This window comes from Alosa alosa, chromosome 21, assembly GCF_017589495.1.
Source record: "Alosa alosa isolate M-15738 ecotype Scorff River chromosome 21, AALO_Geno_1.1, whole genome shotgun sequence".
In the NCBI taxonomy this organism is placed as follows: domain Eukaryota; kingdom Metazoa; phylum Chordata; class Actinopteri; order Clupeiformes; family Clupeidae; genus Alosa; species Alosa alosa.
In genome coordinates, this window is record NC_063209.1 from 332,247 (window position 1) to 402,014 (window position 69,768).

At 39.8% G+C, this 69,768-nt stretch overlaps 1 protein-coding gene across 9 annotated transcripts; it reads right to left on the reverse strand.

Annotated features, from left to right (window-relative positions):
• Positions 1-3,448: 3,448 nt before the first annotated feature.
• LOC125286202 (sushi, von Willebrand factor type A, EGF and pentraxin domain-containing protein 1-like) lies at positions 3,449-60,620 on the reverse strand. Of its 9 annotated transcripts, none has more exons than XM_048231014.1 (11): positions 60,436-60,614; positions 59,981-60,169; positions 59,786-59,894; positions 58,745-58,815; positions 58,403-58,600; positions 44,334-44,396; positions 40,051-40,104; positions 20,979-21,018; positions 4,008-4,084; positions 3,796-3,903; positions 3,449-3,690 (listed from the first exon to the last, which is right to left on the reverse strand). In XM_048231014.1, the coding sequence occupies exons 1-11, from the start codon at positions 60,551-60,553 to the stop codon at positions 3,554-3,556; spliced, it is 1,164 nt and encodes a 387-aa protein (XP_048086971.1). In that variant the 5' UTR covers positions 60,554-60,614; the 3' UTR covers positions 3,449-3,553. The 9 variants fall into 9 exon arrangements, 7 of the variants coding, with proteins under 7 accessions (XP_048086971.1, XP_048086970.1, XP_048086969.1 ...); XM_048231013.1 differs by having other exon boundaries at positions 3,781-3,903; XM_048231012.1 differs by having other exon boundaries at positions 3,449-3,903; positions 60,436-60,615.
• Between the last annotated feature and the right edge of the window lie 9,148 nt (positions 60,621-69,768).

Genomic DNA, 69,768 nt, shown 5'->3' on the forward strand with positions numbered 1-69,768 from the left:
AGTAGCGATGTCCCCCTTTTTCTTCACTTTTTATAGCCTATCTCTCAATAGTTTCTGAAATGTAGATGTAACATTATTGTTACCACTTTAAAATGCATCAGCCTACACAGTTAAGGAGAAGAAAATGTAAGCTTTATGTTTTAAATCATTACCGCATTGTTTTGTTTCCGATTATCTATGCATTGTCCCTAACATATATTGGGCAAAACAAGGTTAAATTATGCCATTGATAGGATTCTTACATTTTCTGTCAGATAATTATGACTGCCACCAGTTGTCAAAGTTTTTTCTCTCTTTTTTCCCCCGTCATCAACTTCCTGAATTACTATTCCAGAGGCCCATGAAACTTGGTGAGCATATAGCCCCATTAGACTTTTACGGAAAAAATTTGTTTGGTCCACGGGCAACCTAGCCCATAACCACTCATTTGTGATTTGCACCATCCCCTGCGGTAAAAAATGAAAATGCAATATTACTGCTTTGTCCCAATATTATACTAATTGTCCCTATCTTCAGTTGAGATGTTCTGAACTGCACCAAATTTCATGTGCATGATTTAGGCAGGCCTGAGCACCTGCGGTCCGCAACCCGTGACATTTCAGAATCTATCAAAGCACTGACCTGGTGCGTTACATATCTGATGCATGTGCTATTTGTTTTTGCATGTTATTTTCTGGCACATTTACTTGCTTGGCCAGGTAGGGGCGCAATGCAAGGCAGGCCCATTGGGTGTCATCATAATCATAATATTAACCTGAGAAATTTCAGGCCATTAATTTTAAGCAAAGAACATTTTTAATACACTTCCTGGTTGGCCAGATGGTGGCGCTATGTTAGGCATAGAAATTACACAAGTGAATATCATCAAGTCAGACTCGAGTCATGACTTTAATGACTTCAGACTTGACTTGATACAATTCGGCATGACTTGCGACTCGACTTGGACTTGAATACTATTCACTCGAGACTTGACTCGGACTTTGCGCGGATTCTGTGTGTAGGGGACCAAGAGACAGAGGAAGGACCAACATTTAGCCAATAAATAGTAGCTTTACTGCAAACTGATTTGCACTCTTGTTAGAGATCGTTTACAATGTCAAAATGCACCAACAGCATGTTACATAAAGATGATACTTTTCGGGTCCTCTCCATTAAGATCCAACTTGAACTTATGCTACTGCATTTAATTGAGAATGCGTCTAAGCATGCAGGAGAGGGAGAGATAACGAGTGGCAGGTTCCAGCTGGCTTGTCATTGTTGATGATGATTAATATCTTCTTTTAAAGGTCTCATCTCATCGTTTTTTCATTAATTTTGCAGTGGTCTGTAGTATTGATGAATGCTCTGTGAGCCGGTTTTGGTGAAAAAAATGCTGTCCTGCGTCTGTTTCATGCTGTTCTAATTTGGTGAACCTTTGGGAAGGTGGGCGGGGAGGAACGACTGGATTTAAGCCTCTAGTCATGAATATTAATGACATGCTAATGAATTCACCTCTGATTGGCTAACAGTACTGTGACGCTTCCTCCAGTCGTCCTCATCCGATTCTGCCATGTGCTATGCTCCATATTCAACTTTACAGTGCTAAAACCTGGCTAAAACTCGAGTCAAAACTGTTGCACAAAATGTCTTCGAGATACAACTTCATGTGTTTTGATCCTAGTATCCGGTAGGAAGAAGAACCGCTTCCTGATCGCTTTGTCGATGAACGTTGGTTTAATAGAATGGTAACAATTGCCTGTCAGCTTAACATTTCTCCTAAAAGAGGTAAACGTTTGTGACAATCGTCATCTTGCATTCAAGTAATAAACAGTTGGAAACGTTTTAAAATAAAGACCTATTTCTTTACACAGTCAAAAGTCTTTGCAATCTTCCTAGTAGATATTTTACTTCACAACACAGGTAAGCACCCTAAATGCAGTTCAGCCACTGACCTAGCCTGCTAATGCTATCGGAATAGATAGTTTTATTTATAAGTATATAGTTATAAATATATAAATATATACTTATATATAAGTATATATAAGTATATATTTATAAGTATATAGTTATATTTATAAGTATATAGTTATATTTATAAGAAACGTATAAAAGGAAATCATGAAGGCAACAAATATGAGATTAGAGGAGATTGCGAACTTACTCACTCACTGTGATTTGGAAAATGGACAAGAATATGAAGAGTTGTCTTTGCCTTTGTGTAATGGAACTGGTGAGTCTTGAAGTATTCAATAATTTGTTTACATGAAGCACATGATATGCCGATTGAAACGCATTCCACTCAGCTAGCTAGGTGGCTACTGGCTACCAGGCTCATAATTCACTTTTAATTGCAAACAGAAAATGTCAAGGAAGCATCATGTCATACATGCTTCTATTTCCAAAGGAATGAAAGCTGTTTGTGCCAACTTAATATTATGCTTATTATTGTTAATATTGTGCTATACATGTAGCACAAACAATGTTTGAGTTTGTGGACTAGCCATAGGCTATATTTGAATGGAGCTGGTAAAAATGCCCTATTCAAAACCCATCGCCTGTCGTGACCAATCAAGTTTGGCGGTGAAGCCTTATCCTGAGGACACAAAATAAATTTGGTGACCTTCAACCATGAGGGCGGCGCTAGAGTAACAGAAGTTTAGGTCATATCTCAGCAATGCTTTCACGTATCAAAACCAAACTTGGTACATGAAGTCGGGACCACATCCTGAAAACGCTCAATATATTTAGTGACATTTGAACACTAGGGGCGCTATAATTATCAACACTTTCTCGTATCAACACCAAACTTGGTATGTGGACTTGTGACTACAACCTGACAATAAATTTGGTGATGTTTGAGGTGTGCGTATGTGTGGGGGCTATTGTGGTGTGTGGGGGAGGAGGTTTATCTGTGTGTGGGTGGGTAGGGGGGTTAATTGGGTGTGCGTATAATGTAAGAACATTGCGTTGCCAGGACAACTCCTGCTGAACTGCTTGGCCCCCTCATTGCTGCTTGTAGCTATATTTTCAATAGTTTTTACTTGTTTATGTTCCCAATTTGAATAGTTTTTAAGGTTTAAAAGTGGACAAATAATAGTAATAATCCTTACAAAAACAATAGCGCCCTTTGGTCCTTGGGCCCTAATAATCCTAGCAAAAACAATAGGGCCTTGCACCCTTCGGTGCTCAGGCCCTAATTAATGTATGTTAATTTAGTGATTGTACACCCATCGGTCTGTAGATGGTGGTGTTGAGCGAAGGGTTGCAGAGGATGATGAGGGGAGAAGCTATGAGGCAGGACTGTCTGACATACACTCTCACAAACACACACGCACACACACATGCACGCATACACACACGCATGCCCACACACGCACATCCACATGCAGACACACACGCATGGACACACACACGCGCCTGGCTTGAATTTCCTTACTCAGTATTGGAAAGGAAATTTGCCAGGAACATATTTATTCAAAGAAAGAGCTTTATTAGCACAGACACACAACTAGGTATAGGTTACAAAGTGAGATCTGCCCTCACAACAAATGGGAAGCTCATGAGAAGCCCAAAATCACAGCACTGTGAAGTGGCTGTTTGTCGCCTCGGAGCAGTAGGTATCGTAACTGGCGGCATTCTGTCTGAATTCAGTCCGTTTTGAAGACGTCTGTGGTGCGTTGCCCTGTTCGGAGTCTGTCTCACTTCCAGCAGCTGAAGAACAATCAATAAAGACAATCAGCACTGCACGATGCACTGTGTAGGCTATGAAAACAACACATCTAATGCATGAAAAATAGTCACCATGAACAAATCTACCCTTTTTCTTCTCGATCGACTCTAAGCTAAACTCTTCACAGCTTCCGCTTGCGATGCATGGTTGTTTGTACCTGAAGCTCCTGCATAGCCTACTGTCTCGTAATAGGTCTTACAGGCAGATGGAAAACCATTAAATGAGTGGTATGAATAAAAAACAACGTAAGTCACAGTAAAATTAAACGAGGAAGGAGAAAACAGTAAAAGTTACTTACATGCAATGGCGTCATGACTTGCAGACATAGCTCCGAGCAAATAGGAGGTCACGGCCTCATTATGAGGCGAGGTTAGTCTGTGAAAACAAAAAAGTACAGTTAAGATCGGTATCTTACCATATCTATTTCCTTATAGTGTACAGCAGAATGAAAGCATATTCTTTAAATCTTACCTTTGCTCCGGTGCGTAGCGCCTACAATTTGTCTTCGAGAGAACCCTGGTAGGTAGGCTACGGCTGAAGGCTACCACGGCTCTGATTTCCCGACGGCTGATGTCCCTTCTCCTGGCCCGGCCTTAAGAAGTAACCGCTCATCTGGCACTAGATGATCCAAGCCTTTCTGTTTGAATTTCCCGGCAAGCTGTACACTAACTGTTTACCCTGTAAACAACCAGTCAGTGTACTGGCGGAAGTGACGAGCGGGTCTTCCACTGTTCACCAGAGGAATTGTCTCCTCTGCTGGTGTGGGGGCGTAATGGTTGGACTTATTGAAGTGACGTTCTCTCTGCTGTGGCGTATGGACTGAGACTGTTTTGGACTGTGTAAGTAGCCTACTACCTGGGAAAATATCTATTTTTATACACATTTATTAAACTGCATATTTTTTATATAATTTTTTTAGATTTTTAAAAAAATATAGTACAGAAAAGTACATATTTGCCTCTGAAATTCTCATTGTGTTTGTGTGAAGAGGAAATCTGAATCTAAACTTTTTACATTATTGGAGCTTGCAGGGAACAGACATGTCTTGAGTCGGGCATGTTTTAAGTCGGGTTACATTATTGGAGCTTGCAAGGAACAGACATGTATATACCCAGCATCATTTCTGCCTGTTGAGTGTATTACTGGGAGTTGTGTGTGTGGCCTGTAGCATAATGTTCTAAACAGTGACTACGCCACTCCCGGTTAGAAGGGTGGAAGAGCCCTATACCATACACCTAGGTCAATTCCCCAGCAAGTTCACTAAGAGAATAAACTGATCAGGATACAGCTGTCATGTATTCAAATTCTTATTTATTTCACAAAGTTGTTTTTATACACAAGGAAGACAATGGGCTGTAAATCGCCACCAGTTAGGGTAATCGTAGGCAATGTGCAAAAGGCAATCTCAATATTGTGCAAAACGGTACACTGTGCAAATTTGCAATAGTCCAGGACTTCAGCTCAATACAACCAGTACTCAACAGTTAGTACTGAGGCTCAGAGATGTAGTGATGGTACCAACCAATAAGACACACCACACAGCAAAGATGTTTCACAGCAAACACTAAACAAAATCAAATAAAACACCTAATGTAGGCTACAAATGAAAAAAAATGCAGCTGCCACTTTAAGGGAAGATCACTTCTATTCAGAGTGCCCAAGATACACAGCACACAAGGGTGAGAATAACTGGGGTTGGCTATACACACACACACACCTTAGTTAACCTGTGTACTAACATCAAAGACTGAAAGATATAGCACTTAGCCCATATAGCCACTGATAATTGCACAGATATAATTGCACAAACCCGTTGAATATTAACACTAACTAATGCAAATCATTAGACACACATTAGAGATCACCTCAGATATTGCACTAACCCAGTTTGCGACAGCACACACTAGTCAGAAGCCTAGGCCTAGTCAGATATTGCACATAGCCCACTAAATTCACGCGAGCTCAATAAGAAACAAACTTAATAAAGAACAATAAAATCAACATGGGAAAAACAGTGGTGCCAGCCTCTATCGTAGCAACACCAATTAGGACCACGGCCACGGCAAGCCACCGTGTAGTAATATAGACTCGTTCCTTGGTTGACTCACTTAACCCCGAAACTCGTCTCGTTGCGTGTAAGGCATTACAGCTGGGCTCACACCACCAGCAACGCTGCTTGACTTAACAATCCAGTATGAAGGTAAAGACTTAAACGCACATCCGATACAATCCAGTATGAAACTCGTCTCGTTGCAGGCACGGCGTTACAGCTGGGCTCACACCACCAGCGAGGCTGCTTGACTTAACAATCCAGTATGAAGATAAAGACTTAAACGCACATCCGATACAATCCACAAACATTCCAGTATGGAGGCAAAGTAGGCCACGCTTGCCAACGACACAGGTGCACTCGGATGAACAATAGGCTCGGCGTCTCGTGCCAGGTGATTTACAGATGACGTTTTAAGGCTTAAGTGAGACCTCATTAACCTAACCACATTCCCGCTGGGCCCTAATGCCTGACCGTGAATGTGCGCAGACAGAAAGGGGGAGGAGGAAATGATCTAATGTATCAGAAAAAGCGTACAAAGTGCTGCCATGGGCTACATGTGGTTGACACATCCACTGTGCATTTCAGCAAAACTAAAGAAAAGGTCAGTCATGCCACTATGCAGAGTTGTTGAGCTCTAAGAGACTGTGATGTTTGCATGGAATGCACCTTTTACCTTTGTAGCAAAGCCTGATTAAAACTAATTGTTAAAATAAATAGTTTTGTGTATCTTTTTTACATAACATTGGCCATTGCTAATGACACAGTAATCTACTTTCATTAAATAAATCAATTCAAGCTCAAATTTAAGAGTTAGGCTATACTGAGCCTGATCTATACCAGAGCTTTTCTTAAAATGAAGTTAATACCTTTTAGAAAAATGTCACCTGGGGAACTTCCCCTGCTACCCTAATTTGCATTTGTATAGCTCACAGCATTTTCATTTACATGTTAAAGCCTCCCCTAGAATTAGGAGGAGGGGGGTCATGGGCGGACGACTGCCAAGCAAGGCCCACGTCAATTTCCGACAATTCATGACAGTTTTTGGTGTTGCCTGCTAATTGCCGTGTCCAGTCGTATACCTGAACTTCCATGACAATCTACAGTGGCGCATACTGACAAAAATCCCACTTTCATGCAGTGCTTCCTACAATGACGAGGCAACCCACTAGACTACTCTCTAGTTTTATTCTTCAAATTCTTGCATTTCAACAAAGATGTAAGGAAGAGCATGGTTTAGGCTACAAAGGCTAAAAGTAAAGTAAAGTAGCCTAACTGATACTTGTAAAATGTTTTGCTTGCATAAAGGGATAGTCATTAAGTATAAACTGCTGACAATGTAGATTGTTGCAATGTGGTTATAACAGAACAAAGACCTTTTATTCATACTATTCTACACTCTGTTATTTCTTAAAAAAAAGTAAATTATTGTATATGAAGAGCCTTTCATTAGGAACCTAGATAGTTAGGCGTATTCAAATACATAATGCCCCACCTTGATCAGAACCTTGTTATGGGAGAACATTTTAACCTACATTGTGTTTGTTAAAAATGACCATGGCCGATATACCGTTTATCAGTTTTTGAAAAACTTCAAAATCCAATATTGGTCAGGCTCTATAGCTATGGGCTGAACCATTTTTTTTAAGATAGAGAGGTCACTTTATTTTATCTTCAATTTTCAAATTCATATTCATGTTTATTAATGTTAGCATTAAAGCTGCAGTTGGCAAGATTTTTTTGATTATATTCACTGAAACCGACACTATGCTCAGACAGAACAACATAAATCAGCCGGTTTTAGGCAAAAAAACACACTTCTACCTCCACCTGAACCTGAAGGGGGGATAAGGAGTGGTAAGACATTGTTTTGGGGTGGCAGTTGCAGTTGTATCTTTTATAGCTATGACTGTTTTCCTTTGGCTTGGGGATTACGTCTCAGTGTTGTGGATCTGCTTCATGGTGTGGCATCTATGTAAGTTACACAATAACATGTCAGTTATACTATGTTTTTACAATGTTTTCAATTTAAGATTTATTAGTATTAAGAAACACACAATAATTAGGCAGTCTTTGGCAGAGCTTACATACTGTACTGGGGCCTATTGCACAAAAGCAGAATTAAGACATCCGGGATAAGTTACTGAGCTGCGCTCAATGAATCCAAAACAAGAGTGTGCAAGCTTAATTGGTTGCACAACGAGCAAGCCAGGATGAGCAGATTCATGAAGCCAGGTGAAACCTATCCTGGATAAGTGCGCGCTCACTGCTCCCTCAAATAGACCCGGCCACCGATCACAGATTCACTGATTCACCATGGCAATTAGAGCGGCTTCATTGCTTCTTCTACGGTGTGAAGTAGGTAGCGATAGCCTTTTCACAACAGCAACACCTCTGTTTAGGAGAATATTGCAACTAGTTCCGCGACCACCACGCGCGAAATGGTTAGGCACTCCCGTGACGTCACATTGTCGCATGACAGGTCGGCATGTAAAAGCTAATTAATGATCACATTTAAATAATGACCGTGGGTCTAGGTATATGCGATGACGGTAACACTTTATTTTAATGTGTCACTATTACAGTGTACCTACCTAATTAGGTACAGTGGTACAACCTGTGTAACAACATGTACTATCAGGTACTATCATTGTACTTGCATTATGTATTTGTGAGTACTTACATATAGTTGTTACATTGTAATACTGAGTGCTTTTACAAAACTCTTTGATACAGTGGAATAAACCTATGTACCAGTTAATTACTTACATGTACATGTATGTTATGTCTTCGACGTCTTGGAACAGGTCTACTAATTCACATGTACTGTGTGGTGTAACAGCAGACACGTTTCAACACATCAATTACAGGATGCATGACATCATTGACAGGATGTATATAATATGTACATGTAACTGGTACACTTTATTTTAATGGGTTTATTCCACTGTATCAAAAGAGTAATAAATGTGTACCAACACAGTTGATACTTGTACTACAGTATGTAGGGTAATGGCAGACATGTTCCAAGACACCAATGATACAACATACATGTAATATGTAATTGTAAGTACTTAACTGGTACACTTCATTTTAATGGGTTTATGCCACTGTATCAAAGAGCAATAAGTGTGTACCAACACAGCTGATATATGTACTCTGTAGTGAATTAGTATTCCTGTTCCAAGACATCGAAGACACAACATACATGTCACATGTAAGTAATTAACTGGTACACTTAATAGGTTTATTCCACTGTATCAAAGAGTAACAAGGTTGTAGCAGCACAGCTGTTACATGTACACTGAAGACAATGAGGCCTTGACTGGAGCTAAGAATGGTTTGTATCAAATCTATCATGGGTAGATTTACCCCATCCAGCAGGTCTCAGGTCAGCTCTTTGTCTCTGATGAAAATGTAGGCAAATTGGCAAAGTTTTGTAAAAGCACTCAGTATTACAATGTAACAACTATATGTAGGTACCCACAAATACATAATGCAAGTATAATGATAGTACCTGATAGTACATGTTGTTACACAGGTTGTACCACTGTACCTAATTAGGTAGGTACACTGTAACAGCGACACATTAAAATAAAGTGTTACTGTGATGACAATGTGTAGAGGGTAGTGGAATAACTATTGGTTTCCGTTAGTGGTGACTGCTGACTGAGATAAGGGATGAGATTAAATAGATCCTGGAACTTAGCCTGGTCTGGAGCAGGCTAGCTCCACAGAATAAATCGCCATGGTAACTTATACCATAACATATCCTGCTGCCCCCTATCCCGCTTTTGTGCAACTGGATCATGGATAAATTGAGCCAGGATAACCAAGATATCCCGGCTTAATCCCTTATCCTAGTTTTGTGCAATAGGCCCCTGGAGTCTCCTTCCCTGCGAACAGGCAAGCAACAGATACTGTAGATTTAGAATCATTTTACTGCAAAGATGCAATATAAATAAAAAAACATATATTTAAAATCGTAATATTAATCTTATTTCATTGTACAAATTATTTTGAAAAGCAATTGATAGTTGTCACTGTCAGTCAGAATAACAGATGATGGCCCTGAGGTTCCCCCCTATAACATTTCAGACAGCAACCAAGTGACCTGGCAATAAGAAAGAGAGCACATGTGTTTTCAGACTGACTGATGGATATGTGTATGTTTCAAGACAAAAATCAGGGGAAATACTGAAAATGATCCTAAATTAGTACCTTGGAGTGAGTCAGACTTTCTTTTTGTGAGATCTCCCATCTTGTTTCTCTCCTCTTGTGTGTCATAAGAACTGTGCAGCATTACAGAATGAGACACAAACATTATGATCTTCAAAATGCACAATTCACTTTTGCAGTGTCACAGAATTCTTCAAATGTAAGCATATATAAGATGGTACAACACTGCCCAATACAGTATAGGTGCATATAACAAAATTTGAATATAGGGGAAAAGTTCTTTTTTAATTTAGTTCAAAAAGTGATTATTTCATATATTGTATATTCATTATATATAATGTGAGATATTAGGGTCTATTAATCCTTTCCTGACCGTGCCGAACATTCCAGGGGGCAGCTGTGGCCTACTGGTTAGCGCTTCGGACTTGTAACCGGAGGGTTGCCGGTTCGAACCCCGACCAGTAGGAACAGCTGAAGTGCCCTTGAGCAAGTAACCTAACTGCTGTAGCAGGCAACTCACTGCATCGGAATTAGTGTGTGCTTCACCTCACTTTGTGCTGAGTGTGTTTCACTAATTCACGGATTGGGATAAATGTAGAGACCAAATTTCCCTCCCGGGATCAAAACAATATATACTTATACTTATACATTCCATTTCTGGTGCTGGATGACCTCCTCACACACAAAAAAACTTATTTCTTGAGTATAATACATACTATCAATTAGATAAATGTATGTATATATCAGATTGTAATCAGATAGATCATTTCTATAAAAATGATGTAAAATATGGTAATGTTGATATAGTAATGAACAGCCTAGAAAATCCTCTCCAAATGTATATCCAAATTTGTCAAAATTTTATTTCATTCACCTAAAAATGAATTTTCATCTTATTTCTCTACAAGATAGAGACAAATATAGTGTATGACATATTCAGCAAGTTGTGGTTTATTTAACAAAAACTGAATTGGAATATCCTTCACCTTTCAAAAGTTATGATACATTTAGTGATCAGTGTAAAAAAAAATGCAGGAAACAGAATTTAGAATGTTGACAGAATTCACATTCTCTTTCTCACCAACAACATAAATGTATGCATAAAAAACTAAAAATGAAGTCAGACTCAATGATTTAGATGTATTTGCTCTATAAGAATAAACCATTTATTTGTATGTAGACATAAAATAATAGAGACATAAAATACATTTGATTCAACAGATACAACTTCCTTATATAAATCAGTATAATATGTACAACTATAACTATATACATATATAAAATATATTATTGTTTATGAAAAGCTAGGAATACAATCAACTTCAACATCACTCAAAAATTAATGTGTTTTAAACATTTGAAAGTGCATTACAAAGTAGATCAAGCCTGTGGAGAATACACACAAACTCACACACACACACACACACACACACACACACAAACTCACACATACACACAAACTCACACACACACAGTCACACAGATAGAGGACGGTAGGGAAGGGTGGGGTGGGGAACCTGAAGGTTGAACACAGAAGAGTGACTTATTACAAAACGCATCCCCTTCTGCAGAATGCCAAATCTGATAGCAATTTTGTTTACCAATAAAACAAATTCGCCTACCGTTACACTCCAGGGGCCTGTTGCACAAAAGCAGAATTAAGACATCCGGGATAAGTTACTGAGCTGCGCTCAATGAATCCAAAACAAGAGCGTACAGGCTTAATTGGTTGCACAACGAGCAAGCCAGGATGAGCAGACACGGATTCATCAAGCCAGGTGAAACCTATCCTGGATAAGTCTTGGCTCACGGCTCCCTCCCCGCCACCGATCACAGATTCACTGATTCACCATGGCAACTAGAGCGGCTTCATTGCTTCTTCTACGGTGTGAAGTAGGTAGATAGCCTTCTCACAACAGCAACAAACAGCAATACCTCTGTTAAGGAGAATATTGCAACTAGTTCCGCGACCACCACACGTGAAATGGTTAGGCACTCCCGTGACGTCACGTCGGGTCTAGGTATATGTGATAACAATGTGTAGTGGGCAGTGGAATAACTATTGGTTTCCGTTTGTGGTGACTGCTGACTGAGATAAGGGATGAGATTAAATAGATCCTGGAACTTAGCCTGGTCTGGAGCAGGCTAGCTCCACAGAATAAATCGCCATGGTGATTTATACCATAACATATCCTGCTGCCCCCTATCCCGCTTTTGTGCAACTGGATCACGGATAAATTGAGCCAGGATAACCAAGATATCCCGGCTTAATCCCTTATCCTAGTTTTGTGCAATAGGCCCCAGGGCCATACAAGCTACTTTAGTGTTTTTATTTAAAGGAGAAATTCAGTGTGATATTGACCTAAAGTGTGTTGAAACATGATACCGAGTGTGAACGTATGTCTCATAGCTCATCTCGGCTTGTCCCCTGCACTCTGAAATCTGGCGCTAGTTAGCCGATGCTACCAACAGGTTTTCAAAAGGGGTGCCTCGGGCATCGGCTTAGCCATGCAAATAAACCACTGTTTTACACCATTTACTAGGCTCAAAGTAGCTCCACACTTCATTGGTAGACTTCTGAGGGCCCTGACATTTAAAACGAGACATTGAGAACTTTGAAAAAGCACTGGTAGTTTATTTACACGTCGATTTATACAGACAGCACCTTCAGGAAGTTTACCGTTCGCCGCCATCTTGAATTTAGTCCGCGATAAATTCGGCGGCAATCTGAATGAACAGGTATGATAAGGGATCAGATTACAAAAATAATTCCGTGGTTCATCAACTCGTAACAGGGCGAACGGCAATTCTGCATTCACTTCGCGGCCCTCTATCGGCTATAACCGCACTATGTAAGTTTGCCAGATCGGGTAGCGGATCTGTAGTTCGATGGAATGAGACACAAGAAACTACAAATTTGACTTGCATCTGATGTCGCAATACATCGTACTTTTATAAGTCATGCAAAATATTCTACCTTGTCTGTGGACATCGTTATTTGCAACGATGCCGGTGCTGGATAAACAAATAGCGTGCGTGCAACAGAGGTAAAGTTCTTTGGTGTTGCTTTAATTTGTTAATGAATGTGACGGTTAAAATTCGATGGGTTCTGATTGGCTATTAGCTTTTTATCATTCTGAAAGTGATGCCCAACGATATCGTTCTTCATGTCGTTATCGTTATGTGTGAACGTCGTCATTCGTATTAACGAGAACGATATTTATTTATCGTTATCGTTCTTGGTGTGAATGGGCCTTTAGACATTACCCTCTTTTCTATGCCACCTCATCTCCCCATGACATTATTTTTGAGGTGGTCCGTCAAATAATGCAGTTTCCTAAAACTGATTGATTGATATTGATTGATTTATGTAGCTGGATCTACTACATGCAGAACAGCCAACAGAGCCTTAAAATGATTACGACATACATTAAACAATTTGGTCCATGATCCCTGCAGAGACTTGGTACCCCAGTAGTAATGGGTACAGTATTATTGAGGGAAGTGAACCCAATGTAAATGATCAATCCCAGAAACCTGTGAAACTCATCTGGGGTCTCTTCACACAGCTCCCACCCCCTCCGGATGGTAAAACCAAATGTCTGAGACAATAACGTGAGTAAAAAACAATATAAAAGGTCACACAGTGTTTTAGTGGCAGTCTGCACCACCCTACGCACCCTCTTCCTTCATCCCCTCGTGGTCTTCAGCATTGTGAGTGCATTCAGCTACCTCTTCCTCTTCAGGCTTGCAAGAAGGTCTGTGTAGGTCTTGTCATCCTCCATCTAAAATGACAGCAAAATCATACAAATGTAATACCTTTATTAAAAAATAAAATCACAAAACTACAGATGCGTGCATGTATGCACCTGAGGCAGCCTAAACTATTGAAGCATTCTGAGTAACTTAAAATATTTAGAAGTATGAAAAGTAATTTTATTACACAAGGGTTTAGCTACACTAAATCTGATTGCCTGGCTGGCATCAAGATGAAGACAGATTACATTTCACCTAGTACCATATTTTCCAGACTATAAGTCGCACTTTTTTTCATAGTTTGGCTGGTCCTGCAACTTATAGTCAGGTGCGACTTATATATGAAAAAATATATAATTGTACATGTTTTTAAATGTTAATTCATATTAACTGACATGAACCCTACATGAAACATTACTGTCTACAGCCGCAAGAGAGCGCTTTCAAATGCACAAGTTCTGTACATTTTCAGTCAGAGATTAGTGCTAGCACTATGCCTGAAACACACATGCATACCTAAATCCTCAAATTATGGCCGGGATTCTATTTATAGCTGGGCCTCAGATTCGGACAAATAAAGGCCAGTAATAATTTTGTTTCCATTTAACTCATAAAAGAGCTCTTCTTAATATTTTATATTGTTGGTTGGTTTAATATTGTTGCCAATGAAAAGTCATTGTCCTACACCATGAGTCTCCAACACGTCTCTCTCAAGCTACCAGTCGCTTGCCGCCCCCTTCTGAGCTTGCCAGAGGCTAAAGCAGTAACCTACATTTAAACACAATTGTTACACAAACGTTATTAGTAAGTATAAGTATAATTATATATACTCTTTTGATCCCGTGAGGGAAATTTGGTCCCTGCATTTATCCCAGTCCGTGAATTAGTGAAACACACTCAGCACACAGTGAACAAACAGTGAGGTGAAGCACACACTAATGCCAACGCAGTGAGCTGCCTGCTACAGCGGCGCTCGGGGAGCAGTGAGGGGTTAGGTGCCTTGCTCAAGGGCATTTCAGCCGTTCGGGGTTCGAACCGGCAACCCTCCGGTTACAAGCCCAAAGCGCTAACCAGTAGGCCACGGCTGCCCTATCAGACAGCACTGTAAAATGTGTACGGGAATTTCTCGCATTATGATGGCTAGAGTTGCGGGACTTTTATTATTATGCGCAATACCTAATAACTTGCAATACTGGCAATCCCGCACTGAAATTTAGGCCCTGGTTTTAAATGCGCATCTTTTTCTCTCTCGTGAGCATATAATCTGCTGCCGGCTTGTCTCTCCACATCGCCCATAATGCTTGATTGCATTGCATTCTCCACATTTTTAGCTACATTTTCATGTACCACATCAGCATTTTTGTTCAGTGAATCTTTTGTAAATTGCTTTACAATTACCGTCGGGCCTATAGGCTGGCTTCAATTTCAATTTAACTGTACTTATAGAGCGCCAAAACATTATACATGTCTCATGTCTCATGGCGTCTCATGGCGCGTTAGACAATCAGAGAAAAGAAAAGAAAAGAAAAGAAAAGAAAAGAAGGCCCATGGGTAACAGGGGTGAGGAAAAACTCCCTAGAATTGGAGATACATATAGGAAGAATCCTCGAGCAGATCCACGACTCAAGGGCCTGACTCATCTGCCTAGGGTCAGTTACAGAACAGTAAGGTCTGTATACATGACAAATGCATAAGTTAGTCAGGTGTAGAGAATAGAACATGGTGTTTAAAGCCACCTGAGGTGAATGTTACAAGAGGTGGGATGGTTACATATCCGGTATGATAATGCATTAATCCTAATTTAGTGTTATTAACTATTCCTAAATTCAAATAGTCCAGCGTAGGAAATGGAATTGTCTAGGGGATTAGGAGTTGTCATAGGGCAAGTGGTGGGTCGCTAGGCAGTACGGGCCAGGAATCCGGGCAGAGTTGTCATAGGGCAGGTGGTGGGTCGCTAGGCTGTACGGGCCAGGAATCCAGGTAGGGAGACAGTAATAGGCGATGATAGGGCAGTCGTAGGGATGGGACTTCAGGTGAGATGAGGGCCAAACACACGGATGGCTGATGATTGGTGATGGTGTACCTCACAAGTGAGGTAAGGGGGAAGAAAGAGAGATGTATAGTGGGTTAGTATTACTAAAAATCAAAATGGTTAATATCATTAAGTAAATCAATGGTACTATATATTGTTACAGTATACCATAGTTAGAATAGGCAAGAGAGGGAGAGTTGAGAGAGAGAGAGAGAGAGAGAGAGAAGGGCTTGCCTCAGCTTCGGTCACGTCCTTTTAAAACCTCATCTTTGTCTTTCTCTCGTGAGCATTTAATCTGCTGCCAGCTTGTGACTCCACATCGCCCAAAATGCTTGATAGCATTGCATTCTCCACATTTGTAGCTATATTTTCATGTACCACATCAGCATTTTTGTTCAATGAATCTTGTGTAAATTGCTTTACAATTACCATTGGGCCTATAGGCCTATCGCCTGGCTCACTTCGGTCATGTACTTTTAAAACCGTATCTTTTTCTCTCTCTCGTGAGCATTTAATCTGCTGCCAGCTTGTGACTCCACATTGCCCAAAATGCTTGATTGCATTGTATTCTCCACATTTTAGCTAAATTTCGGTGTATCACATGGCATTTTCTTTCATTGAATGTTTTGCTTTACAATTAGCTTCTATAAGTATAGTATAAGTATAAGTATATATACTCTTTTGATCCCTGTGAGGGAAATTTGGTATTTATCCCAATCCGTGAATTAGTGAAACACACTCAGCACACAGTGAATACACAGTGAGGTGAAGCACATACTCATCCCGGCGCAGTGAGCTGCCTGCAACAACAGCGGCCCTCAGGGAGCAGTGAGGGGTTAGGTGCCTTGCTCAAGGGAACTTCAGCCGTGCCTACCGGTCGGGGTTTGAACCGGTTACAAGTCCGAAGCGCTAACCAGTAGGCTAACCAGTAGCCCTCCTCTTGGCTGCCTTCACTCCTTCGTCTTCATTAACATTAATCGTTTTGGCCTCAATAGTCCAGTTACATGGTCTCTGTTTTTGGTTTTGGATTTTGTGGAATACATTTCTAAGTAAATGCGACTTATAGTCCGGTGCGACTTATGTTTTTTTACCTGTTTATGATGCATTTTTTGACTGATGCGACTTAATACTCCGGAACGACTTTAAGGTCCGGAAAATGGTAACTAACTGCTGAAATGCTATATTGACATTTCTGACAGAATATGTGATTTTACTTCATGTTTTCTATAACTATGCATATTGAAAGGAGTAGAATAGCTATCGTCTACTTCAAGTCATGCCATCTTAGAAAATCACTGATGTTTGTGTCATTTACACAGAGGTTAGCAAGCTAAAATAGTTCACTACAAACTGCCTAGCGAGGTAACAACCTGAGGAAAGGCAATAAGTTAATTACATTTCTGACAGAATCTGTGATTTCACATCATGTTTTCCATAACTACATATTAAGAGGAGTAAAAATATTGATCAACTTGTTTTCATGTCAGAGAATGTAACTTATAAACGCGGCGACCATGGATTTATTCAGCTTTGGTATGCTATACATGACTTGCCAATATAATGCTAACCACAAGCACATTGGTACTAGAAAACAAACTTACCTACAGGTTATATACTAACATTATATTTAAATGAAATTGTCAAATGAAAATAATTGACATCAAATGTAAACAAGTATATTGCAAGCAGTTCAGAGTAATGCAGCTAGCTAAAGTTTACATGACGATGCACTAGCCCCCGCTATGTCATAATGTTGACGCTGATGAGAAAGAATATTACTGTACTGTCAAATAACATGATTTTAGGACTACAAATTAAGATAAACCAAAACTAGAACCGATGTAAAAACATATATTACCTCAGTTTATCCAGCTGTGGGGTTTCCAGTCGAGGTAAAACTTCAATGAAGTGCAGGTGGCATCCGGCTACGTCAAATGTACCGACTGAAGTGACACTGTTTTTTCATGACTCATCTTGATGTATGTAACATTTCACACCATAAACCCCTTAACCAATCATATCAAATTGAAGCTTATGTTGATTTATGAAGATTTCAGAAATAAAATCAGTCATTGGACAGCTGAGATATTAGATGATTGGTCATTGTTACAATTTTAATGAAATTAGTAACCCTCCTGTAATTCCCCTGTAACCCTTAACCCCTTTGATGATAAAAAACATTCCCTTTGGTGTCCCACACTACACACTGATGATGGCTTAGGCCGAAACGCATCTGTGTGGACATGGTCTACATAAATAAGCAATGAGAGAAAGCTTGAGAGTGCGGTTTTATTTCTTTAATTTGACACTTTCTTTATAACTCGCACCTGAAATTGTCCCTTGTCTGGAAGTTGAGTGCATCTGTTCTCACTATGACTTCCTACTGTTTCCATGGAGTAAATTCAACTTTCAAAATGAGAAAAACAGTTTTCATCGGATGGCCACACATTGCTTCTGACTGCTGGTGTTATACGCGTTTTTTACTGGCTACCATGTTAACTGGCTGGATGGCTGACTTTGCCTGGAGTTAACATAACCACCCCCTTCTGTTGCAGATGTGTTTGGCCCGTGGTTCAGTCTCTGATACCCCGTCACAGATTTGTCTGTTTAACTCCAGTACTAATTGAAATGTTTGTGATGATCCACTTTGTTGTTTAATAAAGGTTTACAACACAATGTGTCGGCGTTTGAAGTGTCAGATTGTCTGTAGTAGCTTACATGCACTGGACCATGAATAAGCCACCATATGGCACATGGAAATCGAATCTCCACTAAATTAGGTATATATATATATATATATATATATATATATATATTACTAAATTAAGTATATATGAAGAGTTCAGATGCAAAACCCTCTAAATCCGTCTGACCACTTTTCTTTTAAATGAGCATTTAAATTCAGGCTCCTATAGGTTTTTGCCTATAAATCGATATTTCAGACCAGGAAGAGAGTGGTATTTAGTGGGTTTAGAAGTTAAATTATTTGATTAGCGTATACCATCTTTATCTCATTTTTGACATAGGTGGCATTTAGAGGCTTTTGCATCTGAACCCTTCATATATATATATATATAAGTATATATATATATTACTGTATACCCAATTTTCCCAACTCAACTCGACTCAAACTCACAATTTACAGCACCGTGGATTGGGAGTTGAACGCGCTAGCCGACGAAGCGTCTAGCACCACTTACTAAAACATCTCTTAAAGGTTGGACTCTTAGTTTGTAGAGATTTGTCATGTGTTCCCTTGTTTACTTCCTGTTTCCCCAGTTCTATGTGCCCCTTTGTGTGTGTGTGTGTGTGTGTGTGTGTGGGGGGGGATGTTGTGTGTTGGGGGGGGTGGGTGAAATGGTGTGTGTATGGGAGGGGGTTGAGCCAGGTTACAAGGTAGCCAGGTAGGCAACCCCCTACTACTATTTAACTGAGCTTATTAGCCTATACACTCTTGGATATTCCATCTGTCAAGAAAAATCAGCTGGTCAAATAGCATTTGCTTTTCATCTTTGAAAGGGCATTCCAAAACTTGTAAGGCAAGCAAGCACTGTAACAACGCATTATATAATAATGCCACATTATGTAATAACTCAACAAAATGTAATACTGCCGCATTATGTAATAAACTGCTTGAAGGCAGTATGTAATACATTTTATGTAATAAGTTATTACATATTGCGGTTGTTATTACAAAATGCGGGTGTTGCGATTTTTTAAATCAAAATGTAACAATACGTAAGTACAATACACGTTGTTATGCTGTTTTTATCAATGAAGACATCACTTTTGGTTTGTTATTACATAATGCACCATATTGCTACATTTTGCTACACCAACAAGGAGCACCCAAGAGCAATTTAATGTGGTTATTTTTTATGGAAATGTCTATTTAATTTTAAATTCTATTTTTGAAATTATATTATATTATTTTGTTCAAACAACCTCTTGTAATTATACTTTAAAATGGTACTGTTTTATTGTTCATTGTTTGAACAATAAAACAGTGCCCAGTACCGATGCTGGCCATTTCGTTGCCCTATGCGAGTTTCTTTGTGCTGCCCCCACCCACCCCCCCAACCACCACCACCACTGTTAACATGATAAGTCGAACACCTAAAGTAAAATGAAAGGCCTGTAATTTACAGACCATTAGTGGTAGCTACCTAGTTTTCTAAATAGAATGTGTTTCAGTCAACTCGGCATATCATGTGCTTCACTCGGCATATCATGTACCCTCCAGAATTATTGGCACATCTGCTAAAGTTGACTAAAAACCTCTCTTCTTTATGAGTTTTTCTTTTTCTCAGAATAAATTTGCTTCCCTTCAAGGGTGGATTTTTCCTCATTGTTTTCATTGTGAGATTACAATAAACCAACAGATTATTTTTTATACCTGTTTTTAGTCAACTTTACCAAAGGTGCCAATAATAAAACTGTAAATGCTTGGAAAATGAATTATTGAAGATTAAAAAGATGAATGAAATTTATCTCATGATTAAAAACAATAGCCTATAAATGAATTCATCCAATGTGTTCTCATCAGCATTTTAAAAAAGTAATTGTCTGTGTAAGATTTTGTCTAAAGCAAAGTTGGTTCTATTTTATTTTATTTTATTTTTTCCAAAAATTAGTCCTGAAAAGGGGGGTCGTCTAATATTCAGGATGCCACGGGGTTGCAAGGGGAGAGCTGGACCAAGGCGCAAGGCAAGTTGAGGCAAGGCGAGCTTAGATCAAAAGGAATCTTTAATCGAACTAGGAATCGCACAACCACATAGAACAACGTTAATGACCGACATTGGAAACCATGATTAAACTAACAAGGATCAGGTGAGGGGCAGAGACACAGGCACAGGGAACAGAAACACATGGCAAAACAAACAAAGGAGCACATGGCACAGGACACAGGAAGTAAACAAAGCAAACAGGAAGACAAAAGAGGAGCAGATATGAAGGAAAACACTAAACAGGGAAAACAAAACACGACAGGACCCTTACACAGGATCGTCTTAAATTCGGGCCAATACAGTATTTCATGGGGAATTCATAGTGGATGGGATCACAACAAGAAGATCTTGACTCGTCATGACCAAGAGAAAAACTTTGGACCCATTCCAGTAACCCATCCATAAATCAATTGCAATTTATGTATCATATAAAACAAATGTTTTTTTCTCAGTTGTTGTAGACATACCGGTATTAAACACTGCTTGTGTAATGTGATGAATGTCATGAATGTTCATTGCACTCACCCTTTGTTCTTGTCCTTATAACATAGGCATAATATAACACCTGAAAAATAAACACCAAGTAACGACTTATGAATGGTCTTGAACATCAGCAACAATAATGGGCAAAGACATCAGTTTACCACAAAATGCCTATAGGTACATCCAAAAGACAAAATACATTTACATTTTGGAGTTTCAGTCTTAAATTAAAAGAATACAAAGATATAACAGCCCTTCAGGTAAATTGGTGGGTTATCAGACTATATACTAAGTGCAAACGTGGGCCTATAGAGTTATGTCACAAAAACAGAATTTTGACACACTGGCAGGAAAAACAGCGTTCTAATCAGAAGCCATTCGTGGCCTATTATCAGTCGATCCCCCAACCACTTAACCCAGTATCAAAATGTATGAAGAATCAATTATTTTAGATAAATATACATTTGAGTCACAAAATCTGAAGAATAAGAGTTTAGATTCTCTTCCCGAGCCCGAACTCGACCCGTGGGCCAGGTCGGGACGATATTTCCCACCACTATCCTCGAGAGCCGGGCCGGGCCCTTAATCAAGCATTTGTGTTTTTTAAATTACATTCTTTGAGCATTACGTTATTAGCCTAATTGGGTGGGGAGAAAGCTATGCCATAATCAGAAATATTATATATATCTTTAGCAAAGTAGGCCTACGTAGTCTCCTCCACTCGCATGCATCACACCGGGCCTGTACTGTATTGTGTAGCATAAGTGCAACATGGAGCTTGAAGATGTCAAGAAAAATGGAAAGTTGGAGGTATGGAACCATTTCAAACAAGACTTGGGCAGTGACAACATATATTGGCTTTGTCGAGTGCATTCAGTGCGGCATGACAGCAGAAAAACAGGGTTCGCAAGTGTTTGCCAGTGATTTGCCACCACTCTTCGCCAATAATGGCAAACTTTCAGTGAACTTCTGGTCACAAACCTAATTTGCATGTGACATTGCTGCAAATGTGCTGCATCATTGCCAAAATTGATCTGCAACTGTTTGCCAGAAACATAATTTACATGTGAAAATATGACCTTGCCACAAATTGTTATCAAATATCAAATCTTTCCCCATGCCTGAATTCAGGCTCAGGCACAATAAAAAAAAATATGCAAATGAGGCAATATCTCATTAAATATGCGTACATATAAACCCTGAAAGCTACAGATTTTCTGAGGAGATTAAGGTTGCCAACCATCCCGACGTATTTTGGGTGATTTAGATTTGTACCGTCAGGGACAGCTCTAGTCCCGAATTTCAATCACAGCCTCATCGGCCTTGTCAAGTTGTCAATGGCCAATAGTAGGCTACTGTAAACGCACCTGGAGCAAAGTGTCCAGTGCCTCCGATACATCCACACACATCTCGCACTGTACATAGGGCACCAAGGGACAGAGTGGGCACCACAATTTAGCCAGAGTAGCTTTACTGCAAACTGCTTTTCACTCTTCTTAGAGAATGTTTACAAATCATTTCAAAATGCACCACCAACATCTTATATAAGGATGATACTTTTTGGGTCCTCTCTCAGGGCCAGATGTACTAATGAGTTTGCGCCCATTTCAGGCATATTTGTTTCGCAACGTGCACATAAAATCATGGCGAGGTATGTACTAACAGGCCGCACAGAGGTAAAAGCACAGACCGTCTGTTGCGGGAGCTGAAAATGGCAAATTGCGCTTTTCCGTGTCATGCATATGCATTCATGGGAGGACCAAGGGGAAAGTGGGAGTTTACTGTAAAGAGATGGGGGGAAGCATAAAGAGCGTCTAATTATGTATTCCGCGGTATGTACAAAAACTGCCTGTTAAAGTGCATGTCTATTCTCCGCCTTGTAAAAAGCAGGTGTTTATCCAAATTGCGGTTAAATGCGTCGACAAGAGAACCTTTCAAAGACAACAGAATCGCTATTTAGAGCACCAGTTTTGCGTCTTTGTACTAGCCTATGGAGCTTTTGCAACATCCTTCTCTCAACAACTAACTCTAGGGCAGGGGTATTCAATTAATCTTCAGCAAGGTCCAGTTACGGAAAATTTCCTCAAGCAAAGGTCCGGAGCATCATAATGTTTAACGTGCGTGTATATATATATATGGATGGATGGAGCCTAGTTGTAGGCCTAGGCCTAATGTTTAATGTGAAATAAAATAAGTAGCCTAAAGGCAACATTCGGAATGAGGAGAAATAAGGCAAGATAAGAGTAATTGGGGAGAAAAACTGAGTAGCCTTGGCTATTTTTAAGATCTTAACGTGAACTTAAAATAAAATTTGAGCTGAAACAAGGATGGATATTTCACAGCTGGTTCCTTGAACCCATTAATCAGCAAGTTTAATTTTAGTTTTTTTTTATGTTGACCCGAAATCCTGGAAACCCAGAAACATCACGTTGTTGGGCAGTGAATGCATGTAGGCTTCTTAAATCGTAAAATATTCTTTGGTCTCAGTTCACTGTTGAATGGGCCTAGCCTACCCTATGCTTGCTCAAAATCGTTTCGTTATATAAAGCTCTGTTCTCGCTGTCTAGCTTTCTCCTCTTTGAGCAATCGATGATTTGAAAATAACTTACTTATCGTTAACTTAGATATCCATTGTTTCCCGTTTCCTCTCCTCGCTCGTTCATTAGTGAGTCTCTTCCCCATAGTAGGCTACTTTACTCACTGACTCGACAATATCAGAATTCACAGATTTCACTGGCTGAGTAGCAGCAAGCGAAATGATGGTTCCTGAAGCTCCTGAAGTAAATGCTGTTATCCTAACCAACAAAACATTTAGCGCAGCTTTGACATCTTACGTGAAAATCTAAATTAGGCTATTATGGTCCGGGTCCGGATAGGATCGTGTCAGGGTCCGGACTCGGACCGCGGTCCGCTATTTGGTGATCCCTGCTTTAGGGGTTCAAGTGCTTCCAATTAGAGCCAGCTCCTTTAATCAACTTGTTGAGTGTTTTGGTGTAAATTTCCCTGATACTGGTGCCCCAGCAGATGGCTGCAAAGAAAATGGTACTAGAAACAGCAGACTGGTAAAACATGTTCAACATCACACATTAAAAGACCTAAGCTTCCTCAAGAAGTATAGTCTGATCTGTCCCTTACAGAGTTCAACTTTGTCCTAGCCCTCCTAAAGTCCACTACCATCTCTTTGGTCTTGGCCACATTTAAGAGTAGGTGGTTGTGGCCCCAGCCATGGCGCAACTGGCGGGGGTACCTGCACCATACGCCGGCGACCCGGATTCGATTCCCGCCCCGTGGTCCTTTCCGGATCCCACCCCGACTCTCTCTCCAACTCACTTCCTGTCACTCTCCACTATCCTGTCCCATTAAAGGCATAAAAAGCCCCAAAAAATATACTTAAGTAGGTAGTAGTAGGTTGTAGTAGGTTGTTTCCACACCACGCCACAAAGCTGTTCACTAGTTCTCTATAACCAGTATCCTCCCCATCCTTCACACACCCTACAACTGCAGTCATCAGAGTATTTCTGCAGATGACAGATTGCAGAGTTGTACTGAAAGTCCGAGGTGTATAATGTGAAGAGGAAAGGAGAGAGTACAGCCCCCTGCGGTTCTCATGTGCTGCTAACCACCTTCTCGGACACAGATCCTCCCATCCGTACAAACTGTGGTCTTTCCATCAGGTAATCAACAAGTAAGTATGGAGTAAGTAAGTAAACTTGACTTTACTAATAGTCGAGTGTGACGATATTGACTTATTTCTGAGTCGATCATCAATACATTTAGCACAAGCAGCACTGCCCTCGTGATACAGCACAACTTGTCTACATTTACGTTGGTCACAATTTCTCCAGGGAGAACATTCTTAAGCGTTACCTGGTCTCGTAGAGGACTGCGTTTCTTCAGGAGATATTCCTCTATGTCTTGCACCATCTTTACTATTTTAGTTGTAGTGCTCGGATGAAGTGAGACTTCTCCTCCAACATGAAGTGAGACTTCTCCAACATCATCCCTCATCTCAAGGAAATCAACATACTGGTCTTTTTATGCTATCCCCAAAGAGCTACTGCTTCCTTCTTCCTGGTGACCCCAATTATCCATCCACTTACTTTGGCAGGCTGGTTGTAAACACTACTCTAGTGCCTGGTCAAATGGCACTCCACTACCTTTCTTGGTGGTGATCACAACAAATCCACCATTTATGTATGAGTCGTAGAGGAGTGGGAACTTCTCCTTCATTTGAAAGCAGTCTTGCAGGAATGATGGTGTCCATCGACAGTAGTTTGTTCTGAAATGGAGATATAATGTCTTTCATGAAATATGAAGTGTTGCCTGTTACTTGTGTGAACTTTCCGGGAAGTGATCAGCGAGACCTGGCGAGACTGCCACCTAGTGATAGACCCACGAAAATGGCCTGGTTTTGACCTGACGTGCATGCGTCACTGATTCGACCCAAAGCGGCCAGATAAAATGTCCAGCGTTTTCATGAGTTTCACGCGCTCTCTTCCCGTGCAGTCAAAATGAATGGGAGTCTTCAGAACAGGCTTGTCAGTCACCCTGACATAACAGTGCGTAAAGTAGCCTATAATGTGAATGACTTGTTATTTTATCAAGGATTTCTTTCTTTTTGCAAAAAATAAAGTACAATAGGCATTAATTAGTAGGCCAGGAGCATGTTGAAATTATGTGGCAAATTGCGTTTTTTTTTAGGCTACAATGATAAAAATTGTAAAAGGACGTGACCAAAGCTGAGGCAAGCCAGGCAATAGGCCTATAGGCCCGACAGTAATTGTAAAGCAATTTACAAAAGATTCACTGAACAAAAATGCTGATGTGGTACATGAAAATTTAGCTAAAAATGTGGAGAATGCAATGCAATCAAGCATTTTGGACGATATATTGTCACAAGCTGGCAGAATAGGCAACAGGCCGATGTGCGTTTTATTTGGAGACTGTTTTGCGAGACAGAGAGTTTGCTGCTGATATTCTAGGGATAGGCTACAACATAGCCAATGTATGACTTTAGCCTTTTAATATAGTTGCTGCAGTCTTTCTAGAACAGGCAAGGGCTTTCTAGCCTCACGTCAGCAGCGCTGCATCACCCATATAGCCTACATTAAAACAACCAGCGGATGGTGGGCGGGTGCGGTTTTGAAAATTGGTCAAAAAACTTTGGTGCTGATGGATGGCTGATGGATGATAAGTTTTGCTATGCAGTTATGGTTGAAATAATAGCCCATCAGCGCATCTCTAGTGTGTGTGCCTCTCTCTCGCTCAGAGGGGAGGGAGAGGCTGAGGGTCGATCCAGCATGGATTCTAAACTCTGTGGTGGATAGGATCTACAATTAAGTGTTAACAATAAGCTAGGTCAAAGTACTCCCAAGTGCTATTGCGCCACACATTGTAGTTCTCCTGTTTATTTGCTTGGAAAATCGCCACGTTTCATGTTGCGTGGCCGTAGACATTTCTATCAACTACTCGTGCAACTGTATTTAAGTCGGGAAAACGTGGATGTTTTTGATTACTTCTACGGCTAGTTACGGCAAAGCCCGCTAGCATATTAACATGCTAACACAGTCCAGCCACGCACCAGAGCGTTTGAGTGCACGTACCGACACGGGAGAGGTATGACTCAACTCGTGAAAGTTAAGGTAAGAACATATATTACTACTGACATTGGGTGGCGTGTTCCTTTAAGCATACAGTCTCATTCTCTTAAGAGAATACCCATCCTGTTCAACTGTTTCAACTGTTCAATCATTCCAACTATATTAAACCTCATCTACCTAGCAAATCATTTTACCATTTAAACTAACCACCTATATTAAACCTCATCTACCTAGCAAATAATTTAACCATTTAAACTATCCACCAATTTAACTGTTCAGTCATTCTAACTATTAAACCTCATCTACCTAGTTCAGTCATTCCAACTATATTAAACCTCATCTACCTAGCAAATCATTTTACCATTTAAACTATCCACCTATATTAAACCTCATCTACCTAGCAAATAATTTAACCATTTAAACTATCCACCAATTTAACTGTTCAGTCATTCTAACTATTAAACCTCATCTACCTAGTTCAGTCATTCCAACTATATTAAACCTCATCTACCTAGCAAATTATTTAACCATTTAAACTATCCCCCTATTTAACTGTTCAGTCATTCCAACTATATTAAACTTATACCTAGCAAATCATTTTACCATTTAAACTATCCACCTATATTAAACCTCATCTACCTAGCAAATAATTTAACCATTTAAACTATCCACCTATTTAACTGTTCAGTCATTCCAACTATATTAAACCTCATCTACCTAGCAAATAGTTTAACCTTTTAAACTATCCACCTATTTAACTGTTCAGTCATTCCAACTATATTAAACCTCATCTACCTAATTCAGTCATTCCAACAATATTAAACATCATCTACCTAGTTCAGTCATTCCAACTACATTAAACCTCATCTACCTAATAAATAATTTAACCTTTTAAATTATCCACCTATTTAACTGTTAAGTCATGACAACAATATTAAACCTCATATATCTAGCAAATAGTTTAACCTTTTAAACTATCCACCTATTTAACTGTTCAGTCATTCCAACTATATTAAACCTCATCTACCTAGCAAATAATTTAACCTTTTAAACCATCCACCTATTTAACTGTTCAGTCATTCCAACTACATTAAACCTCATCTACCTAGTTCAGTCATTCCAACTATATTAAACATCATCTACCTAGCACAGGGGTCTCAAACTCAAATTAGCTGGGGGCCAATTCTGCCAACGTCATCTGATTGGAGGGCCGGCTATTTCTGAAAATGCAATGTTCTTTTTTTCAAATACCACACACAACTGCAAACAGAAAGTGCAAGTGTTTTTATCTAGTTTTAGACACCTGTGCTAGCAACCTTAGCTTATAAATAAAAATATTTTAACATTTTTAAACCTGGCAAACTATAAGAAAGCAACACCATTGGATTTTTATATCAAAATTTCAAAAGGCCATGGCTTGAAAGTGGTCAGAGATAAAGTCCTACTGTAAATGTAAAAATCTTTGAGTAAAACAAAAGTTTATGAAGGGGGTAAATTTACCCATCTAATTTGCCACTGGATGGCAAGCACCTCAAATTATGCACCTTTCAGTAAATACTGGATGAACATATTTGAGCAAGTTTACCTTCCTTTTTTCATATTATCCACATAACAAATTAACAGGAAAACATCTAAGATGTATACCAACACCTAAGATGTATATGGTTTCTAAACCACAAGGCCTACAATAAAGTATTCTGGTCAAATCAGTTCCTATCGCGGGTAATCTCAGTACCCAGAAGTTCGCATCATATTGCGGGTGACTTTGTAGTTTAGAGCCCTATTTCTACTAGCCCTGCTGTCTGTACCACGTCCATTACGGACACTATCATCACGATTACCACTGCAACCTCCAAGCTATGTTGGGCAGATGGTCGAAATAAGCATGGTATGCTTAGTGGACACCGTCGTATAGGATACACGCAGACGCACCTCCATTCAATAGACGATGGATCATAATCTCCAAAAGGATATTCTTCTTCAGATTTAGAATAGGTGAATAACATAGCCTACCTAGACTTCATCACACGTAAAGGTTTTTCAACATTTCGTGTAGGCATATTTCTACTTAATTTCTGCTTCAATTTATGCAACACTATGGCCTGCATCGCTTCCGCGTCATTACAAATGCATGTCTTTGTGTTTCTCGCGTGTAGCCTAATACAAGTATTTCCTGAAAACTTTGCGCAGCGATTTTGGGTTTGAATGAAGCTCTGGATGTCTAGCACATAGTGGAGCAGAGTACAAATGAGATTTGTCACCGTACTTGGAACTATCATCAATTTTAATCAGTATCGTTGTTTGTCGCAATTAAAAATAGTCTCAAGGGCCGGATTACATTATTATTTTGACATACGTCGCGGGCCGGAATTGGGCCGGGTGTTTGAGACCCATTTTAAACTATCCACCTATTTAACTGTTCAGTCATTCCAACTATATTAAACATCATCTACCTAGTTCAGTCATTCCAACTACATTAAACCTCATCTACCTAGTAAATAATTTAACCTTTTAAACTATCCACCTATTTAACGGTTCAGTCATTCCAACTCTATTAAACCTCATCTAGTCATCAATAGTTTTTAAACTATTAATTAAAAACTAATCAAAATTTCCCCATAGACTTAACATGGGCTGATGACATCACAATAGAGCCGTTAAGCAATTAGAATCCTATGCCAGGTGTTCCGGCCACCTGGATCAACTGCCAGTCTCAGGCTTTAAGCATACAAACTGGCTCTATTAAGACTACACCAGAGCGGTAGAAAAACAGAGTGGCGACACTCCCATAGACTTCCATAGGAAACAATGGCGGCGCTTTTTCCAGGCTACTTCTGCGTTATGCAGAGCTCAAAAGTTCCTAACGGCTTTAGCCACATTCACTTCCATTGCTTTCTGCCTGATATTGTCAGTGGTAAGTAGACGAAGGTACGACGTTTTTTCAATTGAATATGCATTTCCTATACCAACTGCACTAGTAGATACTGGTATTGTTCTTTCAGGTTTTTGTGCTGCTTGTTTAACTGATATTTATTGCTTAAGGCGAGACGGCAGGTGAAAACATCATTTTTTCATGCACTGGTCAATTTCGAGATTTTGGGCTAATTTGCTACCTTAGCATGTATTCTTTCACACTGCTACAACAACAAAGTCCAATTTACACATATAGGTGTTTATTTCATTACATTTTGTCTACTCGCGCCTGTATATTTCTCCTAAATGCACCAAAAGTTAGCCTTCTAACGTTTCATGCTCTACCACGACCGTGATACAAAACAAATCATGTGTAGTACAGTTGGAAAGCTCTGTTTTTCCTGCATGACGTTGTGCTATCCAAATATGGACACTTCCTTTGTATCCGCAACCAATCGCGAAAGTTCAAAGGCGAGTCTAGGCTGAGAACGGAATTTCTTGGCTGTGTTCCAAAGCTGTTTTCTGAAATTGAGTTTTTCCTCATTTTCCAGTAGAAACATCTCAGCCTATGTAGCACCTATGTACACCAAACTGTCCAGTTACGCACTTAGCAGTATTCTGAAGATATTTACAGAGGGATTTGTTAATAAATCATTCCTGGCCTGATTTATGTGACATTTTAATCAAAAATACGTGGCGATTTTTTTAAGGCTATGGACAGTATATTCTGATTTCCTAGGTAATGAAAGCAGATATCCTGAAATCCCTCTGTAATTTTATTTTCATCTTGTATGCAAACAAAATGAAAAAATAATTTTGTACCTGGCTTTATCATATCTATCTACCGAAAATATATGCAAATGTGTGCATATTTAATGAGATAATGCCTAATTTGCATAATTAAACATTCGAATTTAAAAAACTTGTAATACATTTTTTGTTCATACTTGTGTAAGTAATCAACTGAGGAAGTTTCATGGTGATGTCTATTATTTAAAAATGTTACCCTATTCACCTGTAGTGTCTTGCCTTCAATGTTGACCGAAACTTTAAAGCCAAAAGTTAGCCTGCAAACCTTGATGTGGAGAGAGGCTAGCTTAAAGATAATGTTCCTACGTCAATAATGAATTTCAGACAAAACACATTTGGTTAGCCTATTGTAGTAGGGGAACTTTAGGTGATAGGTTGGTTGTCAACAGGTTTTTATTATGTTTATAATGCTATATTTTTCAAACCTGATTGCGTTAGCTTACTAGCTTACGTTAGCTAGTCAGCTCATTCACTTACATAGTGTTAACGTTAGACATGCTATGAGGGGGAACACAAACTTTTATCTTGATAAAATACATTTCATACAGCATGGTAACTCTATATTCAGATGTGCTGGTTATCAATGGGTTTGTGATTAACGCTCTTCAGGTGAAAAATCGAGGAAATTAATGTGATTGTCTTTAAACCTGATATAGATTAGCTTGCTACATGGCGTTATGAACTGAACCGTGGGCTGAACATGACATGAAGTAGGCTAGTGTCCACGACTTGTGAAAGAGGGGATTTCAGTTATGTATTTCAGGGGAAGCAGTAGGAGCAAAACCTAGACTATTGTAAGTTATTGTTGTTGTTGTTACTGGTGCGTGGCTCTTTTGTCCCTTGCCAGCCCAGTCCTGTGCCACTATCACTGTTCCAAACAGGACAGTGGCACAAACAGTAGGCGAGTGTGGCACGAGCGTGGTCGTGGGACAGTATAGCGTCTGCATAGTAGCCTACAGTAGGTACAGTTTTTGCTCCAACTGATGATCGGTTTCAGTTCATTTAGTTTTCAGTAATTTTAAATTTCGTGTTGGTGTTCTTGGTGTAATAATTTTGATTGCTTTGTCTGCCAAGTAATTTGTCAAATAGCGAAGTTTGCATGGAAGAGACTGACGTGACAAGAGGGCATTGGCTTTCATTAGGTCAGTGATCTTTGTAAGTAGGACAAATGTCTTTTTTTTGGATAACTGGAAAGTGTAGTCAGGTTAATAGGGCATAGATCACTCTGAAAGTAATCCCCAACAAAATTCTTCATGTTGTTATTTTTATAGTTTTTGTGTGGAATTGTGGCACCGCCAACCAGCCTTGCAAATGGTCGGCTGTGTATGGGTATGTAAAACTTGCTGGAGATGGCCTCTTGCTTAGGTTTCTGTGTTACGTGCTCTGTTCTCTCCCTCCATTCTCCACTGTGCCTGTTCTGCTTATCCAGGAACAAGGATGCAGAGGACAAGAAGGGTGTGCGATATATGACTGGAATGGTCAGATAAGATAATTTTTTATGTTTAAGGTCCACACGATGGGGCCCTTACATAAATGGAGTTGTGTTGATCCAGCATCTTCCACACCTTCCATAACACTCCCGACTCCAGCCAAATGTGTTGCATCCTCCTTACCATGTCCCTCTTATAGGCGTAAAGAGTACACGGAGGGCTAGCCATCCCTTCCACATTGTGTCTTTTGTGTAGTTCACACACAATTGTTGTTCAAACTTTGGAAACTGAAATCTTTTTATTTTTTGGAAACCTAGACCTCCTTTTTATGTCACCATACCTTCCTCCCAGTCTGCATTTGTTCCTGTTCTTGTTTTAAACACACATTGAAAACTTAATAACAATTCTATTGAAAACCTAACATGTATCAGTCATCCTTTTCATGCTGTAGTCTCACCAGCTGGCTGAAAGTTATAAGTATTTTATTGAAATAGTTGATTGCTTATTGAGTTACAAGTGTGTTATTGAAACAGTGGGTGTCTTATCTTGCCGTATTAATCAAAATTTTCACATTTAAGTTGTTATTGATTCTTATTTAGCCTATGTGTTTTTGACATGTTTATGACTTAGTCTTAAAATGTTACCAAGGCTGTGTGGCCACCTTTATGCTATTTCTCTAAAATAACTGAACAGATTTAATGCATTGATCAAAGTTTTAAAATTTAAACTGAATGATATTTATATATTTGATAGACGTTTATTGCTAGTCTTACAATGATCAAAGTTGTGTGGTAGATTGGGGGGTGGGGCACCTTCATCTTAATCTCACCAAACAAACTGAAAAGGACACTGAATCTAATGTCTACACACAAAAAGGATACAAAATGCATAGCCTATGTTTTGACAATGTAAGTAAAGTATATGTAGTGTGGTACAGGCAAATGTAGGAATCCAATAACAGCTCATGCCCAGCAAGGAAACAAACGTTCAATGTTAGAACTACCAAAGAACTATTTTAGATCGATTTTATACTCGCAATATATAATTGACACTATAATATAAGCATGCTAACACGTAATAACACTCGTTTTTGTTTTTTTGTAATGTTTCCCGTTCAATAACGCACTCGCTGCTGTCTATCCCATTGAAATAACACGACACGCAAAGAGCTGTTTGGAAGCGTACGTGAACCACGTGACCGCGTGGCGGCGACTTCAAAGAGTGTCGCAACTCTCTTTTTTGATTTGATTAATAGTTTTCAGGAAGCACGCGAGAAACCCACGAAGAAGACGTGCATTTTCCTCCATAATGCGGAAGCGATGCGGGCCATAGTTTTGCACAAATTGAAGCAGAAATACACCAAATGTTGTATATTGTTGCAAACTAACCTGAAATAACACACATTCAGCAACTTTGTGGTAGTCTACTAGCAAAACTATGTTAGGTTAGTTTATCAACTGTCTCTGGGTCTAGAGACTAGAGATCAAGTGAGACAGTGACAGATCACAAACAAAGTTATTTTTGTCTTTATTTATTCGTTGGAAAATACAATTTCAATGTCGGAATGTTAGGAAGACATGGCTTGCAAATGAATTCAAGCTAATGTTTTTTCTAGGCATGCAGACGGCAAAGACTGAACTGCATTTTGCATATGTCCCTTGCTGGCTACCGTTATTTTAAAATGGCGCACTTACATGGAGTCGCCCCCGTGCTATGTAGATGTAAATGAGGATTTCTAAGCCAATAGGTATGCTTCGAATTGGTAGTGGTGGTAATTAAACATGAATGGGGCCACATTTATGAATGAGAAATGCTGATTTTGTTAACAAACAACTGAAAAAGTTACACAGGGGACCTTTAAATTATTTAGGCTAGTAAGCCTACACCTAGCCAAGCTTTGTGGTTAAAACTATGAAAACCTGTAGTCTGTCATAGGGCTCTATGAAAACGGAATTCTCTTACGAACACGGAATTGTACAGAATTTGCAGTTATTCTGTTGAGACATTAAATAAACGGCCGTTTTTTTCTACTTGCTTCACTTTTATTTAAAACAAAAAGCATATAAAAAGGTCTCTGACTAAACCGTGACATTAGTTAAACACGTTCCGTAGCCTAGTAATTAAATCTCGAATATTCACGTGTGTTGAGTTTGTTTCCCTCCAGCCAAGACAATGACAAAATCAGTATGCCAAGACGTGAGTACTGTATGTGGAAGATTGTTGAAATGTGTGCAGAAGATGACATACCACTATGTCAGTTTCTTAAATTCCCAGACACGAATGTCAGCAACCTTAAGCAGACGCGCAGACCCACCATTCAAAAAGTGCAGTAATAATTCTCACCGACGAGAGAGCGCAACACCAAGCGCCTTACCATCATGTAACCATCCTTCAGTGGAGATGTGTGCTAACGATGGCTAAATGGTCTAGAAAGCAACACATATTTAAAATGAAACAAGAATCTACAAAAAAGTAGGCTACTTTTCAGTAGTGGGACATTTTGAGTTACAAAGTGCCCTTTTATTGAGATCTAAACTTGCAGCCTAGGTAGGCCCTAACTGTTGTTTTTGCGCAGAGACTTGTTGAATGTCTGGCTAAATGTTGGAGAATTTTGAATGATTGGCTTTGCTGAATATTTAAAAAGCTGAATTGTGTATGTCATTGAGTTTTTATAAGTGAAGACAAGTAAAAAAAAAAAAAAACGAAACAACTAAAATTAAATCTGAAAAAATGGAATTTGAGAAAAAATGAAACGGAATTTGGAAAATAATAAAACGGATTTCATAGGGCCCTACTGCCACAGCTAACTACAGGCACAGTAGGCCTAGCCTATAGCCAAGCACTTTCATCCGGCCCGCCAAGCATTTCATTTGGTTATCAGGCTGCTCGCTATTTTTTTCCTGCGATAGAGACATCGTTGGTTAGCTTTACTGTAAACAATTGTTTACAATGTCAATGTCAAAACATCATGTTAAATAGAGATAACATCATGTTAAACTAAGTTAACTCTTAAGCCCTCCTTACACTGACAGACTTTGAAAAGATTTGCAAAGATTTGGAAAAGATTTTTGAAAGACTACAGTCTCAGACCCTCTCACATCTAAAGACAAGTAGTAGAGGTTTAGTCACATACTATGATTTTGCAATGACTAGGGATCTTGCACGGTCACTATTTACAAGACTGCAACTAGATTCCTTTAAATTATTACCCATCGTGCAATAGATAAACAGGAACTGAAATGATAGCCTACTAAACTCAAAGTTGTATTTTCGTGTTTCTGCAGCATTGTTTCATGCGTGACATCCCTAACCGATATAGAGTTGTTCTGTCACGTGGAAGAGCCGACTAAATATGTATAAGAAATATTGTAAGAATAACAAATAATTATAGGCTACAGCTGTCGCCTATACTTTGCCCCTTCCTGTTTGGTGTTGGAGAGAGGTCACTATTGGTTTTTATAGTTCACGTCACTATTTGCATGAGCCACGACTAGAAAGACTTGCGATAATATCAAACATGTTTGATATTGTCATAGGCTAACGGCAAAACTAGAAAAGGACTGACTCCGACTGACATAAAACCGCTAAGATTGGCACCTTACACTTAACGATCTAGTTGACGGGAGCGCGCCGCGATTCCAGTACAACTCCCATGATTTCTGTCCGACTTTGGAAATTTAATCGCTGACTGTGAAAACAGACCAAAATCGTACAATGTAAGGCCGCCATTAGTTATCTCCTTTGCAGTAGATCTAACGTGAACATTATGTGATCCATTTAATTGGGAACGCGTCTGCACTCGCATCGGCCCGCCGGCCAATTTTCAAAACCCAATGTGGCCCTTGAGCCAAAAAAGTTTGCCCACCCCTGGCCTACACGGCAGAAATTAAAATTCAATATCAGCAGCATCATGAGATTGTTATCTTTAGCCAGAAAATCGGAAAATCCTGACAGGGCAAACCCAACGTGAAGCCACAACCAGAAGAAAACAACTTCATAAGGTATATCTTTATAAATCGATTTTTTGGCCTTTTACAATTTTATGGCTTCTACTGAGAAACAAATAGTTCACCAAACACTGAACTTGAATCAAACATTCTTTAATATTACAGTGCAGCTGATCCACCCATCTGCTTTCACTTTCAATGAAACCCGTTGCCATTGACAGCGGTCTGTTACACATAGCAAAGGACCTCCAAACGTTGGCGTTTGCTCCGACTTAGTTTAGAGGAATACGCCTGGATTCAGGGGAAAATAGGGCGGGAGGAATATCTCTGATTTCGAACAAAGCTTTTTTCAATAGCCAATCACGGAGAGGTGGCAGACCTTGTGAGTATGCACATATACAGGGGGTTTCATGAAAATACCCCCGACAGCAAACTAACAACCAAAACTATGGTATTTAGTTTGCCTTTGTAGCCATCTCTGGTTAGCCTTTGCTTAGGCAAATGAGACATAACTTCTGCAGAGGTTTAAAGCAACTGTTGTTACAAACTTCAATTTCTTTAAAAATCGACTCTAAACATGCTTCAATTACGTTTGTATCAGCAGTCATTTCGCACTGGTTTCAGTAGGAACTTTTGCCCATGAACACAAAGGAAGTGAGATCAGTGGGCGTCTCTGAAAGTAGCTGTTTTCCGGTTGTGAAGGTTTTGGCCCAGAAGTTGGTTCAGCATGATTCGAACTTCTGGGTACTCAGATTAGCGCCGACTAGGCTACCTCAGAGCTCTGGGCTACCTCTATTGAACTCATTATTTTCATTATGTCACGTAAAGAGCGCCCATGCAGGCGTCAAGAATGTGAAATAGACGCAGCACCATCTATGGGAATGGTGAGCTAAACTCATTTCAGGACAATAGTTACAAAAAAAAAAAAAAAAAAATGAATACATTTTTGGAATTCAATGAATCGAATTTAAATCGGTAGAGTTTGAATCGCGATACAATTGTGAATTGATTTTTTTGCACATACCTACTTGCTAGACAACTCAATCAATGTCAAATCATTTTTTTTATGTCAATCTTCAAAGACCCTGTTGGGGCTTGATTGGACAGGCAGGTAGGGTCTTTGCCCATATAAGGAGATCCGGGTGCTAATTGACGCTAACTACCAATAGAGTACCGAAGCCATGATGTAGCATTGTCAAGACAGCAATTTCACTGGATCTAAACAAATCAACCTAACCATAATATTCACTACAGAGGTGACTTTCTTAATCTATTTCAATAATTTTCCAACGTTTCCAAGACGCTAGTATATTTTTTATCACATACTACAACATATATTCATACAAACATGATCAAATTTATGACTACAGAGTTTTATTTTAGCATGGGTTTCCTCAGTAAAAAAAGAGACCTGCATGTAACTTCACAGCATGCGGTTATAATCGCTAAATTCACGGATGTGTCTTGGCTTTATTTTTAAGGCAAAAAACGTCACTCTTAACAGCCGCCAGTCTTTGATAAGACGTGAAATATTCACTGGAATTGTGTTTCTTTCTATTACACCTGCCAGGCAATCCGTGTTATGTGGCTAAGCTGCTGCCTAGCAGGTAAAACACATTTAAATGGCTATAGCTTACATTTAAAACAATTTATTAGCTAGAAACGATCCCACATGTCTACATTCAATGCTATGCTAAGTCACTTCGAAAGTTTGTTTAGATCCAGTGACACTGCCGTCATGGAAACGGAACATCACACTTCGGAACTCTATCAAAGAGTATAGACGTAACTTACTTAGTAACTTACTTACTTAGTAAGTTACTTCTATACTCTTTGACTCTATTGCAAGTGGCACTACAAATTAGCTCTGCATTAGCAATGATCAAAGTTCAAAGTCATGACGTACCGAAGATCACAGAACCCGGAAGGGAGATGACAAAAGTATGTAGGGCAAATGTCTGCACTTTAGACTTCTTTGTCTCCGAGTGTAACCAATTATACAAAAACCCCATGTACAGTGGGCATTACTTCAATTTGGCCAGCTTCCCTCGCGGTCCACGCGCGGTATCACGCAACTTTAATTTGTATTTTTCCAGTGACGCTGCAATGACGCTGCAACAACCCAAACAACCGGCAGATGTCTCTTGTGAGCAGGGTGTCTCGTAAAAAGAAATGGAGTCTGGAAAACCCTACACAGACTTCACTACAGACTTTAGCAGACTGGTTTAGAAATAATTTAATAGCCAGAAATATGCCTGCCCTGACCTAATAAAGAAATATTTGGTTAACTGTGAGTGAATCCCGTTTGCAGCCGTAGAAGAAACGCAGGACAAATGAAACATTCCGGTTTTCTCTGAGTGCAACGATGATAGACAGACATCATTTGGACAAAATATAGAGCATATTAACCTCCGTTGCTCAGCCAAATGCCTTCCTGTTACGTCCTGTTATCACATTTATTTGACATCTTATGTAATATTAACCACTGCTTTGAATTAACGTTTAACACGTGTCATTTAAATGTGCTGGTGAAACAGTTGTGTACTCTATTGTTATTTATCCCCTATTCACCCATACACGCCGTCAATTCTGTGGCGCAGTGCGTTAAGGCCGGCTGATGACAGCCGCTGTAGTGCAGCAGTTATTAGTCTCCTGCCCAAGAGTTCGAATCTGGGTTAAGCGTAGTTAGCTTTTGGGAAACGCACCCCTGATGTCTGATGTGTGATCAGTGGAAAATGGGGAGGGAAGTGGCAGTGTTTTTTTGTGCGTCTGCAGAAGTCAGCCAAATATGAGTGTAATTCTGCGGCATAAAGCAGATGTATTTGTTTATTGTACAGAAAAATAAAAATGACATGTCAAGCAGTCAATTGACTACATTGCAGTCAAAAAGTAGGGCAAATTTCTATTTTTTCTAAATGATTATTCCAACCTCTCATTGACACTTTTCCAGAGCAGTCTACTGCTGGCTGCTTTTACTGCAGCCAAAAAAATGGTAGTCAGCCGATGGAACCCCCCACATGTTATGCGTAGACGTCTATGGGCTCTAAGTTTGCTTGATATTATATCTATGGAACTTTCAACAGCCCGTATACATGGGGCCAGATCACAAACTCTAATGAGGTGGAACCATGCTTTTGAGGAAGTCAAAACTTTTATTGCTGATGGTCATGTCTAAGGTGCTGTGTACTGTTGTTTTGAAATCCCTCTTTGTCTTTCTTTTCTTTAAAATAATTTAAAACTTTTTTACTGGAAAATATGTTATTTTCTGTCTTTATAATTGTATACCAATGTACTTTAAATGTTTCATAACATGTAAGATTGCAGATGCTCACCACTGGGTGGGGGTGGAGGGTGGGGGGAGGGCGGTTGGGAAGTGTTATATACCTCTGTATTTGTTATTTATTGTGAATATGTGCTCATCATAAAATAAAAAACAATTGATCAAAAAAAAAAAAAGTAGGGCAAATTAATTTACGAAACCAAAGCGTGGGTCATAGTTGTCTAAGCCTCTATTGCGTAGCCTGTTAAAAAATGTCGCTAGATAGTATTAAATCGCCAACAACATTGTTTTCAGCAGAAGCCTACCCAAGGCTACAGATTAATTCTGAACAGTTATTTCTCTACTGGCTCAATTATCAAAAAGGTGCTTTCTCTTCGTCCTCTGCAAATGAAGCAGGTAGTTCCGTATATTCCGCTACACCGCGCCAGTTGTAGTCTGCATGAGCAGTTCTTGCACAAGACACTGTTTTGATTTGCGTAGTTGCGTTATCCCCAACACTGACAATAACGTAGACAGCAAATTAAGATATTTGTTCGTTTTGTGGAGCGGCACCGGTAGGCTATCAAAAGCAGATTTCGATTTTCGTTACCACTGTGTAGCCAAGCCTTAAGCCATACCCAAGTAGCCTAAATTGAGGTAATGTTTAATTATGCATGATTTATTTTGTTATTGAATTAAGTAGGGCTGGGATTCCTCTCGGCAACAATTATGTTTAAAGTTAGCCTCCTGCTTTTTCAGAAGGGGCGGCAGGCAGGCTACTGACCGAAATGATGTAGAGTGGCAGAGCGGCGCACAGTGGCTGAAAGTGGTACTAAAGTTTCACGCCAGCTTCCGCTGGCACGCGCTTGTGACTGAAGTGGCCATTTGAAAGTACAACCCACTGTAATTTTCCCAGAGGAAAAATCGCAATATACCGGATTTCCATATGTGGGCAAATATAGCAGCTTTTTTGTAGGCAAACTTCAGAGGTCTATGGACAAGGTAAGAGTAGATAAACAATATGCAGTGTCATACAGAACAATAGGAAATCAACAAGAAAGTTAGTGAACCCTTACTTTATTAAAAGTGTTTTTCACACAAAGAGGGAAAGGGAAATACTATTGACTTGGGAAATTAAACATCTTGATAACTTACATAAGCCAATGCCAAATACAGCCCCAAATACAGCTATGATGGTTCCAGTTGACTCTGAGGAAGAAAAAAATAGCAGCAGACATGTTTAAAGTAGGGTGCAATAATGAAGAAAAAACTATACCTGTCGATTAAACGATTCCACAAATAGCTAAATTGTGCACTGAATGTAAAATAAGCTGTTGTGAATGGAGAAATTACAGGATGTATTTCATTTCACAGAGAAAATAAATTGTAAGGTAGGTTGTAGCCAGCTAGCTCGCTATGTAGCTGTGCAAAATGGCAGCTAGACGATGCTAATATTGTTTATCTGAATTTTTAAAGCCATTTGATTGTCTTCCTTATGAGGAGAGACTCGGTATAAAACAGCAAAGCAGATAAACACACAAAATTGATTTAATTCTTGGCCTGGTATATACTATAGCCCCAAATTGCAAACAGTGGATTAGCTAAGGGCAGTAAGCCAAACGCTTCTCAAATAGCATTTTTTAACCAGTAATATTGTTCAAAACAGCACCAAACCTCATCTGTAGCTTGCTTAGACACACATAAAACGAAGCACCAACAACCTAACAACCTAGTTAGTGAACCTGGAGTTTATTACAGAAGACTGTTAAGAACATTTACCAACTGTCTCCCTACCAGCACCGCAATCACGATATCCAGAGAAATTCTTTGGTCACCTCTATTAACGATTTACGGCTCCCATTGACTTCCATCAGAGAATGTTTAAGAAGGGGCGAACTTCCACTCCCGGAAAACTTCCGGTTTGTGAACTGGTTGCAGTTCCTTCTATGGTTCCACGTGAGGACGCTCGTCCATGAGTGCAGAATAAATGGAGGTCTATGGAGCTGTACCAAAATCCACTTTTCTCGGGATATCATTTTTTGTCTAGTAATTTGAATGCAAAAAAAGTACACACTGTTGATTATTATATTTTTTAAAGTCACTTAAAGGACCAGTATGTAGGAAATAATGGAAAATAAACTGTAACCATTCCAAAAATGATTACCATATGTTTTCAGAGAGTAAGGAAACACGATGAATTAAAGTAATGGCTTATTTGACAACATTACTCTAACCCGTAAAACTCATGAAAAAAATTAGTTACGGGGCGGAATCTCTTGGAATTTTCGTTTATGTTTTGAACGATTCATTCTAGAATAGCATATTAATCCTCCTATTTGGGTTGCCAAATTAGCAAAGGCCAACTGTCAACAGCTGTCAGTTGTAGTCATGAACGCCTACGAGAGGTAGGCAAATTTTCCAAATTAAAACAAGAAACAAATTAAGTGGACATCGGAGGAGCTTCCTGAGATGGTGACGCCTCTTCGGCCAAACGAAGAATATTAAGTCTGACGGGAGCTGGCCACATTTCTCCACAACAGGTAGCCTAGGCTAAACTTCATCTGCAACGCTAACTTCAGCTAAATATGTTACGTTGGTTAGAGAGGTATTTTTTGTTTTCACTGTTTTCGTAATGTGTAGCTGGGTCATGGTTGGAGAAACGTTGAAGCAGCTGCAGGTCAACTAACGTTAGCTAAGTCTTCATTACATCTGGCAACCCAGAAGAGGCTCGCGTTTGGTAGTCTGGAGAACGTTCACCAGTGTTTTGATTTTGGCCTACAGAACGTTCGGTAACAATCCTACAAATCACACCTTTAAAGCCTTTCAAAAGTGTCAATGACGTCATTCATTAGCATAAGGCTAACATGTTATGGGCAACAATGACCTAACCTGTAAGAAACCGAAAGGACATAAGTACTCGTTCATTCAACTTTCGGGGTTGTAACCGAAGGGTTGCCGGTTCGATCCCCGACCAGTAGGAAAAATGTGGGCGGGGAAAGTGGTTGAATACTGCTCTCCTATGCCCACATCCACGGCTGAAGTGCCCTTTAGCAAGGCACCTAACCCCTCACTGCTCCCCGAGCGCCGCTGTAGCAGGCAGCACACTGCTCCGGGTTCACCTCACTGTGTGTTCAGTGTGTGCTGTGTGTGTTTCACTAATTCACGGATTGGGATAAATGCAGAGACCAAATTTCCCTCACAGGATCAAAAGAGTATGTATACTTATACTTATACTTACTTATATTATAACCCATGTTGAACTTGTAAAAACTACAATCAAATCTGAGATTTCTCAACGACAATCAGGTGAGAGAGACAAATTTTGCATCCCATTCATTTTGCACTCATGCACTCATCGCCCCTAGTGTAACTCTGGTGGAACTGCAACCAAAATTTGGTACAATGGAACTTAATAGAGAGTGGCCAGGCTTTCCATAGACGGGCTCTGCTTCCATTCAACACGTAAACAATGGGGAGCCGTATATCGTTAATAGAGGTGACCAAATAATTTCTCCGTATAGCTTGACTGCGGTGCTGGTAGGGGGACAGTTTGCGATTTTGGGCTATAGCACATACCAGGCCAAGCTCTGTAGTGGTTGAAAAATACTGTTTCCACGGCTTATTTGATGTGTTTTAATGCAGAAAAACACCCTTGGGTCAATTTTCGCTGGAATTACACTTTAATAGTCACAGAAGAATATAACACAAGTAGGTTATCAAATAGCATATTTCAACTCCCCCAAAGTAAACTGGTTGACTAGAAGTGCTGTAATTAAAACGTAGCAAAGCCAGCTACCATGTCTCAAAACTCCATACTCATAAAAAATCCATACTGTTTGGTCTAAACTGGCTTTTGGGGTAACTTTAGCCCTCAAAGAACACTATACACTGCAAAAAATGAATTCTAACCAAGTGTTATTGATCTTACAGTATATTAAGATTAAGAAATCTATTTGGTATTGTTTTTAGTATGAAAAGACTTACCTAGCGCCCTCTCAAAAGATCATTTTGACTTAATTTAAGAAGACTTTTTAACTTATTTTAAGGAGTCTTATCAAGACAAATTTGCTCAACGCACTGGCAGACAAATTTGCTTGTTTTTAGGACAAATTTGCTTAACGTACTGGCAGACAAATTTGCTTGTTTTCAAGATGAGATGTCTTAAAATAAGTCAATATTAAGTCACAAAAATTGTTTATCTTGATATAACATTAAGAACACTTGGTTAGATTTTGTTAGATAAGCAGTTTTTGCAGTGTAGTACTTTAATAATACTCAGTGTTTCCCATACATTGACTAATCTGTGGCAGGGCGCCACGGAATAAAAATCGGCCGCCACAGATTAATATTCTATGTTTAATTTAATTTAAATTAAATATAAGATCAAATCCTTGCATTGGATTGGAAAAGCTGCACTTTTTACGCACGCAGCCTTTCCTTACTCCGCTCTCTCTCGTAGCCCGCTGCCCCTCCTCTGCATGTGCATTTAACAAAATATTCACGATTGTTAAAGGATTGTCTTTGCCACATAGAAGCATTGCATAGAAGACGTCTGGCTAAATTGCTATTAAATCCGCTTAGCATTGTGACCATGCTGCGCAAATTTGTTCAAAACTGCTGCATTGAAGTTAACTCTGCTAAGGTCTTATCACAGCATAGTAGGTTACATTGAAGAGACTAAACTAAGTTAAGTTATGCAATCAAGCAGTATCTCAAAGCTAACGTTAGAATACTGTTTGGATGTCGAATTTAGTATGCTTAGCCTACTTACAGCTGCTTGTCAATTTTGTTGAAGGGCTCATTTTATTGACTCTGACACTGAATGTTTGCAAAATCCTGATGTAAATGGAAAAGTGTTTTCCAAAATTCAAAAGTGCTTGTCCCAAGGAGAAGTACGAACCTTTATTTTAACCCTTAAAGGAGTACCGTCACACTGGTGTGACGGGAATGTTGAGAAATGAACGTTCTAAAGAATATCTGGGTTCATTGAATTCAACATAGAATTTTAGAACCTTCAATTGTTGCGGAACTTAGAACGTTCAAAAACCTACACCTTTAAGGGTTAACTATGTAGAAAACGTTATGAATTGCATCATCCACACGTCAGCGGCAGTCTTAAAGTGACAGGCACTCAATTAGACCTATAAGGCCTTTTCACACTGCCAAAATCGCCGCGATTTTATGTACCAGAATCGCGGAACGACCATTACCAACAAGACGATCTTTTAATACCCCCCCCCCCCCCCCCTGTCCAAGTCCGCTACCGCCACAAATTGAAACCAATTCTGTGGGAAACACTGATACTTATTTAATTCATTTTATTACAGCCACCGGCACTGATCAAAAAACAGCCTATATTTTGAGAAAAAGAATCTTAAAACATGTTATACAAACACATACAATATACAAAACACAACATACCCTCTCCCCAAACATACCAGAAACTGATGACTCATTTTGCTCTTTCATGGGTGTCTTGCTTGGATGCTGAAATCTCTGTCCTATCATGAAGGAAAATAATTGATATAATATTAATTTCAACAATTCCTACAATGGTTTGGATTTTTAACAGGGTGATTAAAAAAATAAATAATTTAATTTACAGGTTTCTTAAAATCGGAGGTTCAGAGGCCACTGTGGCCTTGGTGCCCTGCATGACTACTTCCCCCTTCTTTCCTAGATGCGCGCACATCTAGTTTTGTTGGTATATAGGTAGTCCAATTTCTGTATAATAGGCTAGCCTGTAATAATATGTTTATGTTACGTGAAAGCCAAATTGCTGAATTGTAGGCAACCATTTCTTCCGTGAGGCCTGTTCGCAATTGTCCCGCAACATTTCATTATTTTTCCATGCGGTCCAGTAGAGCTCGAAAGTAGCAACGTTGAGCACCTCCACACATGTGGGAGTGGGGATGGTAAAGGATACGCCATGGCTGTAATTCGGCCATAAGTACGAGGCAGAAGGCTGAGTACTGAAGGAAATTACAGCCGGGTGTCCGTTCATCCGCTACCTACAAATAGTTATAATCTTTAGCTTTTTTGTTTACCGTTGCCAAGTAACGTGAGAGGGAAGTTCAGCCAAAAGCTGAATGCGGTATTATACCCTACATCCGAATCAAGGAAACTCGGTTTAGCTGTGAGGGTGATTCCCATCCGAGTGCACTCCGTAATTGTAGGGACCAGTTTCGGAATGGGCCATAGTTCCAGCGTGGACAGGAAAAGACAGAGCTGACTAGGGTCAGCGTGCATGGATCTATCGACACCAGCAAACAAAGCTTTCAGACAGAGGACACTAAGGGCCCTATTTTCGCCCTGGTGTATGGTGGAAAACGGGTTATTGTCTTGGTGCAACATTTAAATTCTTATTTTGCACGTCTCTTTTTTTGAGCAACAGGCCAAGGTGTGTGGCAACTAATGACCTGAAGAGGGATCTGGCACGTTGTCTAAAAATCGCTATCGTACACTACTTACTACTTACGACGATGCTGCAACTTCGGCAGGTAGACTGCGAATAAGTAATCTGACTGATTGAAGAAGGAGCCGTGGCAAATTCCGTCACACTCCTCCCAAACTTCCGTTTGTAAACGCCATTTTGTCTTTACGCTGCCACCGGAAATGACAAGATGTGCATGTGTGTATTTCCTTACTCATATTTTCATGTATCAACGTTGGCTTGCAACCTTGTATGCTTTGTATGGTTTAGCCAAGGGTTTAACATAAACGTTTGCCTGGACATGATTGGTGATTACAATTATTTGGTTTGGTTGTCCCAACATTTGAGGTCAGGAAAGTTTGTCTGGACTTGTTCCATTGTGGAGCAACTATGCCTGAACCAAAGCTATCTGGACGGGCTTTGTACAATGATGGACAGATGAACAGTGCCTCGTCTATGATGTCATCTGAGCATGCTTCAGTTGATTTTGTTTGAAACAAAAACACTGTGGCTAAAAGCTCGATAGATGGCTTCTAAGACCCCATTTACACAGGAAAAATGCATATATTTCCATGCGGTTTGGCCTTTCATTTACATGAAAACGGAGGTTTTATCAGAACCATGGTGGAGGGGGACTTTGGGGGCTGAGCAATTTACAGACATGCGGTTTGCGCCTTACAGAAAGAAATGCCATTTTTATTTAGTGATGAAAAATGACCTTTCTGCGCTCCATATCTGTGACACAAACTGATCTAACCTGACTTGACCCAAGTTTGCGTGTTAGCCTGACGTTATTATTTTGCATTCACTTTGTCTGTTTTTACAACCCAGAAGGATCGATATACTTCGTACCAATAGCCCTGTGTCTCCTCTTTCATCTGAGTCAGCTAAGACCGCCAAGCAATGAGCCAGCACGCACAACCAAAGATCTTAGCGCTCTAGAATCAATCAACACAGCAAAACAAAATAACTACTGATTACGCTAAACTTAATGGTCCATTGAAAATGTCAATCATACCTCACTGTTAGGTCCATCTTCAGTGATCATACATAATGTAATGTTTATTGCTGTGCTAACATGATGGTAGGCTAGAATGTTACTTTGGCCAGAGTTGCATGTGTCATGCAAACTTTTATCAAAGTCACAAAATGTGGCAGACCCATTGCATTATTGTATAGAAACTAAGCTAACTAAGCCAACTTTTGGAACATTTTAAAAACACAAAATGCCACTAAACGTTTCTAATATTAGAAATGCATGCATTCATAGCTAAATGCATATTGGCCTCATAGCATAAGAGGCTCGTTATCAGCAGCATCACACTCACAGCATAGCATATTTTCTCCCCTTGCTGTCCCTTCATGCAATGGTTTTGCTTTGCTCTGTTCGCGGATAAAGTGAAGTCAGATTTTGGGACTCACGTGTATGTTCATCTAAAATGATTTATTCTCCATACATTAGTATGTTTTGGTAGCGGGTTGGTGGAGAGGGAATCCGCGATGTTGTGACAAACTAAGCTGGCAGGCAGAGTGCTGTTTTTCCCCATAGATATTAGAAAGCTAGATACCGCATTTGGCACGAGTTCTATTAGGTGGCATACAGTACGTAAACGCAGCCGCCATATTGCTGGGGGCAGCACGTTTACTGTCTATGGGCCGCAATCAGAGACACCTGATTTCCAGTCAGTCACGTGTTTCTCCATTGGCCTCCAGTTATTATTGCCCCCACCAAGATGGCGGCGCTATTTATGTACGTTTTGGAGCCCAATACGGTATCTAGCTTTCTAATATCTATGTTTTTTCTTGCCAGACTGTCAAAATTCTATCTTTGTGACATAACCACTACAGGGAACACCTGCGCAGAAAGAAGAAATGTACTCCAAAAATCGGAGTACCTGTTTACATGGGTGGATTTTTCGATTGATCGGATTGTCAGAATGGAGTACACCACCTCTCTCAATCTGATTCAAAATTTAATCTGATCGGTTGACGTGTTTACATTTTTATTTTTGTAATCCGTTTGTAATCGGATTAAACGTGTCCATGTAAACATGGCTATGGATTCACTGTTGATTTTTTTGAAGTTTAGAAAATGGATGGTGTCTCAAAAATCGCTGAGTTAGCGTGTTGAATAATCATGATCTCAATATTGACCAAAACAATCATGATTATGATCAGAGGGGTACCCAGATTTCATCTTTTGGGGTGGCATTTGGCTTATCTGGGGGGGCAACAACAAATGCACACACCCGGAGCAGTGGGCAGCCCTTGATCTAGTGCCCGGGGAGCAGTTGGGGGTTAGGTGCCTTGCTCAAGGGCACCTCATCCGTGGATGTGGGAGAGCGCTGTTCAATCACTACCCCATCCACATTCTTCCTACCAGTCATTGATCAAACCGGCCACCCTTCGGTCAAAAGTCAGATTCCCTAACCCAGTGTTTTTCAACCTTTTTTGTGCCACGGGACACTTTTGATACTTAAAATGTCCCACGGCACACTAACATCCTGTATGAAGAAAAACTAAACATACCATAGCCTACATTTTCAAATAATACACAGATATGGCCTTATTATGGCATTTTGACATGGTAATTTTTCTGCAGGACAGCTGATGATTTCTCACGGCACACTAGTGTGCCCCGGCACAGTGTTTGAAAAACACTGCCCTAACCAGTAGGCCACGGATGCCCACGGTATCAGCACAATCTTTTAGTGCAGGCTCTTTGGCAGACACACGGGCCCTAGACTACATACATGTAGGCTATATAAACATGTGGTAGTTGTTAAACCAGGAGAATAAAATATAACATTGTGGGTTTCCCAGTGCCATGGCATTTGTATTGCTGTTGTAGACCAATACAACTCAAATCCAATACAATAATAGTTACAGAATCATAGATGTTCTGTAGGCTATCTATCTATTTATCTATCTAACTATCTATCTATCTCATGCATCAGTCAGGAGCCATAGCTAATGAAACATACATGATAAGAATTTTAGTATGTCACAATTATTTTGATATCAATAATAAGTCAAGAATTTTGATACCTTTTTGATTTGATTTGGGAGCCCCCCATCACACCAGTGGAGATCATAGATATTACATGACATAGACTCCCCCCAACACACTCAGTGAAAAGGTGGCTTCATATCATATGTTTGTATTTCATAGATTTTGCAATTCATATTAAGTTTGTATTATTCATGAGCTGCGTAATTACCATAGTAAGTTGACTATTTCCTATTGATTTTTATTTTGACTTACATTTTACACGATTGTCATATTGACTTACATTTGTCTTTAATGTCATTACACTGTAGGCTATTCGCCTTATTCACCCGGCGGCCATTACGAGGCTGAGGGGTACACTTGCCATTACACCTCAGTCCAGCAGATGGTGGTGGTAATGCACTCCGTTAGCAAACTGCCAAAAAAAAAAACTCACCGAAAAAGAAGAAGGGTTCTGTCATGAGCTCTCTCTCTGCCGGGTAACACGCGCTGATTGAAGTCTGATGGCCTCCACCTGTTCCTGCTCTGCTCTGCCTCACCCTCGTTTACCTACCAGCTGCACTGCATTCACCACTCATCATGCCCGTATATAAAGCCTTGCTTTTCAGTCCACACTTGTCAGATCGCCTGCAAACCCGCACCAGTTACCTGCCTGTCTTGGAAAACGACTCTGACTCTTTGCCTGTGAACCCAGACCCGCCGACTACTTCTTTGATCTCCAGCCCGGTAATCTTGACCTGCCTTCCGTCTCTCTTCTCTTAATACAGCCTAGCCCTTGACTGTACTGCTGCTTCGTTTCAATTGCTGTTGTGTGTGTGTTTCCCCCAGGACTTCCCGGATCATCCAGCTCCTGCCATTGCTGCTCGGCTATTGGGGGAACACACACACGCAGACTCTTGAAACTCCCGGAACCCCTGAAACCCCTGTAACCCCCAACCCTTAAATAAACTTTCTAACGTGACGCTTTTGTGGTCCTCGTCCTGTTTGGTGTCTGACAGGTTCACTGACCTGTTCTTCTTCAGTAAGCTTTTTTTGGCAGTTTGCAACGCAGTGCATTACCAATTACCACCACCATCTGCTGGACTGAGGTGTAATGGGAAGTGTACCCTTCAGCCTCGTAATGGCCGCCGGGTGAATAAGGCGAGTAGTTAAAGTAGAAATAGGTTAAATTGAGTGCCTGTCACTTTAAGAACGTGAGAGCAATTAGGGTTCAGTCATGATTTCAGGCTAGTGGACAATACGCATAATGCACATAGGAATATGTGGATGCAATTCATTTGTTTTCTATGTAATTAGTCTCTATACCCCATAGCGGCCGTCGACGGCCGTTATATATTCTCCTGTAACGGCCGCGGCCGGCCGCAGTTCTTAAAGAGACATCTGCTACAGTATAACCTTCATCCATGAAATATTACAGCGTTAGTGGATACATGAACACCAGACTTTTATTTTGACACTTAAATGGCTAGGTCGCTATTGATATTTCTCCCAGTGTTGCCAACTTAGCGACTTTGTTGCCATATTTAGCGAGATTTACGCCCCCCAGCGACTTTTGGTTTAAAAAGCGACTAGCGACAAATCTAGCTTCTTTTTCTGGTGTTCTTGGAGACTTTGGACTTTGAAGGCATGTACCATCCCTTTTTACTCTTTTGAGTGAGCAGTGAGTTTGGCTGTGCTGTGTGAGAGTCGTTTGTGAATTACATCGCAGTTGCCCTATGATTATAAAAGTAATGACTGGCCTATGTAGTATCAGCCCATGTTATTACACAGAAGTAGATGTTCTATAGATCTAACAGCTCAGACAATGTTATTGGAAGGTGCAGCGACGAGACGAGAGCAATGACATGATGACAGGGAAACAGGGACACGCTTGCCAGTTGCCAGCATCATTCAACAACCACACTGAACAAAAGAAAGTAGCCTAGGCTACAACTTCATTCACAAGCAAAGCAGATAGTTCAAAATTGAGCATACAAGTTAGAAAAACCTATAGCATTAGTTTGTAGCCTCATTGTTGTCAATGCAGGACAGACTGTCGGCTGAGGGGGAAAAAAAATCTCTTGATCTGTCCAAGTGACATTAAGCTAAATATATCCAAAATATAGCCATTGTTGTAAGGTTCAATTGTGTGTAGCCTATGGTGAAGCTATAATCAGACTTCAAGCAGTGCAAAGCAGATGCAGCAGTTGGGAATAAGTTGGAAATGACTGCTTTTCAGCCACTTTATGCTCATTCTGGTGTAGGCTATGACCGGATAGTATAAGTGTAAAGTATATTGATTAATGTACAAGTATATTAAATTAAATATATTTAAATTAGGCTCTTAACATACGTTAAGACGTAATTGATATGCAAAATATTGCATGACGTCATCTAGCGACATTTAGCGACTTTTGGAGCTGTCTTTAGCTACTTTCCATTTGAAATAGTTGGCAACACTGAAACTATTTTTTAGTTTAGCTTCACTACCTTCACTGAGGTAACGTTAGTCTGAGACTCATAATGTTAGCCGAGACAAGGTTGAAGGTTAGTGAACGAGTGCAACAGGTTCAATCATCAACTGAACAAGTTTAGATAAATTATAACATGATGTGCATGTAAAACAAAACGTAAATCCATGTCAGGTTTAACAGTCCCTGTTCTTGGTGGCATGCTTAGTCAAATGAGTCATGGTTTCATGTGCCATGCTTCTCCCCTAACGTTAGTTTATATCCTCATCATTCTTGAGCTGTAAGGCCCAACAGTCTAGCTAAATCCCAAATAAGTGCAAGATATGCCTGTCTATTTCAATTAAATCAGTACTCATATAGAATCTTGTTTCCCAGCTTCTAATACAGACCCATGTGAACCATATTTATAACTTTTTGTTAGTGAAAGACTTTGTAAGTGAGTAGGCCTATGGCCATCTATGGGAAACATGAATATATACTAGGGTGTGATTGGCAAAGGTAAAAAAAAAAGGAAAATATACGCCCCCCCCGATGGTTCAAGTACTTTAGTGTACTATAGTGTTGGCTACCGTATATATTTACATCACCTACACTTCATAAAATTCATGAGGAAAATCCTATGATGAAAATGAAAATCCTATCCATACTGAGACTTATCCAAGATCTACACTGAGACATTCTGAGAACTATATTGTTGTGTGAGGACTATACTAACTATATGGAACTTGTATACTTGTGAATCATATTTGTCAACCATTCATACCTTTGAATCATACCTGTGCTGTAACATCTGTGAAACTTAGCTGTGCTGTTAGACCTCTGTTTTTAGACCCGAGCTGTGCTGTGTGAACATTAAGATTCTAACCTAAGTTCTGTCTAAAACGGATCATCTGAAGGGCTGACTCTTTTATTCTTCAGTATATATCACCATCAAATTTGACCTATTATCATTAACTGAGGCCTCTAGCTGTTGCTGCCAGATCAGAATTAAAACTGATAAATAGATCTGTCTTTTGACTTCAAGCTTGCATTGGTTGTTAAGTGTTTAGTGTGTTCTGAGTATCATTCTGCTGTTTCTGCATTTCTGCAGTACTGTATTAAAACAAAAAATGTTGATCAATATTGAATTGACAATTTATTTGTACTGACTGTCATATACTCTAAGCTAACATCTAACCAAGTAAGTGGTTTTCAAGAATACTGTAAGTCTACATGTATGTAATCTGAATAATCATACTGTAAGTAATGTTATACACAACAGTTTTTACATTTACATGCAATGGTAATTCCCTGGAATTACATTTTCTAGTTTTTATTACAGTGCATGCAAATGCACTGTATTGTTATTCCACGGGCTTCTTCCGACTTATTACAGTGCATGCAAATGCACTGTATTGTTATTCCACGGGCATCTTCCGACTTATTATTATTCTTCCAGGCCCTAATTTGGCTTGAACCGCTTATCGTAGAAACTTGGTTCAAACTTGCTGCAAATTTTCGTTCTATGACTTTTCATATTTCTACGACTTTTACTTTTTGAGATATTAAATAAAAACTAAACTTTAAAATTCTCCATAGACTTAACATGGCTTTATGACATCATAATAGGCTATTAAGGAAATAGAATGCAATCAACTGCACCTGTGCTCTCTCACTGACTGCCTGCAGCAACTTGAATGGAACCTCTTCTCTGTGTCCCTCTCCATTCAACTGAATAGCTCACTTACACTAAGTAACCACTATAATGACCCTAGCAACAACCTAGCAACCACCTTAAATATCCTAGCAACAACCTAGCAACCACTTTTATAGCATAGCAACCACTAAAACTACCCTAGCAACAGCCTTAAGTACCCTAGCAACAACCTAGCAACCACTTTTATAGCATAGCAACCACTATCATTATCCTAGCAACAGCCTAGCAACCACCTTAAATATCCTAGCAACAACCTAGCAACCATTTTTATAGCATAGCAACCACTAAAATTACCCTAGCAACAGCCTAGCAACCACCTTAAGTACCCTAGCAACAACCTAGCAACCACTTTTATAGCATAGCAACCACTATCATTATCCTAGCAACAGCCTAGCAACCACTTAAGTACCCTAGTAACAACCTAGCAACCACCTTAAGTACCCTAGCAACCACTTAGCAACCACTTTTATAGTATAGCAACCACTATAATTACCCTAGCAACATCCTAGCAACCACTTTATAGCATAGCAACCACTATAATTACCTTAGCAACCAACCCAGCAACAACTTTGCATGCACTGTATTTCCTTCAGGAAATGCTTTTCTAGTTATTATTATTCTTCCAGGCCCTAATTTGACTCGAACGGCTTATCGTAGAAACCTGGTTCAAACTTTGACACGTAGCTCTTGAACCAAATTTTCGTTCTATGACTTTTCATATTTCTACGACTTTTACTTTTTGAGATATTAAATAAAAACTACATTTTAAAATTCTCCATAGACTTAACATGGCTTTATGACATCATAATAGGCTATTAAGGAATAGAATGCAATCAACTGCACCTGTGCTCTCACTGACTGCCTGCAGCAACTTGAATGGAACCTCTTCCTGTGTGTCCCTCTCCATTCAACTGAATAGCTCACTTCTCATCCCAACTTTCTTTCACTTCTTTTTCTTCACTTTCTCTATCTATCTCTATTTCTCCCAATTTCAATAACTTTTAACTATTCTTACTTTTTTTACTATTTACACATTTTATAGCATGGTAACCACTATAATGACCCTAGCAACAACCTAGCAACCACTTTTATAGCATAGCAACCACTAAAATTACCCTAGCAACAGCCTATCAACCACCTTAAATACCCTAGCAACAACCTAGCAACCACTTTTATAGCATAGCAACCACTAATATTACCCTAGCAACAACCTAGCAACCACTTTTATAGCATAGCAACCACTAAAATTACCCTAGCAACAGCCTAGCAACCACCTTAAGTATCCTAGCAACAACCTAGCAACCACTTTTATAGCATAGCAACCACTATAATTACCCTAGCAGCAGCATAGCAACCACTTAAGTACCCTAGCAACAACCTAGCAACCGCCTTAAGTACGCTAGCAACAACCTAGCAACCACTTTTATAGCATAGCAACCACTATAATTACCTTAGCAACAGCCTAGCAACCACCTTAACTACAGGCTTGTGCAAAATTCCAGAATTGAATTGAAACTGGCTCCTAAATTCCAATTAAATTCTTGAATTTCACTTGCATTTCAATTGAGGTAGCAAACAGGAAGCAGAATTGCAATTCGAATTGTGCACAACCCTGCTTAACTACCCTAGCAACAACCTAGCAACCACCTAGCAACCACTTGTATAGCATAGCTACCACTATAATTACCCTAGCATGTTGCATAGCAACCACTATAATTGCCCTAGCAACCAACCCAGCAACAACTTTGCATGCACTGTATTTCCTTCAGGAAATGCTTTTCTAGTTATTATTATTCTTCCAGGCCCTAATTTGACTCGAACTGCTTATCGTAGAAACTTGGTTCAAACTTTGACACGTAGCTCTTGAACCAAGTTTTCATTCTATGACTTTTCATATTTCTACGACTTTTACTTTTTGAGATATTAAAGACACTAAACTTAAAATTCTCCATAGGATTAACATTGGCTTTATGACATCATAATAGGCTATTAAGGAAATAGAATGCAATCAACTGCACCTGTGCTCTCTCACTGACTGCCTGCAGCAATTTGAATGGAACCTCTTCTCTGTGTCCCTCTCCATTCAACTGAATAGCTCACTTACACTAAGTAACCACTATAATGACCCTAGCAACAACCTAGCAACCACTTTTATAGCATAGCAACCACTATCATTATCCTAGCAACAGCCTAGCAACCACCTTAAATATCCTAGCAACAGCCTAGCAACCATTTTTATAGCATAGCAACCACTAAAATTACCCTAGCAACAGCGTAGCAACCACTTAAGTACCCTAGTAACAACCTAGCAACCACCTTAAGTACCCTAGCAACAACCTAGCAACCAATTTTATAGCATAGCAACCACTATAATTACCTTAGCAATAGCCTAGCAACCACCTTAAGTACCCTAGCAACAACCTAGCAACCACTTTTATAGCATAGCAACCACTATAATTACCCTAGCAACCAACCCAGCAACAACTTTGCATGCACTGTATTTCCTTCAGGAAATGCTTTTCTAGTTATTATTATTATTATTATTATTATTATTATTATTACGAATGGGTCAGGTTACAACGTGACAACAAGTTGCAGTCATTCTAGCCAGATCCTGCTCAGGTCAGCCAACAGCTCGGCCCCACCACATTCAAGTTCATAGATGGCACTCGCTGGTACACCAGCCGTCTACGCAAAGCACAAGCTCTTTCTATGCTAGGTCGGAGCACAGCTCATACCACAGCTCTACCGACAGTCTGACTCCTCAGGGACAGGGCTCCAGACTGCGACCAAATGGTTGCATTTTGCGACTAAAATTTGAGACAAATATGTAAGGGATAACGGCTTCCGAGGTGTCCTGTTATACAGAATTAATAGCCCAAGTCCATTAATTCCATATAACAGGACACCTCGAAGGCCGTTATCCCGCTTATCAGGAAACAAGCGGTTCCATTTATAGGGCTTTCTTTGGCCCTATAACAGCGATAGTATGGACAGTTAGCTTGCTTACAGTTGATTCCATTGTTGTGAAGCCTGCTTCCAGGCTCAACCGTCATCCTACTATGGTTGTTATAGTTACCATTCATAAGCATTGATATGGAACGGTGAATAAACTTTTTGGCAACACTTTACTTGACGGGTAAGTTCATAACACATTCATAGCAGCTGTCATAAACTGCACATAAAGCATTCATGACTGTTTCATGAGACATGACTCAACATTCATACCAAACCTTTCATGAATGTGGAAGACAGAACCACGCAGAACTTTGGATGCGGTTATCTTAGCGATACTTTTTGCAATACCCTCGATATACATATCGTTGGAAAGCTTAGTCAATGGCCGTTCATGTGAGCACATTAACTTAATTTTGTAAATTTGACCAAAACGACTGGTTTCGCCTTGCAGGATTACATATTAGGAAGCATAGGCCAATATTTTACAGCATTGTACAATATATTCAATGAAATACCAACATGCTGCATTAAAGGGACACCAGGCAACGTTTTCGTGTTAATTACTCATCTTCGTAAGTCGGTATATGGTTAAATGACTCATTACAGGGCAAATGAACACTCTCTCGTCCGCCCCTACTGCCTGTAGGAAGAATATCCCGCTTACCCGCCGACAGAAGCAGGATCAGTTTACATCCTGCATCCACAGCACAGAGGCAGGCTAACAAAACGCTAGAGATTGTTGCAAACGTGTGTATAATGGCAGAGCCGGCGAAGAAGCAGCGAAAACCCTTGACGGAAGATGCAAAGAAAAGGAAAATCTTCAGACCGAGCGAGGGGGAGTTTCGTAGAGAAAAAGCATCAGGCTTGCCTGGTGTCCCTTTAAAAGGCATAATACTGTCGCGATCGAGGTGCCTGTCCCATACCTCAAGTTTTTTGGTGAATGCAGTAATCTTATCTGCTAGGTGAGGTAGGTACTTGTCTTTGCCTTGTAACTGGAGATTTAACTCATTGAGCTTTCCAAATATATAGCTAAGATAGGCCAGCTTCGTCAAGAAATGTTCATTAGTGAACGTGCTTGCAGATTCAAACATGCGCTCTTCCTCCAAGAAGAGGTGACTCGGAGCTCAAACACGCCGACAGCACTTTACCTCGAAAAGCCACCTTGCCTCGCTGTGAAACAGTACACCCCTTTTGGTCAGCTCCCATCTCCTCGCAAAATGAAAAAAATAATTCAGTGGAAATGCATGGATTCCAGTTTCTTCCAGTAGCAGAAACTGGAATCCATGCATTTCCACTGAATTATTTTTGGAATCTGATCCCTTATCATACCTGTTCATTCTTACTCGTCGCTCTACATATTGTGACTTAATTCAAGATGGCTGAAAACGCTAAACTTCGTGAAGATACTGTCTGTATAAATCGTCTTGTAAGTAAACTACCAGTGCTTTTTCAAAGTTCTCAATGTCTCGTTTTAAATGTCAGGGCCCTCAGAAGTCTACCAATGAAGTGTGGAGATACATTGAGCCTCGTAAATGGTGTAAAACAGTGATTTATTTGCATGGCTAGCCCGATGCCGAAGCACCACCATTGAAAAAGCTGTTGGTAGCATCGGCTAACTAGCGCCAGATTTTGGAGTGCAGGGGACAAGCCGAGATGGGCTATGAGACGTACGTTCACACTCGGTATCATGTTTCAACACACTTTAGGTCAATATCACACCGGAATTCTCCTTTAAATATGCAGGTTGAGAGTTGTTCTGATTGTTCTACAACACTTTCTGGGTCGTTTGGTGGGTGCTTCGTCTCCCCCTATCGCTTCTCCGTGGAAAAAACGAATATGCAATTTTCTGTTCCCAGTCCGAGGAAATCCGGATGTGACTCAGCAGAAGTATCACATTAGGCCTACTAGGCCATCACCGCGAGTGCATACCAAATGTTTTTGCAATTTACCTTCGTTACTACCAGTCGTTGCTTTTTACTGCGTCCATTCACGATTGAGTGCGCATCTAATGTAACAGCGGTGTCTTCGCGGAGACATCAACTCCGCCGTTTCATTTTTGCTGTTGTTGCGAGCGAGCTAATAGGCTATGATATGGGAAATACTTTCAATACAATCAGCTTCAGAAATGAGTGGGTTTTCCTTAGCCTCTGCTACACCTTTCCACCAAGTTGTGCGAAAATTGTAGTTTTTGCGATGTTGACAAACATGCGTAGCACATGGAAGTTCTTGATAGTGCAAGCCACTAACGTCTATAAAAACAATATTTATGGAATAAAACTAGACAGGTACCTCAGATTAGCATTGCTGTTTATTGTTAAACTGCAATTTTCAGCAGCCAGCGGAGGGCATTAGCCTACTATGCTTCCGGACAATATTTTATGTCTCCCCTAATTCTGAAGCAGTGGCATCGATAAATGAAGAGGAAACTCTGAGAAGAAAGTTAATGTTTTAAATAGGCTACATCAATACAATATATAATATGTGAAGTGAAACTGGACAGGCCATAATAACCTCTGACTACTTTTCATTTAGGTCAGTCACTTTAAGGTGGGGTGAATATGTATGCAATCACTTATTTTGCAATATACATTTTTAATAAATTAACATTATTTTGTAGTCATTTGCTTTCACTTTGACATTACAGACTGGATTTTTGTAAATTATTGTAAAAATAAGCCAAATTGAATTGATCAAGATTCCATTTATGAAAGCAGTAAAAGGGGAAATATCCAAGGGGGGTGGATACTTTATATAGGCACTGTACTACTTGACACCTCAGCGCCTATCTATCTCTATAAATGTTGATTGCTTACATTGTACATGAGTGAGTGAATGAGTTGAATAAATGGAGTAAGGTCAGCTCTGTATGTCGTGTCGGTTATTCCCCATAACACCCTCCACCCATGTGCATTTAAGATTAAAGTAGAAGCCTATATCTCTGTGAAACAGACACAACTCACTTTCACATTTGGGCAGGTTGGTGTAGCCATTCTCAGTGCATTTGATGGTATCATTTCCAGTGAGATGGTAGTCGTCATTACAGCTATACTGAATGGAATCACCAAACGTAATGTGTTCTTTGTGAAGAGGAGCTTTGACGATACGTCCATTTTCAAGAACAGGTAAAGTGTCATTCTGAGCCTCACCACACACAATCTCTACATGAGAAAAAAAAAATGGTATTGGGGGGGATACCATTTCATTTCAATAAATACACCAATAACAATATAGCCGATTAAGTTACTGTACAAAATGGCCAATGGCATGTGGTAAACAGTGTCAGTAATCAGTGATAGGCGTACCTTCACAGATTGACCTCCCTTTCCAGCCATGGTTGAGACATTGCCAGAAACTTGATCCCACAAGCTGGAAACTGGTATGAAAAAAGTAGAATATTTAATATATGTCTGTGAACGTCAAACCACATAAAATATTTAACCCTTTGTAAGGTGTTCATATTTTTGTTACTCAGCCAATGTTCCCGGGTCTGGTGGACCCACCACATTATTAGGCTTTTAAAGGAACACCAAATCACTTTTCCTCTGTCGCACGCACCCTATTTGTTTATCCAGCACTGGCTTTGCAAATAACGATGTCCAAAGACAAGGTAGAGTATGTTGCATGATTTTATGAAAGTATGATTTATTGTGACATCAGAAGCAAGTCAAATTTGTAGTTTCTTATGTCTCATTCCATCGATTTACAGATCCGCTACCCGATCTGGCAAACTTACATAGTGCGGTTATATCCGATAGAGGGCTGCAAAGCAAATGCAGAAGTGCCGTTCACCCTGTTGCCAGTTGATGAACCACTGAAACGATTTTGGTCTTGCTTTAAATCAATACAGCGATAACAATTTATGTAAAAAAAAACTACTTAAGCTCAGTTACCAATGATACAGATACCACTTATATTTAACATTTACCCATTTATGATCATTTTCGTTTTGAGAAAACGAGGAAATTCAATTATAAAAAAGATTTTTGATCAGATGAAAGGGCTTGAAATGTAACAATTTTGTAACTTTGTGTGGGAATAGCAGATGCAGAAAGACAACATTCCCGCACACAGACACGCACACATACAGACGCACAGACACACACAAACACACACATACTATAGCAAGCCCAGTAGGAGGACACATTATTATTATTATCCAGTACCTGAACACCACATTTGTAATTTATGTGTGTGTGTGTGCTCTTCACAGACAATGAGCCAAGGCCAATGAGTTTGAGTTAGAAGAAACACAGACCCGAACACCTTACAATGGTTAATGTAGTAGCCTAGACTAATCATAACTGGACATTACTCAGTATATTGGCCTGCAACATATCACTTACCCCTGCTCACAAACTGCTGTTATTCGATCCGTAAAATATGTTGCATTTTTTCCATTCTGATACAAAAATGTTAGATGTGGAATCACTTTGGGGGGTCCACAATCTTTCCCTGAAATACAAATATAAATACATGAAATACAATGTTTGGATAACTTAAGGTATTTATATTTCAGAGTGTGATTTAGCTTAGCGTACTTGTACATCTCAACTTCACTTCAGTCCAATTGCCGCTTAGACAGGTTATGGTGTGGGATCCTTCCTGTGCAACATACCCGTTGTCGCACTCCAGTGTGATTAGGGATCCCTCTGGAAATTCGTTCCGTAGAACTGCCTCACTTGACAAAATAACGCTGTATTCAAGGACCCGTGGAACTGGACATTCCGCTGCTCGAAAGGAAAAGTTTGGTTGAGACAACTCAAATATTGTAGGTAAGAAAGTTAGGCTGTTTGTGAACAATTTAAAGCACTAGGCTAATTAAAATCTACCAGACAGAGTGAGCACTATCCTGAACAATTGAACTACAAAAGCCAAAGCGCAAAAATACTCGTCAATACGTTAAAAGAATAGGCTAATTTTAAAATATTTTTTTTTAACGTTCTGACAGGCTTGTTTATTAATCCACACGCTGTGTCATTAAGCGAAACATTACCTTTAACTGTACGAAGGAAAAAAAGACCCAGCGTTATCAGTGACTGCAGCATGCTTCTCTCCCTAAGCATTTTTGAATGTTCCACGCCCTGTCTAAAATTCTGATACGTGTTTTTCATAAGCTGTGCTGAGTAACAGATTGTTGGTCTGATAACCACTCAAACATAGGCTATTAACTAAGTTGATTTAGAACTGCACCTCTTTCGTTCACGTGTTATGATGAATATTTCCCGTTATCATGCAGTGTTCGAGACAACTCGGACCTCGATTTTTTCCCCACTTGAAATTTACATTTTACCTTGCGGTATCGTGATGTAAAATTGACAGTGTAACACTGGTTAAATTATACATCCTTATTGACATAAGGATTGACATATGAAAACTTAATTCTTAAAAAATCATTCTTCAACTTTAAGTGGAATGGGGCACTTTCCCGAGTCGTTTCGCACGCACCACAGGGTGGCACCCTGTAAAACTTCGTCACCTTGACTACACAATGAAAAACATTCTGTGAACATGTTTCGCGAATCGCCAAAGATTGTTTCGCTGCCCCTCCCTTTCGATAGAGCCAGAGCGCTGAAGCCATGACATAGCGTTGTCAAGGCAGCATTTTCACTGGATCTAAACAAATCAATCTAACCGCTGTAGCAGTGGTGGCAAAGATTCTAGAGCGGAGCTCTGTTCTAGAATCTTTGGTGGTGGCTATGTTTCCGTCGGTTCTCAAACAATTAAATGCCCAATATATAGGCCTACCAACGCCCAAAATAAACCTCATGCAAAAACACAGCAGATGAATTTAATTGTTTCCATACGATTTTTGAGAAAGTAGTAGGCTAATGTATGAATTTCGACCGACATGCACACAAAACACAGGAGTCCATGGGTGACCCCCGAGGAATTTTCTTAAATGCTTATCAAATACCGCACGGACACAAGCGTCTTGACTTTTACAACACTGACTGTAGTCTATAATTTAACTTGGGCTAGGCGTGGTTCAAGCTTCTTTTTTTAAAGTTCTGGAATGAGGGAGGTTTCTCCACTGCGAATGTTTTGGGCTGCTAATCACACCATCTAAATGCAGTTTTGGAGGGACAGAATAGAGATGGAAAGTGAATGATGCCTATTGGGGCAGGTTTCTTGGCACACTGCCTGATCTTTTCCTCTTGCTTTAATGTTACTGTTTACTTTGAGAAGGTCACCAGGCCCCCGTGGTTGAAAAACATCCCAAAAGAATACTTTTGTAATAACCCCACAATTTAAATGGACATGGTGTCATTGGAATGTAATGCTTCTTTTTTATGCCAATCTCAGGCCATGTCCCTGGGTCAAAAAACATTCAGCGAAAGCTAAATTCTTTGTCCAGGTGTGCCCTTATAAAGGTTTAGCTGAGTTGTGCATGTTTGGAGTAGAGTGATCCATGATCAGCATCCAAGATGACCAAGTGATCCATTTTGAGATGGAGTGAACATTTCAACCACCAAACACCATCCACAATGTGGAGAATAGCTATAGAAATGTAGGCCTATTAGTTTTTTTGTGTTTTTCAGACAATGGGACCTGGTGAACTACTCAAAGTAAACGGTAACACTAAAACAAGGGACAAAAATGAGAATTTTGGAGGAGAAGATCAGGCTGTCTGCCGAGAGACCTGCCCAAATAGGCGGCATTGGACCATTAAACCATACAATGATCCAAAACGTACAGCTAAACAAGGCAAGAAATGGTTAACCGAGAACAATACCAACATTTTAGAGTGGCCCAGCCATAGTCCAGACCTCAATCCGTCAAAAAAGTGAGCACAAGGCCAGAGGGATGGCAAATAATCGCTCTTGACTCAAAACCCCGATTGCTGTTAAAAAGGTGCAGTGTAGAATCATTGTCTGACAACCTTTTGACATGTGGTAGTGTCATTTTCAGTGAGAACAAACATATCGATACAGAGAAAATCAACATTGAATCAATATTTGCCTGGGGTATGAATAATTTTGTTCGTAACTGTATAAATGAAATCATTTTCCCATCAAAACCAGTTGCAAACTATTACAAAATGCTTTGTTCATCATTTGTTCAAGTATTTGTACACACAGTTATAAATGGTTTGTTCATAGTAAATAAGCCTATATCTAAAATATGTTTCTAAATTATTGTTAATACTTAATCAATTATGTTGATGAAGTAATATTTCCATTATTTAACAGTTGTTACATACACAAGCACTAATGATTAGTTATGATTAGGGTGAGGATACATATTTTATAAACCACTTCCTAATACTATAATTCATGATTAACTCAGGAGTTACAAGTGGTTAGTTAATGATATCTTAATAAATTATGAATTGTGTGTAGTTATTATAAAGTGTTACCCTACACACTGAAAAATATTGGTGGATAACTTCGCTGATTTAGCTTCATAATAGCTTTATATATATATATATATATATATATATATTATGAAGCTAAATCAGCGAAGTTATCCACCAAAAATATTTTTCAGTGTGTAGGCTATACAATCTATTAATCTACTAACTGTATTGTAGGCTATACCTTTATCCATAATTCTCAGTTTGAAGCACTGTCACTATATCTGTAGGCCTACTGTTGTCTCTGTGTGTGAAAGCAGCCGACTCACTCTACTGCAAACCAAATCTACCCTTGGGTATAAATACCTAACTGTGAAAATGTCACCCTATTTTGCCTTCTTTAAAAAAAAAAAACGAAATTGCTCCTTTCGTTTAATAAACAGACTAGGCCTACAACTAGAAGTCAGTGACTTTACCCTTCGACGTTACTCATGTAGCATGGTTTGTTTATTAGTCTGGTTAGTGTTGACACTTAACACTTAGGCTACTGCCAGCTCTCATGTGAGTAGGAGCACAACACAAGTTACCCTAACATAAAGGAAATCACCACACGGTGGTGGAACAGTGGAACCAGTGCCCATGTCGGGGCACATCCTTATCAGGGTCCCTAGTCTGTCCAAGTAAAGGGAACGACCTTCCAGCCCAGCGATGTCATCCATTTTCAGCAGAGGAAACGATCCCACTTCCAGACACCAGTGTAATGCCGATGAGAAGTTAGTAGACGGGGAGGCTGAGATATCGTTCCAAAACTCCGGTAATTTATTTTCTAAAGGATGTACAGGCTAAGGTACGGGCAGCAGGAGGTGTCCACTACAAAGCAACAAACTGATCACTGATAAATCACGTCTCAATCACTCGTTATTCACTCTCATCGGCCAACAACACAACGCAACACAACCCACTCGCACGTAATTCACTTCTACCCTGACTAAACTTACTAGACGTCTTAGAACCCCCTATTCTATTCCCTCCCCTTATCAATCGCTAACCTATCTGAACCCCTAAATATTCCCTCCCGGACACCTCCTCCCAATCAAAACACATCAGAACTCATTGACACATTCTATGACACAGGAGGGAGAGGGAGACACAAACATTCTTGCGCACACGCACACACGCGCGCGCACACGCTGGGAAAACAGAAGACACAGGTGAACACAGGGGAAAGTCCAAAACGGGGGCAAATAGCCTCTGCGCTACAGTATATATAGTATTTAGTTTTGTTAGTTTTTCTTATCTTCTACTGTCTCTATTGTACAGTGGAGTTTTGCTTTATGTATATACTTATATTTACCCTTTCTGCTGTAAGTGCATGTTGTGTGTGATGTCTGTATGCTACTGAGACCTTGAATTTCCCCTTGGGGATCAAACCAAATGCTGTCTTGGCCCTATTACTCTGACTTATGATGCAAGGCAGTGCCAGCATGCTCCAGGGCCTCTTGCAGCTGTCAGTCAGAAAAAGTGTACCTCCATGCACCAACTACTGCCATTGCAAAGGTGGCGAACAGTGTGCAAATACAAATTCTAAGATGGCTACACTTTCAGTGGAGGATACTGATGATGAATAATGGAGAAATGTCTGATAGAATGAGTGTTTGGAGGAGACATTTAATGTTTGTGATGTGTACAAGGCCAGGTTGGCAACATGTTCTGTATATAGTTGCTTTCAGAATCTGACAAAGTACTACTTTGTTCCTAATTGTAACTTTGTCTATTTGATTAATTGTTGAGGGTTGAGACAATTTGTTGCTCAGCCTACCATTTCAGCGGTGTGACCTTAGCAGACTTAAACAGATATTATTTTCTCTGGAGAAACTTGAACTCATTTTTAGCATTTTGTATTGACATAGTTTATTTCTGTTTGAGAAGAGCTTTCATTTGATACCATACATGATGGGTCTATACAGTAATGTCCATCTAGTTATTTTTTTATGGTAAAAAAGGAGCGTGGCAGATTATGTCATTTAAAAAAATGCTCAAGGGTGCATCAGCCATCAGATTCTGAGTCTACACCCCCTAAACTATCAATGTATGCCAAAAATTTGCATTCGTACCTTATTTCACACCTATCCTGGGGTTCTACCTGACTAAGTGAGAAAAGTTCTTACGAAGTGTCTTATTAGGTTCGGGTAAATCCAAACCAATTACTGATCATTTTTGTTCAAATCTAATCTGTTTAAATTACGAGCTACTGTACACATTTTGTTTACCACCAAGTTACCGTTAACTTCCTGTACCACCGGAAGTATTATAGGACCAAACATACAGTTTGTAGCTCCGACTCATGTGTGAATTGGCTAGGCTAGGGGAGAACTGGGACGAATTAAACACTTTTTAATTAAACATAATTTACAAAGACATCATAAAACACTGAAAGCTAATATTTTGTCACTAGCAACCTACAGTCCTTTGTCAAATACAGTTACATTTTCAGCTCTGAACAAAACCGTTTAGGAGTTATTTAAGCAAAAGTCAAACGTGCATTTTGTTTAATTCGTCCCTCCTGGCCGGGGACGAAGGAAACATACTGCTTAGGTCCTAAGCAATGTGAGCTTCCCATAACTTCAATATTTGACAGCATATCATGAATGGTAGGTGTGATGTCCTTAGAGTGTTGAGGAATCCGCATTCACTTTACTACATTCCCGCCTCTCAAAAAAAAAAAAAATAACAATCAATAAACACATAGTTAGGGAAAGTTAGGCATTTTTTTGCCAATCTGCAAAAAAGTTCTTACCAATAGATTTTTTTACTACGTGTTCCCTAGGTGTCTAGTAACATCTCCTATTTTATCCACGGCCAAATCCTCGGGGAAACGCCTGGAGAGCCAATCAATTTTGGGGTGCCCAGAGGGTCTGGACGAAAATAATGAAAATATTTTATTTTACTAATATTAGCTTTTAAGATGTCTAACTATGTTTTTTTAGGGTTGCTGAATCTATCCCAACCATTGGTTGGCAACAAAAGTGAGTACATCCCTAAGTGAAAATGTCCAAATTGTGCCCAAAGTGTCAATATTTTGTGTGGCCACCATTATTTTCCAGCACTGCCTTAACCCTCTTGGGCATAATTTAGACATTTTCACTTAGAGGTGTACTCACTTTTGTTACAAGCGGTTTAGACATCAATTATCAGACATTATTATCATCATTAATGGCTGTGTGTTGAGTTATTTTGAGGGGACAACAAATGTACACTCTTATACAAGGTGTACACTTGTTAGATTGGGCTTTTACTAGACACCTATAGGAACATGTAGTAAAAAAGCTATTGGTAAAAAATGCCTAATTTTCCATAACTATTCCAACAGAACCATACACACATGCACCATTTGAATTACTCTTTCAAATTAACACACTGATGTGCTTTAAATAAAACACTGCAGTATTTGGGCCCCATCATGACATTCTAAAGTGCATCGTCACTCGTCAAAAGTCTATTTAAATTTAGTAGGATGTCCAGTTCACATTGGGAGGGGTTTCGTTATCAAACGTGGAGCGCATGGCGCAACAAGGTGTTCCTAGGTTTTTTAATCAGTCATATGGGTGTGTTTGGGGCGTAACATCATTTTAAACCAACATCATGACATCTGTCATTCCCTTTAACGGCGCAAACCGCGTATATGTCAAATAAATGCATCGGTATTTTGGCATTCAACGGCGCATTTGAAGGAGGCTGCTTGCGAGACCGTATGGAATAGTCATTCTTAAACCATGCTTTACTAAAACCTAGCATAGCCTTCACGCATTTGCACTCGTCTATTATTTGAACTCATTGGCAAAGTGAAACTAGCTTCACCAAGGAGTCAGTTAACGACAAGACAGTTATATGCAATTACTTTCACTATTGACTGACAATGGGTTACCACCGAACACATAGGCTGGAAAAAGCAACACTTACCCTAATATTGCTCAAATGACTGAATAAAACAACATTTATCCTGCAGAGGAGTTGCTTATATCTCGTGACAGTACGTCTTCAGCTGTGCTCCATACGTGTCTCTCGCCTCTCCCCTAATCACTTTTAACCGTCATTACCAATTTGCAAATGATGGTGAATAACTACTCATCATGAGATGTACAGTATTTCGTAATATCTTTATTCTAATTATGTTTCCCATTGTAATCGTGCAATTTGTAATGCTTTGCATGGATGTGCGCTGGTGTGCGTTCATGAATGATAGAAGGATGGTGCGTGCACCTGCCAATATGACTGTTGACATGCGCTCTTAAAATAGCATATGAACAACTCGCCATTGACTTCTGACCAGGTTTAGGTGGTGTATGATAGCGATTTTTAGACAACGCGCCAGGCCTCTCCCTAGGTTGTTAATTGCCACACCCCTGGGCGCAATGCTTAAAAAATAAACGTGCAAAATACCAAATTAAACTTTCCGCGGGTGAAAAACGAACTTTACGCCATGCGGTGGTGCCCAAAATACTAGCCCTTTGTGTTTCTAATTTTATTGTCATTTTCTCAGACTCATTCTTCTGTGAAACTCAAAAGTAGAATTTCTGCAATAATCAGCTGACATTTTTTTTTCATTCTTACAGAATCACAGTTAGGCCTATCAATGTAATACTGGAAGTGAATGTACTGGAAGTGAATATACAAATAAAAAGTAAAAGTAAAAATAAAAACAAAAGTAAAAGTAAAAGAAAAAAAAATACTGGAGAAATTGCTATTAAAAAAAAAGAGCATATGTTGTGTAAGTGTGTGTGTGTGTGTGTGAGGCGGAGGTGGGGTGCGGGCGTTCTGGGATCCTGCCTTCTGTTCAGATCTGGCCACAAGTCCTCGTCGACATCCACCCTTGAACTGACCCCACCTCAATGTATCTGCATGCAGGTACTGTATGTGGTTGGCATATACATTCTTCAATAGGTTTTAGAAATGGGGAGTAAAGGGGCAAATACAGAACTGTACAAAGATACTCAATGTAAATGTACTCTCTTGAACAGGTACACAATAATTTACCCTAATGTCTGTTTGTTTGTAGTGTTAAGCCTCAGACCAACAGTTGTCTCTGTTTTCCCAATGATAACAGGAGATTTCACTTCTGAACAGTCTAATGTAAGAAATTGTGTGTAATGTTGCAGAATTGCAAACAATGTGCAAAGCAGAAAATGTGTTAAGCTATGGTTACAGGGTGTTTAAGGTTTGCCACAAGAAGTATAGGCTTTGATTCTTTATTAGTGTGTAAGCAATGGGCAAAAACTGTAACAGTGGGGTAACAAAAAATCAAAATATGTGACCTATCCTGCTGAAGTCCACCTGTTTACAGGAGTGATGTGAGCTCTTTGGTTAAAGAGGGACGGTAAGAGGAGTCACCTGAGATGGTTTTGTACGGCGCCCGGGAAGGGTCAGGGTAGAGATTTATTTAGGGCAATAGTTTTGTGTTCCCTCGCAGTACTTTTGCATTCCCTCACAATACTTTTGCGTTCCCTCGCAAAGATTTTGCATTTCCTTGTGATACTTTTGTATTTCCTTGCTATGCTTTTGCGTTCTGATCACACACAGGAAAGGGAGAGGCTAATGGAGGAGCTCATATGACCCCATAATTGTATACTGTTTGTTGTCTTTCTTAATGGGGTTTTGTAATGTCGGGACAATTTATCTTAGGATAGCTTAATGTTTAAACCATAGATTATATACGTTGGAGAGAGATGCCGTTGACACGGCGTGCACTGAGAACGCAATTTAACATGTTGGTTGACGACAGGTAATTTAGGCTTGTTATGTATTGTCCTTTTTATTTTTCTTCTGAGTTGATGTTTATGCTGAGTGAGGCAGGGCTTGATCTGACTTTATCCCATGCCTTCCTGTTTTGTGTGAACATGTTGGTTGACGACAGGAGCTGCAAACCCCTTAAATAAAAAAGCAGTTAACGCATTGGTGTGAGCGTCTACGTCCTTTGTGGTGGAGCTGGAGAGATCCGCTACAAATTGGTGCCGTGACCTTTGGACACATCATCACCCAGTGCCTGTGAAACAAACTCGGTGCAGCTGTCAACATCGGATCACCATCGTTACCAGCACCTGTGGAGTGAACGCTAGGGGGCGTGGTAGGCAGTGTGAAACTGCCGTAATTTGCATGTACGCAACTCAGACATATAGAAACTGTTAGAATTAGTACACAACGCAGACCTAGGAAAATTATCACAGCTTTCATACACGTAGAGTTATATAAATAATTTTAGTTTAGATACAACACTATATAGGCCTAAGCTACACCATGTCACATTCTGATGCTAAAGCTGTAAATGCAATCCCTGATAATGTGGTTAATATAGAGGGTGATGTGTCATGTTCACCTGGGTTTACCACTGGAGTAGGGCAGGATTCTCAGTTGAATAGCATGATCGGGCATGGTGTTTCCATTGTAGGTTCATCAGGATATAATGCAAATGGACTAGGTCCGAGCAGTAACATCCCAATTAGTGAAAGTGATAGGTGACCAGATTGCAGCCAACCTGTCTTCGTCAAGACAAGATACGCCAAGAACAGATAACACACAGTGCTCAGCTCCTGACTGGTCAAAAATGAATGTAGTCTTCAGATCCGACATCAAAAAACCTCCAACCTTCAGAGGAGATAGCTCAGGCCGATACACTGCTAGAGAATGGCAAGAGTCAATGCAAGTTTACCTAAATAAGAAGGGCTACAGTACAGCAGAGCAGGGCCAATAAATCCTTAACAAACGAATGGGTCGTGCCAGAGATGTAGTAAGAGCTTGCATCCGTAACAACCCCTTGATTAACATTCAAAGAGACCCACAAGTCATCTTCTCTATTCTCAGACAACATTTTGGGGAAGCAATATTATCCACTACACCAATGAGAGATTTTTATGAAACACTACCTAAACAATCAGAGAGTAGCTTGGATTATTGGATCAGACTCAACAAGGCCATTGATCTGGCGGATGAATCTTTGCAAAGACAAGGGAGGAGAGTAGAGGACGCTAGTCATGTGAA

Bases quoted from the DNA above. Each gene is read 5' to 3' on its own strand.
- LOC125286202 (XM_048231012.1), bottom strand. From the start codon at position 60,553: ATGAAAAACACGTATCAGAATTTTAGACAGGGCGTGGAACATTCAAAA. The intron at 59,895-59,980 runs GTACGCTAAGCT...TTTGTATTTCAG, and splicing joins AGTGAAGTTGAGATGTACAA to GGAAAGATTGTGGACCCCCC. The intron at 40,105-44,333 runs GTATGTTTGGGG...TTTCTTCCTCAG, and splicing joins AAATGAGTCATCAGTTTCTG to AGTCAACTGGAACCATCATA.